The 72089-nt window shown below is 37.8% G+C and overlaps 3 protein-coding genes and 1 long non-coding RNA gene across 6 annotated transcripts; 2 read left to right on the top strand and 2 right to left on the bottom strand.

Annotated features, from left to right (window-relative positions):
* Positions 1 to 19881: 19881 nt before the first annotated feature.
* Positions 19882 to 24914, top strand: LOC104094999 (uncharacterized). Of its 3 annotated transcripts, XR_011415316.1 has the most exons (8): positions 19883 to 21954; positions 22500 to 22782; positions 22948 to 23168; positions 23721 to 23815; positions 24013 to 24097; positions 24205 to 24261; positions 24482 to 24609; positions 24702 to 24914. It is a non-coding gene; the product is annotated as an uncharacterized lncRNA (long non-coding RNA). The 3 variants fall into 3 exon arrangements; XR_011415317.1 differs by having other exon boundaries at positions 19882 to 21954; positions 23075 to 23168; positions 24482 to 24914; XR_011415315.1 differs by having other exon boundaries at positions 19884 to 21954; positions 24482 to 24914.
* Positions 24915 to 26407: 1493 nt separating this feature from the next.
* LOC104095001 (two-component response regulator ORR21) lies at positions 26408 to 33551 on the bottom strand. Its single transcript, XM_009601025.4, has 6 exons — positions 33077 to 33551; positions 30388 to 30540; positions 29918 to 30316; positions 29749 to 29825; positions 28161 to 29351; positions 26408 to 26741 (listed from the first exon to the last, which is right to left on the bottom strand). The coding sequence occupies exons 1-5, from the start codon at positions 33219 to 33221 to the stop codon at positions 28161 to 28163; spliced, it is 1965 nt and encodes a 654-aa protein (XP_009599320.1). The 5' UTR covers positions 33222 to 33551; the 3' UTR covers positions 26408 to 26741.
* Positions 33552 to 36237: 2686 nt separating this feature from the next.
* Positions 36238 to 47516, bottom strand: LOC104095002 (microtubule-associated protein 70-2-like). The gene is made up of 11 exons (XM_070199657.1): positions 46895 to 47516; positions 46677 to 46762; positions 41507 to 41572; positions 41252 to 41422; positions 40997 to 41167; positions 40722 to 40877; positions 40478 to 40624; positions 40283 to 40354; positions 39659 to 40189; positions 39387 to 39574; positions 36238 to 36796 (listed from the first exon to the last, which is right to left on the bottom strand). Exons 1-11 carry the CDS (start codon positions 47154 to 47156, stop codon positions 36757 to 36759), a joined length of 1890 nt encoding a protein of 629 aa, XP_070055758.1. The 5' UTR covers positions 47157 to 47516; the 3' UTR covers positions 36238 to 36756.
* LOC138908908 (uncharacterized) lies at positions 43480 to 45360 on the top strand. The gene is made up of 2 exons (XM_070199658.1): positions 43480 to 44596; positions 44707 to 45360. Exons 1-2 carry the CDS (start codon positions 43579 to 43581, stop codon positions 45216 to 45218), a joined length of 1530 nt encoding a protein of 509 aa, XP_070055759.1. The 5' UTR covers positions 43480 to 43578; the 3' UTR covers positions 45219 to 45360.
* Positions 47517 to 72089: the final 24573 nt, after the last annotated feature.

Genomic DNA, 72089 nt, shown 5'->3' with positions numbered 1-72089 from the left:
ATATGGCTACTTTGAAGTCCTTACCCTTTAATTTCTCACACAGTTCTTGAATTTTCTCATCCCTCTATCCTGTAAGATGAAGAACCAATTAAAAGATGAAGTAAAGAAAGAATGAAAAAGGCCGAATAGAGGAAGGTTGGAAACTTTATAATTAAGCACAATGCAGTGCTGCGAAATATTTTCTTGGGAACATATGTAATGAGTGGTGACTAAACAATATTATGCATTTGAGGAACACCTGAGCAAGCTTCAGGAATAGATCTATAACCTCTGGCATTAGTAAAGTTTATATGCTGACCACCATAGCCAACTAAATTTTCCGACCACCCCAGGATATTTCTCCAGATAAGATCCTGCGCAATAGAATCAAATTAACATCAAGCACTATTTCATACATGCATATGATAAACTCTATAGAAAACTCACCAACAAATTCAACAAATTCACCAATATTTCATACAATAAAATGGGTTCTCCATGTTATAACTTTTCAATTATCAAATATCATGAAACCACAGAATAAACCTGCGATGGATCATCTAACAGACTCATAATTCAGATAAGGCATTCAAACACCATTAGAAATATATATGTGCATAAAGAAATAACCAAAACAGTTCGGTTCTCTAGACCCATCTGCCGCCCTGGAGAAGGGGCGCGGTGTTGAAATTGTTGAACCGGAGAAAGAAGAGTTGAAGACGGCTTAACAGTAAGAGAGAACCCCCTCATCTCGTGGCTAGGAACATCTATGTAGATGGGATTGGATTCATAGTGCCAGTTAGGACCTACTGAGTCATCCACCCTTGCATCTATTTGATGCATCATCACATGGCCGTCGTGTAACTCCGCCGGGGCCTCCTCAAGGTCATTCGGAACCACTTGTTGGCTGTTTATTGACCATAGAAAGTGTAAGCACCTGTATACAATTTCTATTTTGTCCAGACGCGACAAGAGTGCTTATTCCCCAAAAAAAAGATTCATTCCCCTTCTCTTCCCGACGATCGGTCCTTTACATAAAAATAAGGGTAAGAAGCAATTTTATCCATCTCTGAATGTCTTTTCTTATAGGGCGTTTAAAGAGCGTGACTCTTTAGTTTAATTAAGTTCAAATTAGTTAAATTAAAAGGCCCCATTCGAACGAACCGCACTCCTTCGTATACGTCAGGAGTCCATTGATGAGAAGGGGCTTAGGCTGCTCCCATTTCGCTCGCCGCTACTAACTCTTCATACTCTGCTTCCACCTTATTCCTTTCAAGGTTGCACGATCGGGCGGGGGGCGGTTTGGTTTCAAGGCCCTCAACCTAAAGGCTTGGCCCCGTCCCGTTTGGAGAACGATAGAAAGATTTGCATGCAACAGAGATCCCAATTCCGTGTATCCGCAACAGCAGCACCGGCTCTACGAAGTCAGAATCTAATCTTTCTGTTGGCTTTCCCAATTCATTCGTGAAGCGCCGCTTTAAAGCAAGTCGCCTAGGTTCTTAAGAAAGATTTTTAGTTTTGTAAAGCGGAATTCTCCTTTGACTCGATCTTTAATTGAAGTATAGCATTATGAAAACTCTTACTTAATCCGGTACTTTCTTCTTCCCCAAAAACAGGAAGGTTTTGTCCGGATTTCTTACTATCTTCGGTACTGCTTTTGTTTTGAGAAGAATGAATCTCAAGTTTCGAAAAGGAAAAGAAAGTCACCTTTCCTGCCAACCTCCTGGCTTTATTCTTATACTGATCGAGCTGCACTATTTTCTATTCTAATAGATTCCACTTCGCTTTCGGTAGTTACACTTTCTGTCTCGCGTAAGAAAGAGAGTTTAGACATTGTCTAACCAAATCCAATTCTCTCTCGATACGTTCCTCAAAAAATCCGATTCGGGCGGATTCTTGAACAAAAACGATCTTTCTAAAGTTATTTCGGGGTCATAGATCAGAGAATTCCCGTTAGGAGAACAGTTAGAAGTAGGAAAAGATGCCGACACCGAACAGTTAAAGAATTCTCCGTCGCTTCAAGACGTCCCCGGTCAATATTGGATCAAACAATAGGGGGAGTTCACAACGTTCGAATAAGCTACTCGACCGACTAAAGGGATCCTATTTCAATGGGAACTTGATGAGTCGATCCACCTACACTTGATGAGCGAAATCCGCTGACAAAAAAAAAAGAGTGAAGACGGTGATGGTGCAAATACATTCCGTGCTTTTAACCCAACTCAAGCCCCCTCGACTCGGCAACAAGAGTCGGTTATGGAATAGCCTTTTAGTCGGCTTTCTCGTTCTTAAGGCCAGAAACATTTTTTTTTAACAAGTAACTTATCTACTCCATCCGACTAGTTCTGCTCCCGGCCCCGTCCCGCATAGTACACCTATTGTGATTCCTAATACAAGAGTAAAAATAGGGAAACTTGCAAGTACAGTTTGGGGGGAGGCGGGCGTCGACCCTACCTTTCCTTCAGTTATATCCAGTTTCAGTTCTGCTTCCAAAGCGATGGAAGCCTCACTATCTTTGTATGCTTTCGCTGCTTGGTCCCCCTCCCCCAGCACGGTGGAGAATTAGATTCTAAAAAATATTAAGCACTTCCCCAGTTCAGTAATCCTTTACACTTACTCAGAATTCGTTCTTAACACTAATTCAAGGGATGTAAGGAGGTCACCGCCGTATCCCAAAATCTTTTAAATGGCAATATGTGAGTTCTATGAACATAATATTACGTTCTAGGTTTTAACTTTTAAGTGCTTCAAAAAATATGAGAAAAATATATTCAATTTAAGGAAATAGAATATGGATTAGTAACTGAAAGTTTGGAAGAAAAAAAAGATTAGTAACAGAAATTTTTATTAATTGAGTCATTATGACATATTAAGTGTTTGTGAATAATGGGAAGAACAAATACGTTTAAGGGGAGAAAAAAAAGGAAAAGAAGGAAGTTGCCCAAAAGAATCCAAACAAAGGAGATAAAAGATAAATAGCAATGCAAGAGAGGTGTCAACTCATCTCTTATTGTCCCATAAAAATTTATACATACAATATACCCGTCTTTTCAGCTTCCCACTATCATCATACATAATACACAATAAATTTATTGATGTTTAAGGTAATTTAATGGTGAAAGATGTGGAAGAAACGTTAGAAGCTCACAAATGTTATTCACAATTGATACATTATAAACTAATAATGGCACTCTCTTTATATCCATAACTGAAATCTCCTCATAACCTGAAACCTCATCTCTTTTTCTTATTTCACTTTCATTTTTTATTTTATTAATAAATAAATAAGTAAGAGGGAAAGAGTCCAAAAGAAGGAGATAAAAGATTGTTACGACCCGAAATTTCCCACCGACGGGATCGTGATGGCGCCTAACATTTTACTTGCTAGGCAAGCCAACGTTAGAGAATCATTAAACTAATTCTTTATTTCCATTCAGTAAATAACAATAATTAACTAAAATAAAATATAATAAGTGCGGAATATCATAAAACTGTATTAATTACTACTACCCGGATCTGGAGTCACAATTCACGAGCATTCTAGAATTTACTACAAGTAATAGTCTGAAAGAATTACAACTGTCTGAAAGAAAGAAAACAGTAGGACATAAAAAAAGATAAACGGGGACTTCAAGGTCTGTGAACGCCGACAGATCTACCTTGAGTCTACGAACAGCGGACCAATAGCAAATCTCGATCAACTTGAGCCGGTATCAAAATCTGCATAGAAAGTACAGAGTGTAGCATCAGTACAACCGACCCCATGTACTGGTAAGTGTCGAGCCTAACCTCGATGAAGTAGTGACGAGGCTAAGGCAAGGCACCTATAATCAACTTGTACAATTTAACAGTGTATACGCAAATAACAGGAATGAAGAACTAAACAGGAAATGTTATGAGGGGAGACATACTGAGGGGAATACAGATAAAGAACTACAACAGAATGATCACCGGAGCAGTCAATATACCATGAATCAATAGGAATAATGAATACAGTAAAGAAAAATGCATGGCATCACCCTTCGTGCTTTTACTCTCAATCTCACCATAAAATTAATAGAAATGGCACGGCATCACCCTTCGTGCTTTTACTCTCATATCATGGCACGGCATCACCCTTCGTGCATTAACACTCACAATATGGCACGTCATCACCCTTCGTGCATTAACACTCACAATATAACACGGCTTCACCCTTCGTGCATTAACATTCTCCCTTACCATAATGCAATGCATGAATAACAACAGGGAGATAGAATAACAAGTACAAACCTTACTTCAATATTTGGTTCCATAATATCAATCTCAACTTAGAAATAAAAATTATATTATCACCAGAAAATTCCGTAAACATGATAAGAACGATAATTTGAACAGCACCAGTATAACACGTAGCAATTTGGCATAGGAATAAGACAATATAAGAAAAATAGAGAAACATGAAAAACAAGTAAATTGGCGGCGCATAAGTACTCGTCACCTCACATATGAGCCACTCACATGAATTTCACTTATCAAATAATCTAAGGTTCCTAATTCCCTCAAGTCAGGGTTAGACACAACACTTACCTCGCTCTGAAGGCCGCTTAATTCTCAATCACAGCTTTTCCTTTGCAATTCACTTCCAAACCACTCGTATCTATTCAAAAATGACTCAATAATATCAAATATTGCTAAAGGAATCAATTATATTGCATAAATTAAATTTTCCAATTTTTCCTCCAAAAAGTCGAAAAATCAACCCCGGGCCTGCTTGGTCAAAACCCGAGGTTCGGACCAAGATCTTTTTACCCATTCACCCCCGAGCCCGAATATGTAGTTAGTTTTGGAATCCGACCTCAAATTGAGGTCTAAATCCCCAAATTCTCGAAACTCCTATTTTCTACCCTAACCCCTAATTCTACCATGAAAACTCTAGATTTTAGGTTGAAAATTCAAGAAATATAATGGGTAATTGAAAGAAAATGGTTTAGAATCACTTACCAACAATGTGGGGGAAGGAATGACTCTTGAAAAATTGCCCCTCACTGTTTGGATTTTGAGAAAAATGAGTTTTTTGGCAAAAATCTCATTTTGGATTTTGTTAAGTGTTGAGTGACAGTGTTCATCGCGTTCGCGAGAGCACTGTCGCGGTTGCAAAGTGTATGGGCTGCCAAGCCTTCACATTCGCGAAGCAGTGCTCGTGTTCGCGTAGGCTACCCTTCCCTGGTCTTCGCATTCGCGAGACACTGCTCGCGTTCGCGATGAAGAAAAGGCTGACTCCCCCTCCCCAGTGCCTAACGCTACGCGTTCGCGATGGGCTTGTCACGTTCGCGAAGGGTAATGCTCCCATCGCTTCGTGTTCGTGACCAAGCCTTCACGTTCGCGAAGAAGAAATCCTCAGCTTCCCAGTTTGCGTTCGCGAGAGTACCTTCGCGAACGCGAAGAAGGACATGCCAGAACACAGATTTTGCAGAAAAATCAGATTTTCAAAGTCCAAAACATCTCGTGGCCTATCCGAAACTCACCCGAGCCCTCGGGGCTCCAAACCAAACATGCACACAAGTCTAAAAACATCATATGAACTTGCTCGCGGGATCAAATCGCCAAAATAACACCTAGAACTCTAAATTTAGCACCAATTCAAATGAAATTCTCAAGAACACTTTAAAACTTCTAATTTCTCAACTGGACGTCCGATTCATGTCAAATCAACTTCATTTCTCACCAAATTTCACAGACATGTCTTAAATATCATAATGAACCGGTACCGGGCTCCGAAACCAAAATACGCACCAGATACTAACAATACCAAATATCAATCAATTCTTAAATACAAATAATTTCCAAACTTTTAATTTTCATCAAAAATTCATAACTCAAGCTAGGGACCTCCAAATTCGATTTCGGGCATACGCCCAGGTCCCATAATTCGATACGGACCTACCGGGATCGTCAAAGTACGGATCCGGGCCCGTTTACCAAAAATATTGACCGAAGTCAACTAAAATTAACTTTTAAGGCAAAAATTCTTATTTTCATTAGTTTTCAACATAAAAGCTTTCCGGAAACCTACCGGACTGCGCACACAAATCGAGGACGGTAAAATGAGATTTTTAAAGTCTAAGAGCACAGATTCGAGTTCTAAAACATAAGATGACCTTTTGGATCATCACATTCTCCACCTCTAAAACAACCGTTCGTCCTCGAACGGACATAGAAAAATACCTGGGCTGGTGAAAAGGTAGGGATATCTACTCCGCATATCGGACTCGGACTCCTAAGTAGCTGCCTCAATAGGCTGACCTCTCCACTGCACTCGAACTGAAGGGTAACTCTTTGACCTCAACTGACGAACCTGTCAGTGTAGAATGGCCACCGGCTCCTTCTCGTAAGTCAAATCCTTATCCAACTGAACAGAGCTTAAATCTAACACGTGGGACGGGTCACCATGATATTTCTGGAGCATAGACACATGGAATACCGGATGAACTGAGGATAACCCTGGAGGCAACGCAAGTCTATAAGCTACCTCCCTCACTCTCTCAAGGATCTCAAATGGCCCGATATACCTAGGGCTCAACTTGTCCTTTTTCCCAAATCTCATAACACCCTTCATGGGCGATACCCGAAGCAATATTCTTTCTCCAACCATGAATGCAATATCATGAACTTTATGGTCAGCATAACTCGTTTGCCTGGACTGAGCTGTACGAAGTCGATCCTGTATAATCTTGACCTTGTCCAAGACCTCCTGAACTAAATCTGTACCCAATAACCGAGCCTCCCCCGGCTCGAACCACCCAACTGGTGACCTACACCGTCTACCATATAATGCCTCATAGGGAGCCATCTGAACGCTCGACTGGTAGCTGTTATTGTAGGCAAACTCCGCTAATGGCAAAAACTGATCCCAAGAACCTCCAAAGTCAATAACACAGGCGCGGAGCATATCCTCCAAGATCTGATTAGTACGCTCGGACTGCCCGTCTGTCTGAGGATGAAATGTTGTGCTCAACTCAACCTGCGTACCTAACTCACGCTGAACTGCCCTCCAAAAGTGCAAGGTAAACTGCGTACCTCGATCAGAAATGATAGACACGGGCACACCATGAAGACGGACGATCTCACGAATATAAATCTCTGCCAACCGCTCCGAAGAATAGGTAACTGCCATAGGAATAAAATGCGCTGACTTAGTCAGCCTGTCCACAATGATCCAAACTGCATCGAACTTCCTCTGAGTCCGTGGGAGTCCAACAACAAAGTCCATAGTGATACGCTCCCACTTCCACTCAGGAATATCTAACCTCTGAAGTAAACCACCAGGTCTCTGATGCTCACACTTTACCTGCTGGCAATTTAAGTACCGAGCTACATAGGCAACTATGTCCTTCTTCATTTGCCTCCACCAATAATGCTGCCTCAAGTCCTGATATATCTTGGCGGCGCCCGGATGAATAGAATACCGGGAACTGTGGGACTCCTCAAGGATCAACTCATGAAGTCTATCCATATTAGGCACACAAATACGACCCTGCATCCTCAAAACTCCGTCATCTCCAACAGTAACCTGCTTGGAACCACCGTGTCGCACTGTGTATCTAAGGACAAGTAAATGAGGATCGTCATTCTGCCGATCTCTGATGCGCTCAAATAAAGAAGACCGAGCAACTGTACAAGCTAGAACACGGTTGGGCTCAGAAATATCTAACCTCACAAACTGGTTGGCCAAGGCCTGAACATCCAATGCAAGCGGTCTCTCACCAACTGGAATATATACAAGGCTACCCATACTGACTGACCTTCTACTCAAAGCATCGGCCACCACATCGGCCTTCCCGGGATGATACAATATGGTGATATCATAGTCTTTCAATAGCTCCAGCCACCTCCTCTGCCTCAAATTGAGTTCCTTCTGCTTGAACAAATACTACAAGCTCCGATGATCAGTGAATACCTTACATGGCACGCCGTAAAGATAGTGCCTCCAAATCTTCAGCGCGTGAACGATGGCTGCCAGCTCTAGATCATGAACAGGGTAATTCTTCCCGTGAACCTTCAACTGCCGTGAAGCATATGCAATAACCTTGACACCCTGCATCAATACTGTACCCAGACTAATACGAGATGCGTCACAATAAACTGTATAAGATCCTGAACCTGTGGGTAACACCAATACCGGTGTCGTAGTCAAAGCTGTCTTGAGCTTCTGAAAGCTTGCTTCACACTCGTCTGACCACCTGAACGGGGCACCCTTCTGGGTCAATTTGGTCAACGGGGCTACTATGGATGAAAACCCCTCCACAAATCAACGGTAATAGCCCGCCAAACCAAGGAAACTACGGATCTCTGTAGCTGATGTGGGTCTAGGCCAATTCTGGACTGCCTCAATCTTCTTAGGATCCACCTGAATACCCTCTGCCGATACAACGTGACCCAAGAAAGCAACTGAACTCAACCAAAACTCGCATTTTGAGAACTTAATATAACTGGCTGTCTTTCAGAGTCTGAAGAATAATCCGAAGGTGCTGCTCATGCTCCTCTCGACTGTGGGAGTAGATCAAGATATCATCAATAAACAAAACCACAAAGGAATCCAAGTAGGGTTTGAACACCCGGTTCATCAAATCCATGAATGCTGCTGGGGCATTTGTCAGTCCAAATGACATCACTAAAAACTCATAATGCCCATACCGAGTCCAAAAAGCTGTCTTAAAACATCGGATGCCCTAATCTTCAACTGATGGTAGCCAGATCTCAAATCAATCTTTGAAAACACCTTGGCACCCTGAAGCTGATCAAATAAATCATCAATCCTCGGCAATGGATATTTATTCTTGGTGGTGACTTTGTTCAACTGCCGATAATCTATACACATCCTCATCGATCCATTTTTCTTCTTCACAAACAACACAGGTGCACCCCAGGGCGAGGCACTAGGTCTAATGAAGCCCTTATCCAGCAAATCTTGCAACTGCTCCTTCAATTCTTTCAACTCTAGCGGGGCCATGCGATATGGCGGAATAGAAATAGGCTGAGTGCCCCGGAGCCAAATCAATGCAGAAATCAATATCCCTGTCGGGTGGCATCCCCGGCAGGTCTGCAGGAAACACCTCTAGAAACTCACGAACAACCGGCACCGAAACTATAGAAGGAACCTCCACACTAGAATCGCGGACATAAGCCAAATAAGCTAGACACCCCTTCTCGACCATATGTCGAGCCTTCACATAAGAGATAACCCTGCTGGCAGAATGGCCAAGATTCCCTCTCCACTCTAATCGAGGCAACCCCTGCAAGGCTAAGGTCACCGTCTTGGCGTGACAATCTAATATAGCATGATATGGTGACAACCAATCCATACCCAGTATGACATCAAAATCAACCATGTCGAGAAGTAAATGATCTACATAAGTCTCAAGACTCCCAATGGTGACCACACACGAACGATAAACACTATCTACAACAATAGCATCTCCCACACAGGAGCAGTCAAAGAATCACGGGGCACAACCAAATAGGAAGCAAAATAGGATGACACATAGGAGTAACTAGATCCCGGATCAAATAGAACTGAAGCATCTCTACTGCAAACTGAAACAGTACCTGTGATAACAGCGTCAGATGACTCAGCCTCAGGCCTGGCTGGGAAAGCATAACACAGGGGCTGGGCCCCACCACCCTAAACTACGTCCCTGGGACGACCTCTAGCTGGCTGGTCTAAATCTCTAACGGCCTGGCCTCCACCTCTAACTGTCTGGCCCCTACCTCTGGCTGCCTGAGCAGATGGTGCAGCAACTGGTGCCGGAACCATGGCACGAGAACTCTGATGCTGTGAGCTGCCCGTTGCCCGAGACAAAATCTGGCAATGTGCCTCGGATCACCACAAGTATAACATAACCTTGACTGATGTGATTACTGACCCTGAAACTGACCCTGTCGACCTGAATAACCACCCTGATAACTCTGGAGTAGAGGTGCACTAATAAGAGCTGGTGGTGCACTGTAGGCTAGCTGGTTGGAATAATGCATCTGAGGGCCACGACCACCTGAGGCACCGTGGGATGCCTGGAGCGCTGAATGAAACGGCCTGGGAGGATAGCCTCTACCAAAAGTACTCATGCCTCTAGATGAGGCACCGCTGAACTCACCGGAATGACGAGGCCTCTTGTCAGACCCCTGACCTCCCTGAGTAAGAACCATCTTGACTCGTCTGACAACATTAGCAGCCGCCTGAAAAGAAATCTCACTCCCAGTCTCCTTAGCCATCTGCAATCTGATAGGCTGAGCAAGTCCATCAATAAACCTCCTCACCCTCTCTCTCTCTCTCGGTGGGAAACAGAAGAATAGCATGACAGGCCAAATCCAAAAAACGGGTCTCATACTGAGTAACCGTCATACCGCCCTGCTGGAGACGCTCAAACTGATGGCGATGCTCCTCTCTCAATGTGATAGGCAGAAACTTCTCTATGAAGAGCTGAGAGAACTGGTCCCAAGTAAGAACAGGCGACCCAGCTAGTCTGGTCAACAAGTAATCTCTCCACCATTTCTTGGCGGAACCAGTCATCTAAAATGCAGCAAAATCGACCCCATTGGTCTCCACTATACCCATGTTCCATGAAACCTCGTGACAGATGTCAAGATACTCCTGGGGGTCCTCTGAAGGAGCACCACTGAAATGAACAGGAAAGATCTTGGTAAACCTGTCCAATCTCCATAAAGCCTCAGAAGACATAGCTGGCCCATCTCCGACCTCTGCCGCAATAATCGGCTGAACTAATCCGATTGGCTGAGCTGCTGGAGCCTGATATTGGGGAGCTATCTGCTCCAGAGAGGGAGTGGTAGGAGTCCGGGATCCTCCTCCAGCTTGAGAGACTGCTGGTTCCATGGGAAATGCGCCAGTTTGGGCCACACTCTCTATAAGGCCCACCAAACGGACCAAAGTGTCCTGAAGTACTGGGGTAGCAATGAACCCCTCCGGAACCTGAACTGATCCGAAAGGAACAGTCTGGGCTGGAACCTCGTTGTCAATCTCTATCTGAGGCTCCACTTCTGGGGATGCTGCTCGGGCCCTAGGCTGAGCCCTGCCCCTGCCTAGGCCTCTGGCACGGCCTCGGCCTCGACCTCTGCCCCGCGTAGGAGCTATCACTGGAGGCTCTGGCTGCTACTCAGCTGAGGAAGCGGTATATGTTCTCGCCATCTGTGAGATAATAAGAGTAGAAGAGTTTAATAAGTATTGAGAAAGCAAAATCGCACGACAAAGAAGAATAGAAATGAAACTTTTCCTAAACTTCATAGACTCTAGAAGATAAGCACAGACGTCTCCGTACCGATCCTCCAGACTCTACTAAGCTTGCTCGTGAATCGTGAGACCTAGGCAACCTAGTGCTCTGATACCAACGGTCACGACCCGAAATTTCCCACCGATGGGGCCGTGATGGCGCCTAACATTTCACTAACCAGGCAAGCCAACGTTAGAGAATCATTAAACCAATTCCTTATTTACATTCAGTAAATAACAATAATTAACTAAAATAAAATATATTAAGTACGGAATATCATAAAACTGTATTAATTATACCACCCGGATCTGGAGTCACAATTCACGGGCATTCTAGAATTTACTACAAGTAATAGTCTGAAAGAAATACAATTGTCTGAATAAAAGAAAACAGTAGGACATAAAAAAGATAGACGGGGACTCCAAGGTCTGTGAACGCCGACAGATCTACCTTGAGTCTCCGGACAGCGGACCAATAGCAAATCTCGATCAACCTGAGCTGGTATCAAAATCTGCACAGAAAGTGCAGAGTGCAGCATCAGTATAACCGACCCCATGTACTAGTAAGTGTCGAGCCTAACCTCGATGAAGTAGTGACGAGGCTAAGGCGAGGCACCTACAATCAACCTGTACAATTTAACAGTCTATACGCAAATAACAGGAATGAAGAACTAAACAGGAAATGTTGGGAGGGGAGACATACTGAGGGGAATACAGATAAAGAACTACAACAGAATGATCACCGGAGCAGTCAATATACCATGAATCAACAGGAATAATGAATAGAGTAAAGAAAAATGCGCGGCATCACCCTTCATGCTTTTACTCTCAATCTCACCATAAAATTAATAGAAACGGCACGGCATCACCATTCGTACTTTTACTCTCATATCATGGCACGGCATCACCCTTCGTGCATTAACACTCAAAATATGGCACGGCATCACCCTTCGTGCATTAACACTCACAATATGGCACGGCATCACTCTTCGTGCATTAACACTCTCCCTTACCATAATGCAATGCATGAATAACAAGTACAAACCTTACTTCAACATTTGGTTCCATAATATCAATCTCAACTTTGAAATAAGAACTCAATTATCACCAGAAAATTTCATAAACATGATAAGAACGATAATTTGAACAGCACCAGTATAATACGTAGCAATTTGGCATAGGAATAAGACAATATAAGAAAAATAAAGAAACATGAAAAACAAGTAAATTAGCGGCGCATAACTACTCGTCACCTCACATATACGCCGCTCACATGAATTTTACTTAGCAAATAATCTAAGGTTCCTAATTCTCTCAAGTTAGGGTTAGACACAACACTTACCTCGCTCCGAAGGCCACTTAATTCTCAATCACAACTTTTCCTTTGGAATTCACCTCCAAACCACTCGTATCTATTCAAAAATGACTCAATAATATCAAATATTGCTAAAGGAATCAATTATATTGCATAAATTAAATTTTTTAATTTTTTCTCCAAAAAGTCGAAAAATCGACCCCGGGCCCGTTTGGTCAAAACCCGAGGTTCGGACCAAAATCTTTTTACCCATTCACCCCCGAGACCGAATATATAGTTAGTTTTGGAATCCGGCCTCAAATTGAGGTCTAAATTCTCAAATTCCCGAAATTTCTATTTTCTACCCTAACCCCTAATTCTACCATGAAAACTCTAAATTTTAGGTTAAAAATTCAAGAAATGTAATGGATAATTGAAAGAAAATGGTTTAGAATCACTTACCAACAATTTGGGGAAGGAATGACTCTTGAAAAATCGCCCCTCGCCGTTTGGAGTTTGAGAAAAATGAGTTTTTTGGCAAAAATCTCATTTTGGATTCTGTTAAGTACTGGGCGATAGTGTTCATCGCGTTCGCGAGAGCACTGTCGCGTTCGCGAAGTGTATGGGCTGCCAAGCCTTTGCGTTCGCGAAGCAGTGCTCGCGTTCGCGTAGGCTACCCTTCCCTGGTCTTCGCGTTCGCGATGAAGAAAAGGCTGACTCCCCCTCCCCAGTGCCTAACGCTACGCGTTCGCGATGGGCTTGTCGCGCTCGCGATGGGCTTGTCGCGTTCGTGACCAAGCCTGCGCGTTCGCGAAGAAGAAATCCTCAGCTGCCCAGTTTACTCTTCGCGTTCGCGAGAGTACCTTCGTGAACACGAAGAAGGACATGTCAGAACACAGATTTTGCAGAAAAACTAGATTTTCAAAGTCCAAATTATCCCGTGGCGTATCCGAAAGTCACCCGAGCCCTCGGGGCTCCAAACCAAACATGCACACAAGTCTAAAAACATCATACGAACTTGCTCGCGCGATCAAATCGCCAAAATAACACCTAGAACTCTAAATTTAGCACCAATTCAAATGAAATTCTCAAGAACACTTATCAAATCAACTCCATTTCTCACCAAATTTCACAGACATGTCTTAAATATCATAATGAACCTGTACCGGGCTCCGGAACTAAAATACGGACCCGATACTGACAATGCCAAATATCAATCAATTCTTAAAAATAAATAATTTCCAAACTTTTAATTTTCATCAAAAATTCATAACTCAAGCTAGGGACCTCCAAATTCGATTTCGGGCATACGCCCAGGTCCAATAATTCGATACGGACCTACCGGGACCGTTAAAGTATGGATCCGGGCCCGTTTATCAAAAATATTGACCGAAGTCAACTAAAATCAACTTTTAAGGCAAAATTCTTATTTTCATTAGTTTTCAACATAAAAACTTTTCGAAAACCTGCCCGGACTGCGCATGGAAATTGAGGAGGGTAAAAATGAGATTTTTAAGGCTTAAGAGCGTAGATTCGAGTTCTAAAACATAAGATGACCTTTTGGGTCATCACAAAGATAAATATGAATGGAGGCCATAGAGAGGTGCCACATCACCTTATCTATGCCTAGCTTTATATTATATATTGATATAGATTAGTGAATTAATCCGCGCTTCGCGCGGTTATGAATATTTGTTTTCTAATGTTCAAATAATGAAAAATATATAAAGCTTTTGTAATCTTCAAATTCAAAAATAGATTAGATTTTAAGTTATAAATATTTTATTCTTACTTTTTTCTTTTAATTTTCATCATTTGAGGATTTGTTTTATCTATCAGAAAAGGTTTGTCTAATAATCTATATATGTGAAACAATATTTTCTATTTTTGCTGAAGTAAACATGAAAGAAATAGATGAATTTCAAGAAACATAGTTGTTTCTTTGTTCAATTAATATATTAAGTATCTTCTACTCTTCACCTTTCAAAAGTCATATTCTATAATTTCTCTTTATTTAGAATCTTAAATAAACATATCAACGTCTCCTTCAACAAAATAAGGAAAAGAAATCTGTCAGCCCTAAATCAACGCAAATAAATTGAATGAATCTTTTCTATTATTTTTTATTTTTATTTTTTAGTTGCTTTTACCTTTCTTTTCTTTTTTTTTCTTTTTTTCTTTTTTCCTTGCCTGCCCATTCATTTTACACTCTTTTGGTGAATAACAAAAAAAAATATTTATTAGCTATTTCTTTCTTCTTCTCTCACTTTTCAACACCTTCTTTATAACCAGCTACTCCTCCACTCTAAAGCTGCTCCTTTCCATCCTCTAAATCATTAAAAGTATGAAAAAAGATCTCATAAAATCTAAAAACATTTGCTCATTTCTTGAAAAATTACTCAAGAAATATTGACTTGGGAAATTAAATACAATATAACTTAGTTCTTAAAAAAATTATATATTATTGGCTTCATAAAATAGTCATATACGGCATGAAATTAAAAACGATGGGAGGTCAAACTTGTAGTAGAGAAAAAAAATGAAAATAAGAATCAATCAGCCAGTTCGCCCCACCTGCAAAGAAAATAACAGTATTATTACAATCAACAATATTCTTTTCTCTGCCTTTTCTTTCTTTCTTTTTTAGTATGAAGATGTATGGCATTACTTAAAAAGTTAATGAGAAAAACTTACTGGACATTATAAAAGGTTTTCACTCTCTTTTCGAGAATACTATTTATCAAATTAACAATATTGATGTTGAAAAACGTTGAAGGATCTTATAAGTATAGGATGTTAATCTTTAGCATTTATTGTTGTTCCTCATAAATACCGAATATGAAAGCGTCGAAGCTAAGTAACGATCATTTTTGTGACACAATAGTTGGTAAGCATTAAATTTATGAAAGGTGGAATAGTAACCGACGTTTTTGAAACACAAACGTTGGTAAACATTTCCTTTTTACAAGAAAATGAGAAAAAAGATACTCCATAGGATCCTTGGCCAAAGAGTAGAGTGTCAAGTAATCTTGCTCATTCGCTCTTTTATATATATATATATATATATAAAGCTAGGCATAGATAAGGTGATGTGGCACCTCTCTATGGCCTCCATTCATATTTATCTTTTATCTTCTTTTTTTGGACTCTTTCCCTCTTACTTATTTATTTATTAATAAAATAAAAAATGACAGTGAAATAAGAAAAAGAGATGAGGTTTCAGGTTATGAGGAGATTTCAGTTATGGATAGAAAGAGAGTGCTATTATTGGTTTATAACGTATCAATTGTGAATAATATTTGTGAGCTTCTAACGTTTCTTCCACATCTTTCACAATTAAATTACCTTAAACATCAATAAATTTATTATGTATTATGTATAATGATAGTGGAAAACTGAAAAGACGGTATATTTTGTGTATAAATTTCTACGAATTTGCTTCATATCCTTGCCATGGATATTAACGAGAAAATTAGCTATGAGATCGGTCTTCCAACAATTGAGAAGGATAGGGCTAGCTCACAAAATTGAATTTATAAAAGTCCATGCACTTCCCTTTCATGACAAAATGATCGGAGAGTACGTATAATTTTTTATTGAAGAAGATATCAAATGAATAAGTTGAATCTACCGTTTTATTGAAGAAGATATCAAATGAATAAGTCGAATCTACCAGTCAGTGTTTATTTTTTGTGAGTTAGTTTTATTAACAGGGTAAGACTGCACAACAAATGATTTGAATGGGAGCAGTTAAGCATATATAGAATCATTTTTCCTCTTTGTTTCTTAATCTTTCCTATATGAGTCAATGGTTTTTCTTTAATGGACTATCTTAAAGCCTTTAAATTAATTTGTTTCATAATCTGATGATCAAAAAAATCTGACTTTTGGGACGTAGTACACAAGAGAGAGAGATAGATAACAGCAAATTGTGTACTACGTCCCAAAAGTCAAATTTCTTTGATCATCATATTATGAAATAAATTAATTTAAAGGCCTTAAGATAGTTCATTAAAGAAAAATCATAGACTCATATAGGAAAGATTAAGAAACAAAGAGGAAAAATGATTCTATATATGCTTAACTGCTCTCATTTAAATCATTTGTTGTGTAGTCTTATCTTGTTAATAAAAATAACTCACAAAAAATAAACACCGACCGATAGATTCAACTTATTCATTTGATATCTTCTTCAATAAAATGGTAGATTCAACTTATTCATTTGATATCTTCTTCAATAAAAAATTGATACGTACTCTTCGATCATTTTGTCATGAAAGGGAAGTGCATGGACTTCTATAAATTTAATTTTGTGAGCTAGCCCTATCCTTCTCAATTGTTGGAAGACCGATCTCATGGCTAATTTTCTCGTTAATATCCATGGCAAGGATATGAAGCAAATTCGCAGAAATTTACACATACAATATACCGTCTTTTCAGTTTCACACTATCATCATACATAATACACAATAAATTTGTTGATGTTTAAGGTAATTTAATTGTGAAAGATGTGGAAGAAATGCTAGAAGCTCACAAATGTTATTCACAATTGATACGTTATAAACCAATAATAGCACTCTCTTTATATCCATAACTGAAATCTCCTCATAACCTGAAACCTCATCTCTTTTTCTTATTTCACTGTCATTTTTTATTTTATTAATAAATAAATAAGTAAGAGGGAAAGAGTCCAAAAAAAAGGAGATAAAAGATAAATATGAATGGAGGCCAGGTGCCACATCACCTTATCTATGCCTAGCTTTATATTATATATAGACTAGTTAAATTGTCCGCGCTTCGCACGGTGAAACATTAGTGCATTACAAAGTAATTCTCTTAACAAATTTAGTCGAGATTAAAAATTTATAATTTTCATGACACCAACAATATAAAAGATAATGTAAGACATACATATAAAAAAAATTACATTAATAATTGTAATTTTTGTAATTTTATAAATTAAGCCTTTAAATCCTGTTAAATGTTATTCATAAGTAATACTATACTAATTATTATAGATAATAATATTTAGTAGTGATTGTATTTAGAGGCAAATATTGTTCCTTGGTAATATATAGTAATCATTACAAACAATAATATTTATTAGACTTTTTGGCATAGGTAAGTCATCTTGCCTTCCAATCCCAACTTAATGTTGTTCCCTAGAGAATAATGCATCATACCCTTAGGGGTCGTTTGATACACGGACTAAATTATTTCGGAATTATAATTCCTTAACTAATTTATCCTACCAAGGAGGTGGAATAATATAATCCCAAATTTTATGGGATAAGGTGGATATCCTGTATTAAGACTGGATTAAATTTATATCATGTTTGGTTGACAATATATATTTATCCTGAAATAAATTTATACTGCCAACCAAACATGGTATAAATTTAATCCCACATCTTATTTCATCTTATCCCGCATACCAAATGACCCCTTAGGGTGTGACCCTCCTCCTTATCCTGCGTGAATGTGAAATGCATGTGTGTACCGAATTGTCCTTTAATATTTATTAGTAATTAAATTTACAGACTTCTAAAATTTTAAAATAATATTTATCTTATTTTATTATTAACACTTATTTTTTTGCCTTCTATTCCTACTTAATGTTGTTCCCCAGAGCATAATGCATCACACCTTAGGAGTACGATCCTTTTCGGGATCATGCGTGAACGTGAGATGCATTGTGCACCGAGCTACTCTTTAATATTTATTAGTAATTAGATATACAGCCTTCTAAATTTTAAAATAATATTTAACTCATTTAAGTATTAACACTTGTTTTTTTTCCTGTACTTTGTTGTCATGTAAGGTTTTTTGTCATATAAATTGATTTATGTTTTACCTATAGAGATGTAACAATAATTTTTGTTCCCCTTAAAACATGTAAAGAATTTTTGACCATACGTAATAAATTTTAAACATTATTTTTCCTTACTATATGCATATAAGTATCTAAAAATAATTATTAGAGAATTAAATTTTTATGGTATTATGATTTTTCCTTGTAAGGCAACTAAAAGAGAAACAAAGCAAACCCGAATCCTTTGGCGCAAATTCACAAAATCAAAAAACTGCCCCTTAACATGTGTATATAAGTATCTAATTTTTTTTCCATAGCGAATTAAATTTTATTGTCTTATCTATAAGTTTTTTGGCTTTCTTTTTCTTTTCTTTTTTTTTTCTAAATTACCTAACCGGCCTCTTCATTTTATCAGAGAAACTATCAAATTTCCCTTTTTTCTAGCTTGGTAACCAATTTTTTCCCCCAAGAACTCTTAGTTCTTTTATATTTTACGCCCATACATGTCAAGATGACAATACACAATAGTTAATCAGAACTTTCCTAGTCCTATAGAGCAACGTATTTGCTGTTCCAATGTAAAAGACGCATCATATGAAGCAAATATTTTTTGCTGTAAGGCCGACATGATCAGTTCCTTTAGATGGGCATTATACTTACTCCTATGAAACTTTTCAAAAAAGAGCATTACGTTCTTTTTTCTTGAAATCAACAATTAAGTGTAATAGAGATGATATTATTTTTTTCACCTAATCGAACTTTTAGATTTTATATAATTAGTGATTCAAATTTCATTTGTGTCGAGTCCCATCTTTACTTGGCTATTGCCAATCCAGATAATATATTAATGGTCTCATACATTCACAAATAGTAAAGAATAGAGTCTATAACCACATTAGTATTTTCCAGTTACAAAATATTCAATGATATTGAGTGGAAGATTTTTTTATTTTTTTCTTTCGAAGAAAGTGCCCAAAGAAGAAAGGAAACATCACTAAAAACTTTAATTAAGAGGTTGTTGTTCACTGCATGGCATGAAAATCATAGAGTGACGGAACGATTGCCCCGTAATATAAAAAAAATATAAGTATGAAAGGGTTTCCTTTGTAAGTGTCTCGTAAGAGTTTGTATTTAGTGTATGCAAAGTTAGTGTCAAACGGCTTTTGCAGTTGGGAGTTTTAGAATGCAGTATATGCACCCGTCTTAACCTTCGTTCTTGGCAAGTTTGGTCTTTGACTATGGTCGATTGCTGTTTGGGCGTAAGAAGAAGCAGAAGGGCACAAAGTGCAGAGAAATTAAGATTTTCAGGAGATTTGAATGTGCGTTTTCCATAAGTTACGGTATGTAACGGTAGCCGTAATTAATAGACGGAAAAAGATGATGTAATAACTTTTTAAAAGAGGTGACTATTGAATTTTTTAGTAGATCTACGTTATTTAAAAGATACAAAAAAGCAAAAAACTTGGCGTAAGAGAATGCCACATCAGCTTGCCTATGGCCTTGCATTATATTAATATATAGATTTGAAATCACTATCATTCCAAAAGCCTTCAACCTATTTTGAATCACCATCGCATACGCCTTCCAATTCGTCGTCGGAGTCACTGAAATTTATATAGACCTAGGCACTAAATCTAGGCTTCTTCCTTCGTGTCCCAGAATGCCATCTCATTCATTTGGTTAAGTTCAATCGAGCACTGACCCTTGTTTCGGCAAATCATGATATTGTTTTGGCATTTATTGTTCTGGAACTACTGTTCTTGGCAAGCTATTTGCATGTTATTTGCCTATCGCTACAGTTACCATCCGAAGAGTCTTTATTTACAATGATTGCACGCTTCAACGGGTTTTCCTTCTTCCTCTTTGGTTAAAACTTAAATGCTTCGATTATGCACACTGCTTAAGCTCATTACAACCCTTAAATTGTTCACCATAGCCTTGAGTCGTCCCAAATATTTAGTTCTTTTTATGCTCTTCTCGAACACAGATTTTTTCCTCTTCTGCTCTAGTTCATAATATACTTTAGGCACTTGTTCGACAAGTTTAAGTATTAGTTTTGTCTTCTGCTTTTAACAGTTTTAGAAAGGGTTGTACAAGCTGTGTGAAGCAATTTGTAATTTAATATTTTGACACTTGTAAGCATGAAGGATGCATTTTGCTGCAAGATCCATTCTAAGATTTTTGTGAAGCTTTAGGTGTTGAATCTGATGGTTGGGACGGACACATCCATAACCTACTTCAATATTCTCCAACAGGAACTTTCTTTTTCAGTTCTTTAATCACAAAAAGGGTGAATAGTTATTAGTTTTGTCTAGGACGAGCTAATCTTATGAATGAAACCTTATTTTATTCTATTTCAAATGGTACTCCATTAGCTCTATATCACTGACATAATGATCTTGGATAATCTTTAACTGTGCACAGGAGATTGCCAAATGAACCACAGATATGAAACAGGAAAGAGAGGCCAAGGGAAATGACCAGACATGAAACATGTCACACTTTTGTAGTATGTCAAATTGAAAGCTTAAAAAAGAGGCATCTTAGGAGGACTTGATTGTTCAATTTTTTTTTTTAACTTTTCTTTGGTGCTATACATTTATGTAGAGATTTTTCAGTATTTTTTCATCCTAGTATTTTGAATTCTTACCACTTTTTGAATAGAGGGAATGACCTGCAACGTTAGGATTGAAAAACTTTGCAGGATATCTCAATTTTCCCATTGCTGTAAATGCTAAGAAAATGAACATATATCCTACTGGATCTTTTCTGCAGGATGAATAGGATGCTTTTTAGGATGGACAAATTTAGTTTTTCAAGTGTGATCAATGCCTGTGCAAGCATTACATCAGTTGAACTTGGTGAACAGATTTTTGCAAGAGCTGTTATCATCGGCATTGAGTGTGATAAAATAATTTCTTACCTCTTTAATTGATCTTTACTGCAAGTGTGGTTATGTTACTGATGCCAGGAAGCTCTTTGACCAAATGATAAAAGCCGACGAGGTTTCATGGAATTCTATGTTGATGGGTTATGCTACAAATGGTTATGGAAGTGAAGCATTGAATCTATTCCACGAGATGAGAAGTGCAGGTGTTTTGCCAACAAATATCACATTTATTGGAGTCGTGTCTGCCTGTGATCATTGTGGTCTACTGGAAGAGAGAAAAGGTGGTTTTATTCAATGAATAATGATTACTACATTGATCCAGGGATTGAACATTACTCCTGTATGGTAGATCTTTATGCACGAACAGGATGTCTTGAAGAAGCAGTAAACCTAATTGAAAAGATGCCATTTGAGGCAGATTCAAGCATGTGGTTATCCATTTTGAGAGGATGTGTTGCTCATGGTAATAAAATACTAGGAGAGCTGGTGGCCCAATGTATTATAGAGCTTGATCCTCAGAATTCAGGTGCCTTCGTGCAATTATCAAACATATTTGCCACTTCCGAAGATTGGGAAAGATCTGCTTTAGTTCGGAGGCTGTTGATCGAAAAGAACATCCATAAGACTTCTGGTCGAAGTTGGAGTGATATGTAATAAAAAGTGCAGGGGTTCAGGTTCCCGGATAGTTATTACAGCAGCGGGAGAAGTACTGCGAGGTTAATTTCATTTTTAGCCACCCACTTTAATATCATTAAAAAGTATTAGTTGTTTGTTTCCTGGATTGTGCATCTTCTTGTAGCAATGGTTTTTTTCTAATCTTGTTGCATTATTTGCCGAGCACATCCCAGTTGAGGGGCTTTTGTGAGAATTAGCTGTTTGCATCCGAGTCAGTTGAGGTATCCAAGACTGCTTCGGTCATGCACATGGGTTGGCAGTTGTTAACAGTGTTTTCTCTGAACATTCTTGATGTTTCTAGCTGTATACCATTATTGACTTTGTTGGTAGGCTTTTATTCCTAATACTGGTTGTGTCATCCAACTATCCGTGGTGCTATTTCACATTGTTTAGGCCAGAATTTTGCAAAAATGTTTGAGATAAATTTTGAAAATGAGAATGGAGAGAAGTCTACAGTCTTGCAGAACTCTTGGGCCACCTATACGACCAGAAAGAATAGGAATATGTAGCTATTTATAAACTGGCCTTGTAGTTTTCTACTTTGGCGTTCAAGCTAATTCTCGCTTCTTTTCTGGTGTGGTGACAGATTGGTTTAGTGATCACGGGGATAATAAAGGGCTGGTCATACCTCGTATAATAGCAGCAAGTCAAGTAACTGTTACTCATGTTCCCTTCAAAGGATGCCGACATTAAACGGATCTTTGATGCTTGTGTTGCGTGGTTAAAAACTTGAATGAATCAGGTATTCTTGTTGAGGCGGACTTAAGAGAGAACTCTTACCTGGCTGGAAATATTTTCACTGGTAGAGTGAAGGGGGAATTCCTCTTAAGATGATTGAACTTGGACAAAACGGCCTTGCACTCAACCAGGTAGGAATTGTAGTTTCTGCCCTTTCTTTCTATTTGTCAGTCGTTTAGGAAAGTCAAATAGGACGAGAGAATAGAAATAATTCGTTTTTTGTTGTTAAATTTGTTATTATTGGATACCGAATTTGATGCTATATATTTACTTATGCTTTGCAATAACTTTCCCAGGTAAGAGCTGTTCGACACTACAATGCAGCCAAAACTGTTTTTTTTTTTTGTTGCTAATCTAGTCGAATAAGTAAAAGATATCCTCGCCTCTGTCCAATAAAATCTATTTGCTGGTGGAAAACAAAAGCGAGATGCTTGCCTTAAGGTTGAAAGAACGTGGGATGAATTTGTGGAAGCACTGAACCAAAAGATATTGGTCTTGGCTCCTTGGTGGTTATGAGGTATGCATATTGGCTTGGATTATGTGATTATAAGGACGCCAATTAATCTAATCCTGACTGAATCATTAGAAAATCTCTAGAGGGTCGAATCAAATCTAGATTTTCCTTGCGATCCGTGGTCCCTGTTCAAACTTCAAAAGATACTACTGGTTTCCTAGCACTTTCATAATGTGGCATGCAGAATAAATTAAAAAATTATGAATGCAAATCTCACATATCTTTTCTTTGGATGAAATGCAAATATTTCTATAATGATGAACACGCAGTTTTTTTAATTATATGATGTTATCGTACGCACACTGACAAGATGTACACGTGCACACACACACACACACACAATACAGTAAGACGGACATACACGATTTCTGAGTTAATATGTGATGCAGTATGCCACAGCCCTAATAGTTCATATCTTTGTGAGATGTACTTCTGATCTTTGTTTCTCATCTTATAATAGTAGCAACCTAGTAATTTAATTCATTTGTTTTCTACAACAAAAGGAGACAGTAGGAAGTTTCTTACTTCACTAACATGCACTTGTCCTCTTATCAGATCAATAATCTTTCTTGAAGATAGTACAGAGGCTTTGAGTTGATTTGCTGGCTCTCTATGAGGAACTATTGGCTTTCCAAACATGTCGTTTCTCTGTATGTTAAATATTTTATGTATCTTCTTAATTTGATCCACCCAATGACCCCAGTACATGCTATACATCCAAATATTCAAAACTTTGGCAGTCACCAACTGATACCATTTCAGGCTTGCTACGATTTCACGCATGGAAACTGTACAACTATATTTTAGTATGGAACAACTGACTTATAACTTTGTAATGTGTTGCTAGATGGAAATGGTTTGAAAACAAGTCGCATGAGACTCGGGGCAGATGTGATTTTATTTTCGCGTTGCGAAAGAAGAGAGGGAAGAAGGTATTTTTATGGCCCTCATAATTATTCTTGCTAGTTTCTCATATTGTCCTGTTTCTAGCGATTAGCATTGCAATATTAGAAGTAAGATATTCTTTTTGTTTCTGTAGCACAACACAGTGTTAGAGTTTCGTCATATACATTTTTAAGGAGCACAAGGAAATGAGGTATTGTTGTTCCTGTGCTATGACTTCCTGGTTTCTTCTTGTTGATTTATTGGATTACGCGAACTTATTTAGAATTATTTGATTGACACTTTAAATTTTCATATTCAAAATGTTGGTTTAGCATTTCAATAAAGATAGTTTTTATAGCTGGTTCTGTATTTAGTTGTAGGAATGCCTCATTAAATTATTTAACATGATTTTTATATTTGGCAATGTGCAGATTGATTTTGTGAAGGGAGAAGAAAGTTGAAAATGTCTATTCAATCTTCAGCTGATGATTGGAAAAGAAATTCGAAAATTATAGTACAATGGTCTCCCTATGAAAGTGAAGAGGATCTTTTCCAACAGGTATTTCCTATTGGCTATTTATGCAGTCGTAAAGGATGAATGTTGTTCGTAGCAGCTGATCATTATCTTTTTTTCTATGCTTCTGCTTTCAGGCTTGCTATTATTTTTCTTTGTCTTCTCTTGTTTATGAACAGTTTCACGATGAGATTTAGTGGTTGAATTCTTAATTTAATGGATTGCAAATTGAAAGATACTTGAAGCGTCTTTTTTACTTTAGTTAGTGAATGATGGACTTGTTTACTTAATTCTGAATCTACTTTTTTGGATGTAAAAATATTTGCAGTGGAAGCAAGGGTTATTGTTGAGCAAGGGGCATTATATAAAAAGGTAGGGTAAAGGATAAAATAAGATTATTTAATAATAAGGAAAGGCAAGATGAGGGGAAAAACATAAGGTAACAACGCGACTACATCAAATCGGTCGTTCTATAAAGTGGTACTCTTCGTCGTTACGTAACGACGGATTTAATGATACGATACAATAAAATTTAAGTAACAAACAAAACAAACATTATATTTAAAATAACAATACGATTCATACAATAGGTAACAACCATCCAAACAAGCATAACTTTATTGTATTCTATTGTTAAAATAGTAGTTATTATGTACACATTTATGGTGGGATTGTTATGTTATGGAGTATCTCTTTCTCATTTTGCTCTTATTAATTTGAAGACCATATTTTACCCTTTACTCCTTTTTGGTCCTGTCCTTAACCTTTATTCAATTAGATGGATGGATAAGTTTAACTTTCTGGTTTGTTTGGTCACTGAGAGACTTTAAGCCTTGATGAATCCAAATCAAATCACAGCACTAGTAGAATGTCTGAATTTAATCTTGAAATTTCTTGAGATGGTAAACTTGCATACTGCAATATAGTACTTCATTATAGATTTAAATAGTACTATATACAAGTTGCTGAAACTTTCTATGCCAAGAAAAGCTTTGAATCAAAGTTTGATGAAGTAACTCCGGGTCAAATGGTTTTTTTCTCAGAATATATGCCCAATACCCAAATGCCTTCAATTTTCTAAAAGATATTCAGTTAAATCGTCCAAGCTCAGGTGTTTTTCTTTAGGATTAGGAGTCTCCTTAATTCTGTGCAAGCTAGGACATTGTCAATGCCAATATCTCTCTCTTTTTTTCTTACTTTTCGCTTGTCTATATTTCTTGATTACCATAGCAATTGCTTTATCGTGTTATAATAAAGAGATTATAGTTTATTAACCAAAAAAAATGGTTCTCTCATTTTTTGTTTTGGTAAGTGAAGTATTTTATTTACCAATAATCTTTATAAGGTATAGCACACGTTATCAGAATGTGCTAACGACTCAAAAGTACGGAGCCACTTTGTATTATAATCAAGACAACTAGTTTCGCCTCTCTTTCACAATGTGTAAAGTGCATGTTAATTGACCATATGTGATACATTTTCGTATTAAAGAAAAAAATCATTATTACTTTGGTACAACATACTTACGAGACAATATTTTTATTCTTATGGCTATCAACACAAAAACCAAGTTTCCGCTACTTGGAGCCATATTGGAAATGATAGTAGGTAGTTTATAAATGATTGCAATTCAGCTATCACGTTGCAGCAAATGTAAAGCTCTATCGATAGTATTCAGCATTCTGTAATAAATTTCAAAGAAAATAGTCTCCTATGCCCACTTACAGCAAAGGTAATAATGCATGCATTTCATTTTTATAATGGACGTTTTAGTTATCTGCAAAAGCTTAACTACCAAAATTACAAGACTAATGTTGAACAACTGCACAATGACAAAGGGGCGTTACAATCAAGGGGATACTTTTAGTCTGTTGAAATTCTTAACACAAATTTATTCCTAATAAGTAGTGGAAAGGGAAAAATGTTGCAGAAGAATACATGCAACTTTTCCAAAATATTGCACTGCATTCACATTCATTTCCTAAAATATTAGATTGATAAATACACAGGCAAATAGCCTTTACCTACATTTCTGCAATCAAGGGCATTGCAATTAATGGATTTCGGCACTATAGGTGAAACTGTAAAATAAATATAAGATCTTGCAGACATTTACTGGCAGAACTAAATGTTATGATTCATGGGGAACTTGAGACCTTCCCCGACAAATGGCAAACCTGCAGAACATCAAACTAAAATTAGCTATTTGCCAACGTTATAATATAAGCACGTGCGCATACGAGATCCAAAACCATAGTACATAATAATCATCATCATCACAATACTCAACGATCTTATTCCAGAGGGATTGAGGCCAAAACGTGGCTTGAAAGCTCCTAACAGTGAAATGTCAACTTCTACCATCCTCTAGTGGACGACATGCATAACCACAATGACCATGAAAACTAAAATATGGAAGTATGTGAGACATTTCAAAAGGAGGCAGTAAAGTCATCCCTATGACCAAGTGTATTATCGTAAATTGGGAAGGTTGCTCAATATGTATGAGGGGATCAATGCGCATATCATAAATATGAGAAAATGGGATAATGGCAAGGTAAATCTGAAGCAATCCACAGATAACTACTTATTTCTCAAATCATGTTCAATGAGTTGTATTTTTTCTTTTCTTTTGGGTGAGGGGGTGGGGCTTGAAGGGGAGAGAAGAGAGAAAACCTACGAAGACCAATTGGTTAATAGCGAGTGACTCATAAATAAAGTTAGTGCATAAGCATCCTATCAAAGCAAAACAAATAGTTTGTTCAACACGAAGGACCAAGACCCAGTTACAGCTGATAGTTGGACAACAAAATTGGCCTGGCACAAATTGACACCCCCTCTATCCAAAATGAGTGACGCAGTCTGAAGTACAAGAGCAAAAGCATCTCTTTCTCTCTTCCTTTTTTTCCTTTTTGGGTGGGGTGGGGGGGATAAGTAGTACAAGGGCTAAAGACCTAAGTTTAACTGTGAAATCTAACTTCGATTGCTTAATTCCTTTAAATAAGACTTAATATCAAAAAAGCTAAATAGATATTACCCATAAATCAAAATTCTTAATAATGAAATAACTTTTAAGTGTATCAAAATATTGATGCGAAAAAGAAATCAGTTTTACCAGCAAATAGTAATAGTGACATATAAAAGAGGACAAATGGAGCACTTAGACAGCGAGAACTGTTATCACACTAAAGCAAGGGTTATCCTCTAGTTTATACATTCATAATATAAACTGACAAGACAATCTGATTTTTAACAATGGAATTACTTTATTTTTAACAATGGAGTTACTTTTAAGTGCATGAAAATATTGCAGCAAAAAAGGAACCCGTTTGACATATAAAAGAGGACAAATGGAGCATTAGGCAATGAGATACTGTTATCCCACTGGGTTACCCTTTTGTTTGCACAATCATAGTATAAACTGACAAGTCAATATGATTCTTCATTTATTTTTTGGAGAAGGCAACAGTAAAGTGGATATGATTTTTAATTCCTTATCAAAAAGAAACTAAAATAAAGCCTTTTATGTGATAACCATTCATCTTTTGACATTAAAGACAAACTATAAATAAAGGTGATAGAAGGTGTAGTTTTACCTAGTCGCTGAAGACACTCATAAGATCACCAGATGGAAAGTTTTGAAAAAGAGCTGGTCCAACTTTAGCATTTTCCATGATATTCATGTTAGCCTCCTGCTTAACTTTAGTGTCCTCAGTATAAACTTTTGCAGTACTGAAATTGCACATTGGCGAATCAGACTCGTCTACAGCAAAACGACTGGGAATGGAGGCAGCTTTACCAACTCCAGAATTTCTCGTAGGTCCCTGGTCAAGAATCTGGCTTGATTTACTATTACATGAAACTGGAAACCCCAGATGGTTAGTAACAAAGCCTGGCAGTTGTTTAGAAGCACCAAATGCCAAGCTAGAGTTATGAAGCTGCAGACCAACACTATTGTCAGCATGAACAGAGCATGATGAGACTGAAGGAGAGAAAGAAGCTGCAGTGGAGAGCCTGTTTAAGCCACATGCTGGTTTGAGTTCCCTGTCTAACACTTGCACCACACCTGATGAATTATTTGACTGTGGCGAGAGAACGCTATAATCAATTATTGAAGATTTACTCAGACTGCAGGCCTGGCTGATGGAGCCAGAACTATCTCCCACTTGGAAATTATCTGGCGATTGATAAGGCAATACAAGGCAAGAAGGTTTCACATTAATTGAATGGTTGGCCTCAGAAAGACCAGATTGTTTCTGTTGCTGTTCCAGCTGCTGCTGCTTTTGCCATTGTTGCTGATGTTGCATCATTGCCATTAACATGTTGCTGTCTGGAGCAGCTAGCCCAGTGAGATTGCTGCTCGGAACCATACATATATTTTTTGCTCGCCAGGATCCAAATCCTGAATGAACATCCTCAGCAGACATCATAGGTTGAGAAAGAAGTTTAGGATTAGAAATGCTGGGAGGGCATTTCATCAGAGGCTGACCATAGGCCACAACATGATCAACAGGTATGCACTTTGCTTGCTGCAGGGATGCTTGTAGGAGATCCGGCTGCTCTACTGATGGTAAAACCAGGTTACCAGTCGATCGACCTAAAAGCTCGGCATGAAGAGCTGTCAAAGTTTCAGGAGGAATTTGACCAGAGGCTGCCAGTGCTTGAATGTCAAATCTCCCTAGTGAACCAAGTTTTGGATTCTGTTCTATTGGCCCACAGTAGGTACTGGGGAAGCCACCCTGTTGCTGAGCTACTCCACTTAGCCTCTTCAAATACAGCCTAAATTTCTGCATATTTGTCAACAGAAAGAGTTACAACATTCTACAGTTCAAACAAGACATCGATCACCAGAAAGTCAAAAACAGCATGCGTCCTAACACAGATAATTGATCACACAGCACCATGACATGCCCACAAGGACTTGAAAGGACTATGACACAAGGTTTATGGGTGACTAAAACAAACACTATTTGAGGACACGATACTTCATATTTAGGTTTATGGGTGATAAAACACAAAAGCTACATGATGTAGATTCGTCTTGGTGAATTAGGAAGATATGGGCCTTTTAGTTCCAAGTATCTAGCATCTTTACCTGATTTTCCTGAAAAGGCAACCAGAACACTTGCATTAGGTGAAAAAAGGGGTACATTGACAACCTATAACATGCATAGAGATTCGAACCTGCAGATGGCTTGCCACATTTTCTCTTGTCAAACCAGGAACATTCATCAGTTCAAGGATTCTCTTAGGTACAGCCTCTGCAAAGGAAGAAGGGAAGCAAATTAAAAACATAAATAAGAAAGAATATGACCTGAGCTAACTGAAAAAGTCAAATAGTCGAAGTTCATACTATCAATCCCAAGTTGGTTGACGGCACTAACAAATTGCTGATGAAGCTCCACTGACCAGACTACACGTGGCTTTTTTGCAGTAGTTGGGTCATCATTTTCCATTTCCGTTTCATCTTCTTCTTTTGCATCTCTTTTCTTTTTCTGTGGTTTTAGCACTCCATCTGCTCCTTCAATTACAGAAGAAGCACATTCAGAATCATCATTTCCTCGTTTATGCCGATCATTATCATCCAAGCTACCAGAATATTCAGGCTCTTTACTGAAGCTACATTTTTTCCTAACAACATGCTGCCAGATATTCTTTAGCTCCTCGTCACGTATAGGCTTAATCAAATAATCACAAGCCCCATGTTGAACTCCTCTCATGACGAGGTTGGTTCTTCCGTCACCTGACATCACTGTAGAACAACAAAATGTTTAGTTTACAGATGAAGCATCGCGTTGCCACAGCAGGAGAAGCATCACTTACTTATTACTGGAAGGTCCATCTCCAACCCAACAAGCTCAAGAAGTTTAAAACCATCCATATCAGGCATATGAACATCACTCAGTACAACATCAAAAGACCCCCTCCTTTCCCGTAATAGGTTTAATGCCACCGTAGCTTGGGTACAAGTGGTAACTGCAAGCAATTAAAAAAAGAGTCAATGTATTAGATGAAAGGTGCAAAATTAGATTTTATTTTTATAATCAATAAGATGATATAACAAATCCAAAGCTGCAGCTGTCATGGCTCTACATAATTCTGCCATTTAGTCCATGAATTTCAGTAAGGTAGGAAGAGTAAATGCCACTAAAGAAAACAAGGATATCGTATTAAGAGAGTAGGGAAGAAGCGCAATCTTCTACCTCCCACTTCTCTTTGTTCTAGTAACACCAGGGAAAAATCAAACTCACCTGATCAAAGAGCGAGTTCAAGTCAAGGCAACACCCCCCCCCCCCCCCCCGTGCGCCCAACACCCCCAAAAAAAAAAATTAGTACCTAACGAGCAGTAAATTTTAATGGAGGCAGTACATAAAAATAACCAATCTTTCATGATTGCTATTAACAATTTGAATGAATTGAGCCCCCATTGAAGTGTAATCATTAGGAGCATTCATATAGCAGACCCCAATATTGTTTGGGATTAGGACAGTTGATTGATTGATTGAAACTTAGAAACATATAATGTATAGATAACGACGTCACGAATGCCAAAAGTCTAAAACTAGCTGAACTCGAAAGTAACTTTAGTTCAAGTGAAGGCGAAAACTTCATGGTCCGAAAAGAGAGAAAATAAGAAGGAAAAAAACTCACAACTGAAATGATGGACTTGAAAGCATCTGCTCATGAATTCACAACTAAATTTTGGAACATATAAAATAATAAAATCAATTAGTAAAAAAGCATGGCCTGTAGGCCCAGTCACAAGCTCGGATAAAGGAGGAGAGTATGTTAGATTGTCCAACATAAAAGAAGTTCAGCAATGAGTAATCCTCTTAGCACTAATGGGTCGTTTGGTTCACTTACTAGTTATATAAAAATTATAATATAGGGATAAGTTATACAACGAGTAATAATGCAGGAATATTTTCTACAACCAAGAAGTCCATTGTGAGTTAGCTGATCCAACCCCAGTTATGCACGTAGTTCCTAAGTTCAAGGGAGTCCCAACCCTATACCTGCTCCCACTTATATCCCAAGCTTCAGTCAGTGACATAATTCGACCTTGTGGCGTGCTCCTAACTCATACTTCAGGCATTGAGTCCTTATCATTGAACCAAAGTCGTGGGGTCAATAATGTAAAAATCATTATGAAGTGAATGGTAATGCATTATTATATGGTGAACAATAATGCATGGAATGTTATGCAAGGATTCCCTGCTTTAAGGGCATTTTTGCCTTTAGATACTTAAGACTTATCCACTGTTTTAAAAGGCGTTTTCGGGGCGAGCCCCGGGGCGATGGTGTGGAGCGAAAGTTTCAAGAGGCGTATGCCCAACAATTTGGGGCGTACGCCCGGGCGTTCGAGACGCGTTTTTTTAGTGAGGAGTAAGCTCCAGAGACTTTTTCAAATTAAAACAAAATTTGTTGAATAAGTCCTTCATATAATACCCAAATTCTCAAAAGTCAGTTTGGTAATTACTCAAAAGGTTTAAAAAGGAACTCAAAAGGTTTAAATTTAAAAGTCAAGACCTTTTTTATTGATTGAAACCCTAATTCAGGGTCTTTCCCAATTTTTTATCTTGTCTGCTAGTCTGCTAATATCCCCAAAAACAACGAATATTTAATTTTTTTTACAAATACAAAGAGAACTACATTCTCCTTCATAGCAGCAAGTTCAATGTTCAAATTGCAGGTTAATCATACTTTTTGTTCCTCCGTATATAAAACTTTATTCTTTTAGACTCAAATTACTTGTGCTTGTAAGTAGCGAACAATAGATTGTTTTGATTAGTTTTTTTGTGGGGATGGAGCATATATATATATTTCACATATTTATAGTTTTCTTCAATTTTTATGCAATTTTACCTGTTTATAAATATTTACTGTCATTATATTATTTTATAAAATATTAAAAATTAAATACCTATGGGGCTTACGCCGCGTGCCTCGGGGCTTACGCCTCGCTGAGACATATGTAAAACGTCTCGGCCTTACACCCACGCCTTTTAAAACACTGGTCTTATCCATGTTTGCTAATACAAGTATTCTTATTCCACATCCTCTTTTTTTTTTACCATGGTGGTAACTAGACCAGCTTGGATGCGCTTCGACTATTCCACTAGGTATTTTTGTTCCACATTCTATCTCGTGAATAATACATAGATTCACTCACAAAATATGCTTGTACTAAGTTAAAAACCGCCAACCAAATGATACAATGTTTTGCCAAGATTATCTTTTTCTTATGTAACCAACCAAATATTGCATTAAGTTATACACACCGTCGGTGTAAGGACCTTTTACTCTATTAGGCCAGCCAACAAATATCTACTGATAAGCCACCCTAAAATGTGAGATTAGTAATCTTGAGAATAAGATAGTTTACCTGCTACAACAGGTAAAGATGACCTCCTAACGTTAACATGCACACAATAACTTCATGCGTAAAATAAAAGAAATTACAAATAAACGAACCCACAATTGAAATGAAGGGGGATTTGAGGGAACACACCAGAATACTTGCATTTGCGAAGCATTTGCTCAAGAATTCTGAGGCAAACGATGTCGTCATCAACCACAAGAACTCTTAACCCTACTGGAAACTTATCTGTAGCTTCCGACTTACACGTGGCACCGTCGCCACTCATACTTGCCATTGAAAACCAACAAAATGACAAAACCCACCTTCACAGAACAGCTAAATTACAGAATTGCCACTGAACTGCTACCATTTGATAAGTGATCCACTTGTGAAGAAAAAGGGTTAGATCCAGAGCGGAGCTGAGGTATAATTGTACAGAGAGTAAGGGAAGGTGAAATTAGGTTTTAATTATTGAGAAATGTGAAGAAGAAGAAGGGCAGCTGGGGTTTGGGGTTGGGGTGGGGGTTTTAATGGGGAGGGGGGTGGGTGAAAGAGGAAGGAAGTCATAGGGAAGGATAAGTGTATCGCGAGAGACACGCAGAAAGGAAACTGCACAAGACTTTTTTCTTTTCTTTTTTATTGTTTTTGCTTTTATTATTATACAGAAAATTAAAATGGAAAAGATTTTTCTAAAAAATAAATAGAGAGAAAAAAAAGTTTAAGTCATGTACTAGGTCCAGAGGCGCATCTAGAATTTAATAGTTATGGGTTCCTGTAACAACCTCAAATAAATTTTTAATAGTAATTGGGTTCATATTCAAATATTTATAAATATTTAGTAAATATTTGAAACATATTTACACTGTTTGGGCAAAAACTATTGGGTTCACGTGAACCCGTAGGTCGCAAGCTGACAAGGTCATTATACAAAATTTTTTTACACTATCAGGTCACTCAGTGAATATCTACAAATAAGCTTCTTAAAATATAAATATATAATCTTATAATAAGATATGTTAGTGTGTGTATATATATATATATATTACCTATTATTTAGGTAAGTGCGTGGTTATACAAGATTAAAAAAACTGGTGTAAAAATACCCTTAAAAATGGACAAGAATCAAAAATACTCATCTGCTATGAGAAAGTATCACATATAAACTCCGTTATACTTTTAGTCTATTTTTACCCTTTCGGTTATAAAACTGGTGCAAAAATACCCCTTAGTTAGAATCCTCCGACATGAACTATTCCCACGTGGCTTGACATTTGGTTGAGTTGGACGGCACGTGGCATTGCCACTTCACTATCCCAGCCTACCCACTTCTTCCACAAAATCTCCGTCTTCACCCAATCGCCACCATTTTAGTAGTTCAGTTTATGGCAGTTAATTGAAGAACCGATCTTTACTTCAACCTTTAAGCAATGAATTGCCATCTTTATCTATGTATGTACCATAAATAAGACCTCTAAGGAGCTACGGCATTTATCCCTATCAACCAAAATGAAATAAGCTGAGTAAAGAAGGTTTTGCTACAAAATTGCTTATTTTGCTTCAGTACAGTTATAGCCCTCCCTATCCATGGAAAATCCAGCTGAAAATTACAAAACAAACGTGGGCATTTGTCTAATGAATCATTCTAATAAAAAGGTCTCTTTTTATTTACATTTATAGAGTGATCGATGTATATGTTTAATTTGTTTTCTCTTTGATTCAACTATTTTTAGTTTTAATTTATATTCTGCGGATTTTGGGTGGTTCAAAGCTTGATATTTCCAGTGGTTGGTAAATTGTGAAAAATTCGATTGGGTTTGGTGCATTCTTTTTTGTTTTAATTGTTGTTAGTTATATTTGGATTCAGATGGCATATTCATTTTGGATGAAGTAGGGAGGTGGTGGAAGAAGTGGGGAAGGGTGTAAAATGGTTGGGTTAGTGAGGTGACATGCCATGTGGCGGCCACGTATTTTATAATATTAGGATAAAAATAGACCAAAAATATTAATAGAAGGGTATTTTTGACCCTTGTCAGTGCTAGGAGATAAACGTACACATTAAATAGAGAAAACTGTCTCAAAATACCAAGGATATCTCAAAATCCATTCGGAATTAACAAATAGCGAAACTTTATGAAGGTAAATACTCATACGAGCGATACCAACTGGAGTAATTGGTATTGGGACTTTGTACTCATGTTGATGCATTTTCATTTAGTCAGTATTTGTCAGAAATCTTTTTAATTTGTTTAGAGATTTATATATCAGTAGAAAATACTAAAAAATTATTGAATACTAAATATTGAAATTAAATGGTGAAGGCGATGGATCAAAATTTCCATATTGAAGATTCATTTAACATTTAACTAACCAAACCTACCCTTCACCAAAGAGATTTGCGGCAGAGCACAGTGGCGCTCTTGCTGATTGTGATGTTAGTTCTGAAGGAGATTGAAGATATATCATTTGAACATTTGATGAATTTAGCAAATTTATACTCAGTGTAGAAATTGAAGACAGAGGAAGGAGGTCAGTTAGATCCTGCTTCAAGGAGTTGATGTAGAATGTATACTCTTGGGTCGATTGATTTGAAGACAAATTATAATGTGATTGGAATTAGTTATATTTGTATTATTTTTTATCGACAGTTTGGTATGTTGTATTAATCCTGAGATTGTCAATTTTACCGTTTTATCCTGGAATAACTTATCATGGGATATTATTCCATCAATTTTCATCCCAAGATTATTTTTGCTTATTCAATCATACCAAATGACCCCTTAGATTAAAAGTGCAATCGAACTTTGAGTTTGTCTTTGACTGGAGGACTGGCTGGATTAGAGAGATTTGCATTACCCTAAAAAGAGAAGTATGTTGCTCTTATCTTTACTCTTTAGTACTTTCTTATTTTTGCTTTGTAAGGAAATAAGGATTGTGTCCAAAGCGAAACCATATACAGGGGTGGATCAGAAACCATATTCATGAGTTTGATTACGCATACATTTGACTAGGCAACTATGACCTTGTTTCCTGACACAAGGGCATAGTCCAAATAAAATCTCTGGTACTTCTTCAAAAATAACTTTTAACAGAGTTGGATGCTTCAGAGCTTTAATAATGCTAGGTTTGCAGAATATTTTCAACTGCGAGACATTTGCCAACCTAAAGTACCATATCTCAATGCAGTTGGGAATTCAAAGGAGCAACCTAAGCAAACAATTGCAAAACCATTCTTAAAAATCCAAATGGTTTGGAAGTCCTAAATCATTCTCCACTACAGGATGCAACAAATTTACCTGATTCAGGCTTGAAAATTATATGACCATAAATACTCAACTTTAATTGAAATATCAGGGTCCAGAATAGTACACAAAAATGAAACACATTCAAGGGGGCAAAAACTTCTAATCTTCATCTGATTACAAGAATATTGACAAACCTGAACAAGAAGATATCACACTAGAGCTGCAGATTACTACTATTGACTGCAAACAAGATGGGGAAAAAAAAAAGGGCAAAGTAAATGCTGACAAGCTATCTATACAACCACAAAACCACAGCTTAAACTGTTCTGCCAAAAAGTTAGTTCAACTTTGATAGCTAGAACCTCCTGCCGATTCCTAAGCAGACTTGCGTCATAACGTATGTTAGAAGCACACCAAAATATCACCTGTTGTCCTTTGGAGAGATCTCTATCTTGCCACTTTCAGAAAGCAGAGAATAGAGGCATTGGCATGCTTGTTAGAAAATAGGAGAACTGTAAAAGTATGCAGAGGACAGCAAGCCTATGCAGAATTGCTTCTTACAGCTGTCTATGGGGTTGTCTGCGAATGTTATTGCGTGCCTCGCATTAACCCACTCCGTGCTACACTCCTGTAGATATATACATATTATTTGAAGTTAAAAATAAATAAAATTGAATAATAGGCACAGCGAAGTTCTACATTCCAGCACTTCTCCTAGCACTTACTGCAAGGGTGAGTGAACAGTAACTGGAGAGAGAGAGAGAAAGGAAGCCAAAATAGAGGGTTTTTAGAAAGGGAAAGCATAAAAATCTTTGAGAAAGTTAGTTTGCTAGATAGTGAATTCCGCTATGATCAGGAACTGCAGCATCTATCCCTTGTGGCTGCACCTGTGCATTGCCTAGAAACCTCTTTTTTTTAATAAGTTGAGGTATTTTATTGATGTTAAGTACCAAGAAGGTGCCACAGAAAGTACAAAAGGAAGACAACTAGTCCACATATACTGTTACAGCATCATCTTTTCCAAAAATTCCAAAAGAAAAAACAGGGAATTCCAGCATATCACTCCTACACCATGAATATAAAGACTGTAAGCAATCTATATTCTACAAGAGAAGAATGGTGTTTCTTTCCCTCAAAACATCTGTTATTTCTTTCCAACCATATTGTCCACATGATGCATAGAGGGGAAGAAACCTCATGTTATAACTTGCCGAAACTAAAAAAGACTCTGAACATTTTACGATAAGTGGTTCAAATCAAAATTGAAGATCCAAAACTAGCACCACAGCTACGATTTCAGTTCATTTTTTTTTTTTTAGAAGGAACGATTTCAGTTCAGTTACTATATGTTTGCTTATAACTACCATCTTAGATAAACTATGTGCCTTTAGAACCCCCCCAACCCAAATTCAAAAGATTATATTTTAAGTCTGGGTTTGTCATTTAAGGACCTCTTAAAGGAAATAAGTTATCAGATGAATGAACAGAGCAAAAAGGGCTGAGCCCCTATCTGCAATAAACCAAAACAGAGGCTCACTAGACTGCTCATCTCCTCACATTGTTCATGAAGTCATATCGTCAAGTGTTAATCCATCCACTCCATGTACATGTTCCGCTCCATAATTTTTTCCAAAATATAGGCCTCAAGTCTTAATATATCAAGTTAGATAAGTTTCAAGTAAAGATATTGAAACCTGATATGGTCATCTGTTTCCACTACCATCATAGTATATGGCCTCAACAACACTATAAGCTTGTTAAGAAAGTATTCACCACCATCATGTGTTAGGCATCGGCAATCATAGAAGCATGTGAATTTTCTTTGTTGAAAACATACGCCAAACGGGATCCAGCTCAAGATGGTCCGAACTTCCAACAGTCCAACCCCCCACCCACCCACCCCAACCTTTAACAAGATTTATAGCCATTAGGTCAGGAGTACAGAAACAAAACCAAATGTCTAAAAAAGTAGAGACTGATAAGGAGGCCTCTAATGTCTCTGTTTCTCACGTTTGTTTTGGCATGTCCAAGAAATCTTCTAGTATTTCCCACAATGTAAAATAAGATAACATCATTTGCAAGGATGGCCTAATATTGTTCATTCAGCTTCAAGGCAGACAACCTAATTATTCTGTAACAAAGGCGGATGCAGTCTATATTCAATGAGTCAAACTGAACACAGTATTTTGACACGGGATATAGATATATGCGAAAAACTACTAAAATTTCAACAAATATTAAATTCTGGGTCAGTCTAAAATTTGGTGCTAAGAACCTTGAAGGTCGAACCCATCAAGTTTAAATCCTGAATCATCTTTGTTTTGTAATAGTGATTCTACTTTCACCTCCAGGTGAATCCTAACAGGTATAGTAAGTTTCAAATTATTTGTTCTAAACATGTTACCACTAAATTTCACACAATGGTATTTCTAGACTCGTCTTGAAATAGAGATGGATATGGGGAGGGGTATGAGAAAAGTAATTTGTAATTTCACAGAAGTAGCTTGTAAAACAAGGAATCGGCCAAAGCATGCAATCTGACACACAGAAGGTGGCCCCAAAAGACTTTTCATTTAGAACCGGGGTCAACTTGCTATCTCACGCTTGTCTTTGAAAGAACAAAAAAGTTTTGAACTCAAAGTCGAAGAGTACTTTTTTTTATGACCAAGAAATCTGTCTGGGGCCAACCTTTAGGACCAACCCCAACCTTCGAAACTTGGGGATAATGGGTCCGCCCTTCTACTCTTCTCCATTTAAATACCGGGCTTAGTTCGCATGACGCATGGCTCGAACTTGTGACCTAAGTCACAAGTCCCTCAACCTTTATCACTTGAGCTAAGTCCTGGGGGCCAAAGTCCAAGAATGCTTTAAACTGGTTATTGCGACACTGAGGAGTCATGTGTCTAAAGAAATTCAAAGTTAAGACTTAAGTTCCTGGCAAATGGGAAGAAGATATATTGGACATATCCCGCAAGATTCATTTTCCTTTTTTCTATTTCTTCTTTTATTTGGGTCAAGAAAAAATTGGCTTAAGTCCTCGAAGGGATGACAAAGGGATGAGACATAGGAGTTAAAAAAAAAAAATTTTAAAAAAAAAGAAAAAAGAGGAAAAAATTAATTGAATGTAAAGTCTGAGCTAAGGGGTTGCGAGATAATTAGCGATAAAGACTGACTTGAAGTTCATTTAATATAATTGGTTGACAGAATTGAATGCATACCTTCCTGGAAGTGGCTGAGAACTGTTCACTGGACCCTTGGAATTGGCAAATCTTTTGGCTCTATTTTCTTGTTGTTTCTCAACACGCATGGCAGAAACTTCCTTCTCCATTGCAGCGACTTCCCTTCTCATCTTTTTGGCCTCAACTTCCATGGCTTTTGTTAGAGTCTCTACTTTCTTTGCTAACATCTGAACCACAAGAATATTATCAAACTTTGCAGAAAATCAGAGTGAGTGAAGGTAGTCATGACACCAATCAGCAGTCGATCTAACCTCAATAGCGTCGTCCTTATCATTAAGACTTTGATCCTTCTCATGACCAGCTTTCCTCAAAGCAATTACTTCTTTTTGCAGCAAATCATATAATACTCCAGGGACAGTATCTTCTGTTCCTGTCACTTGCGAGTCATTGTGTTTTTCATCTTGATTCGCTTTCCATGAACTGTTCACGGTCTCATTATCCTTAGTCCCATCACAGGACTTGCTGCTATTGAAATTTGGACCTGTTCCATTCAGAAGGTTTTTAGTCCTGTCCAACGATCTTGAACCACCATCAAAGGACTTAGATGTCCCTTTTGCATGCTTCAATACTGTACTGGCCCCAGAAGATCTCAGCTGAAATGACGGTGATCTCTTGGGTAAAAATCCATTGGAGGTCAATTTGGAGATGTTTTCAGCTCCACCCAGTGATTGCCGACGGGAAGGGCCGTTGCTTGAACTTCTACCATCTGGTGTAGTGCGAGCACCTGTGCTAGTTGATCTCAATGTATCTTCAAGGACCTTGAGCCTCAGATGATATTTCTCCTGAGGACATAACCAAGATCAAGATAAAAATAAGTTATAGAAATAGCATCAAAAACAAGTTAAAATGCCTCCTCTATTGGACAGAATTATTACTTTCAACTGCGCTTCGGACTTTGCAGCTCGTTCAGTGATTGCAAGCTTGTCGCGTAACTGTTGCATCTCACCCTGCAGAAAATTTTCTGAGATCAATGTGAGCTCATTTACTTTATTCAGAAAACATTCAGCTCTATTAGGATAAGATGCCCCTATGACTATCTTATAGAGCAAAGTCATGGAAAACCATCAAACCTGTAGAAACTTCCTTTCTTCAAGCCACTGTTTAACAGGCATTACTTTATCATTGGCATCTTTCCACTCATTAGCAACCACGGTTGCAACCCTGTTAGCGGTTACCTTGGCACGTGCTAGCTCCCGGTCAAGAGTTTTTCTTTCTTCCTGTAGAATAGATAAGTAGAAGCATTCTAATTTAGGGGTTGTCCACATAAAAACTACTTAGTATATATATTATTGAAGTCTTGCTAGGATGAATTACATTCATCTCTTGAACTTTTCGTTGGTAATCCCGGACAGCATTAGCAGCAGCACCGCCAGCAAGAACAGCCTCTTCAAGCTCACGTACAGTTTGGGTAAGCTTTTCAACCTCTGCAACCTTTAGTCTATGCATTCTGTCCAGTATTTTATTTTCTTCCTGATGTATGTTTGTAAGAAAAACATAGTTAAAGAAGGATGATTTAGAAATTAAAAGAATAACAACAAGGTGGTCTAACATTCATAACAGCAGAAGCACCATTTCTGTGATCAATGTACCTGGCATATTTCTATCTGTTTCATCAATTCCTGGTTCTTGTTCTGAAGGTCATCCACCATAGAAGCCTTTGCTAATGCTGACTGCACAGTTCTCTCAGCATCAAGTAGAGCTGCCTCTTTTGACTTAGTAAGACGGTCCAGTGCTTTATTATCATCTTGTAGCTTTGTAATCTAGGGAGAAGATAGGCCAGAGAATGAGTTCTATGAGGTGAGGACATACATAATCACAGCCAGATGCGAAATACTGCCACAGACCTCCTGACGAGCAAGCTTGAGTTCAGCCTCCAAGGGTGCAAGAATGGCTTCAATTGGAGGCATATCATCGTCTTTTTGAGCAGCGTGAACCCTTCGAAGGGTGGCTTCTGCTGCAAACTGAGCTGCCATGGATGCCTTTTTCTCTTCATTAATTTTCTTAATTTCAAGATTCTGCCAAGCAAGAATTGTATCCACAGTTATGAAAGCACATCAAAAAAAAAAAAAAAAAATACAGGGAAGAGTTCGAGATAGCACCTTGCTTTCCAGAAGAGATTCTGTCAGCTTGAGCTTCTCGTCAACCCTTGACAACTCGGCCGTAAGCTAATATCATATAAAACAATTAACTGTATCAGCCTCGTTCTTAGCACTAATGAATAGCTCTAAAATTAGCACAGTAGAATTCATCATATATAACGAACTCAAAGTGCCTAAAGGGACAAATATGCAACGGTACCACTAGAACTATGTTGCCAAAAAACAATGTGATTGCATTACTAAGCTAGACTTGCTCATCAATGAAGAGTACATTGCAGTATTCAAAAATTGATGTGGAATTTATACAAGCTATTCTTATTTTGGAACAAGATGCCCAAAAAGGGCAAAGAAAAAGAAGTATGATGATGTAGATAATACTAAGATCTAAGTAATACTGCAATTTCCTTAAATGGTTTTTTAATGAATCCTCAAATTTTGAATCCAAATAATATGAACAGCATCCTGTTGCTCCTAAACTAAGACAAAAACCAAAAGTAAATCCAGTTACATAACAGAAAATCTCAATCAAACAAGACTTTTTTCCAAAATGGTAAATTTTAGATGAGAAACCGACTGATAGATATTGAAGGCACCAGAAACAGAAATAAGAATTACAGTTAGAATTCTATGCTTTTACCATATATTTTTCTGAAGAATTTTATTTACATACACTGACAGTGTTATATAAAATTTTACATCAATAGTTTATTTTAACTGGTTATAGAAAGTTATTAGCCTATTTATCAAGTTACCATACACAGTTTTTTATGATGAGTTACATATTATTGTATCAGCTTAACCTGATGGCTGATGGTGTGAAAAATTTATACACTGTTATTGCACAAAACATAAACTCTTTTCTGAAACAAGACAGTCAATCAGTCATAGCAAAATTTTGTCCTCTGTCCTAGTTGTTTCAACTCCTACAATTCTTGTCAAACTTAGAGAATGCAGTTATTTTTCACTTCACAGTCAATGCTTCTCTTAGTCAGCGCCACTCTTTATTAAACAATTTTCAGCTGTGATTGTACTTGACCTTTGAACTCAGTTTTTTAGGCCTCAAAAGTGAAAATGGTATCACTTTCTTACTTCCTCTTCGTTTGCGCATACTCAATAACTCACATACTACTGTTCGGTTAGTTGATTAAAAGTAACTGAGAAGCATCAAGTGTTGAAAAACACTCTTAGGTGTTGAACCTGATCTTATAAATAAGCATTAATGTGTTTGGATATTAGTGTTGAAGTTGATAATAATAGTCTTATTAGCACGTTAGGAGTTAGATCAGTGTTATAAATAGCGCTCGCCTCAGCGCTAATAGCGTGAGGCGAGGCAGTGTCGCCACTTTCCTTGTGTTGTGTTGCGTTTCAAAATTGAGCTCGCCTCTACTTGTGTAACGAGAGGCGACAGTGTCGCGAGATGCTACTGTAGCGTCGCTTATTTTAAAAAAAAAAAAAAGGGCAAAGACTTTAACAAAAGGGTCGCGATTAGGGCTTGAGTCTTGACAACAGAGCTTCTTCAATTTCGAACAAAACAATAGAGCTTCATCTGAAAAAAGGTCGCGAACTCGCGATTAGGGCTCGCAATTACTGTGCCATCGTCTTCTTCATCTGAAAGTTTGAGGTTTCTGCCAAGTGCCATCGTCTTCTTCATCAAGTTTCTTCCATTGAAAGACCAGGTATGCTTCTCTGATTTCCCTTTCTTTCTTCTTCTTCTTTTTTCTTCTTTCTTCTTTCTCCTTGTTCTTCTCTTCTTCTTTCTATTTTTTTCCTCTGTTTTTTGTCAAGAAGAACAGAAACAGAGGTTTGTTTTTGTGCTCTATTTTTCAAGCAAAATACAGAGGCTCTTCCCTTCCTTTTTCTTCTTGGCTCTGTTTTGGCAAAATAACAGAGGCTCTGTTTCGAGAGGCTCTGTTTCGAGCAAAAATAACAGAGGCAGAGGCAGAGCAGACTGCAGAGGCAGTAGCTCATTCTGTTTTGTTTGCCCTGTTTTTTCAATTATTGACTTATAGTCTTATAGAGTAGAATTAATTGCATATTGACTTGATAATTTTTTTCTATAAAACAACGTTGAAATGGCATCATCCGATAGTAATAAACGAAATGATATAGCTTGGAATTATGCTATACAAGGCTCATCAAGATCCGCAATTAAATGTGTGTTTTGTGAAAAAACATATCATGGTGGAATAACTCGTCACAAGCAACATTTGATAGGTGGATTTAAAAATGTAATACGATGTCCTCTTTGTCCGCCCGAGGTTAGGGAGGAAGTAAAAGCATTTGTTGATAAGAAAAATGTGACAAGAACTCAAATGAATTATGAAACATCGATGAATCTAATTGATGAAGATGATGAAATGGGACCTCCGCCCCCCAAAACTCATAAGATATCTTCAAATAGTTCTAGTGGGTCATCCACGACGGCACGTACGGTGACAAAAGGTCCTCTCAATCTTTGTTTCTCGGCAAAACAACAAGAAAAGGGAAAAGGTGATTCTGGTTCAGGTTTAGAAGCCAAGAAGATTTTGAGGAATCACGCCGTAAATGCCTTTGCAGCATGGATGTATGATGCAGGGCTTCCTTTCAACTGTGTTAACTACAAAACTTTTGATAAATTCATTGGGGTCGTAGGACAATATGGCCCAGGAATGAAGCCTCCTAGTTATCATGAAATTAGAGTAACTCATCTTAAAAAAGAGGTGAAGAAGATAGACCAAATTATTGAGGAGCATAAAGTGGAATGGAACAAGTTTGGATGTTCCATTATGATGGATAAATGGACAGGACGGAATGAAAAAATGATCATAAATGTGTTGGTGAACTCTCCAAGAGGGAGTGTTTTTCTTGAATCTTACGATGCTAGCAACTCTTCTACGGATGGAAGCAAAATGTACAGCTTGTTTAGAAAGACTATTGATAAAATTGGAAAGAAAAATGTTGTACAAATTGTTACCGATAATGCTAGTGAGAATGTTAGTACGGGTATGATGATGGAAGCTATGTATCCACACATTTATTGGACTCCATGTGTTGCCCATTATATCAACTTAATGTTTGGTGACATATTCAAGGAAAACCCATATGCTTCATGTAACTTTAATATAGTTATCTTTAAAGCTTTAACTTTATTTATACTTATTATGTCCTATCCTATTAAGTATTAAGTATTAACTATAAAATTGTTATTTTTACTTTTACAGTTTTCACTAAGGCCGTCAAGGTATATTCTTACATCAGTCAGAGGCCGTTGTTGTTGAATTTGATGAGGAAATTCACAAATGAAAGAAATTTGGTGAGACCGGCCAAGACTAGATTTGCAACGGCTTTGTTAACTTTGCATAGTTTTTACTTGCAAAAGAAAAACTTGAGAAAGCTAGTTCTTTCAAATGAATGGAAAGATAATAGATATGCAAAGGAAGCTGCGGGGAAAGAAACTGTCAAAGTTCTTATTTCTCCATCATTTTGGAATGACGTCGTTCGGGCTCTTAAAGTTGGTGGTCCTTTGATTAGGGTGCTTCGTATGGTAGATGGGGAGAGAAACGCACCAATGGGCTATTTTTATGAAGCTATGGATAGAGCCAAAAAGACTATTACAGCGTCATTTGAGGGAGATATTAGGAAATATGAGAAAGTTTTTGAGATTATTGATAGCAGGTGGTCGAATCAACTCCATCGTCCTTTGCATGCAGCAGGCCATCTTCTGAACCCGTGATTATTTTACAAGAACACTAAAGATGAAACTTTGGATTTAGAGATGTGGATTGGATGCCATGAGTGTCTTGAAAAGTTGATCCCCAATTCAGCGATGGTAGATCAAATAGGGGAGGAGTTTGGTAGGTTGCAAGCAAAGGGCCTATTTGGTTCACAGGCGGCCATTAGAGCCAGAGACATAAGGTCGCCAGGTAACTAACTTTAATATAGATATCCTTATAACTTTAATTTAATTTATTTGATTTATACTTATTAACTTTTAAAATATTTTTCTATAGTTGAATGGTGGATGCAATTTGGACATCAAACTCCAAACTTGCAAAAGTTTGCCATTAAAGTACTAAGCCTAACTTGTAGTGCATCTGGATGCGAGAGAAATTGGAGTGTATTTGAGCATGTAAGAAGCAGATTTATTATATTAATATATTCTATATTGTATTATTATTAGTATCTATTAATTAATCTAAACAATTTATTCGCAGATTCACTCCAAGAAAAGGAATAGGCTTGAGCTATCGCATCTCAATGATCTAGTGTATATTAAATACAATAGAATATTGAGGCGACGTTATGAAGCTCGCGATACCATTGATCCAATTTTGCTAGATAACATTGACGAGGCAAATGAATGGTTAACTGGAGCCCCCCAAAATCATGAAGATGAACAAGTGTATGTAGGAGATGATCTTGATTGGGGTACTATTTCTATGGCGGCTGGAGTTGAGGAGAATATCTATGGTCTTAGAGGGAGTTCTTCAAGTTCAAATTACAAGGGAAAAGGAATAGCAAGTTCAAATCGGTCCCTAATTGATGAAGACTCCGAGGATGAAGAAGATGATAGCCAATATAATGCTAACATTCATGAAGTTCTAGAATTTGAAAATCTTGAAGAAGAATATATGTTGCTTGTTTTAGACTTTTAGACTTTAGTTTATGAATCTACTATGACTATCTAGTATTTGTTGAATTTTTAGTTTTATATATATATATATATATATATATATATATATATATATATATAAAGTTTTTGTATAAATTGTCTCTTCACATCAAAAAGGCGAGCGCTTCGCTGCGTGCCTCTCGCCTCAGTGAAGCGGGCCCTCGTCGCTATTTGTCGCCGCACGCTATCCAAAATAGTGAGTTAGATACCTAAATTGCATCAAAATATCCCTATCTTCCATTTTATGTGACACTTTTTGTTTTTTAGTTTGTCCCACAAGGATTGACACACTTCTAAATTTAGAAATAATTTAAATTTAAATTTCCCAATTTATCCTTAGTTACGTTATTTAACATCAAACAAATGTTTCTGGCTAGTTTCGCACCACAAGTTTAAACAGTTTTTGGTTCCTCCTTAAATTATGTGTCCACTCAATCAACATTACATAAATTGGGACTGAGGTAGTATTTTGAAATCATGTCACATTGTAAGAAGGTAAATATACAAAAAAATCAAAACCTCTTCAACAGCCTTTTCTCGTAAGCGCTCTGAGAACCTCAACGCCTTGATCTCCGCCTGAGCCTCACATAATTCCCGGTCCTTATCTACAATGACACATTCACACACCGTATCAATAAAAAACTGTAAAAAGCAACAAAAAGATTAAAATTAAAAATTCAGAAAAGAAGGACACAGCTAGCCACTAAATCACATTGGATCCAGCTAACAATACAGACCTCTTACTTCATTCTCCAGTCGATTAAGCTCCAACTTCACCGGATCCGACCCGTGGAGAAGGTTTAAGAACTCGTCTGCGTCAAGGCTTGGCCTCATCGACGTTCTTCTTCGGTAAGTCTTCCCTTCCTTGAACGAAGCTGATACTGTCAACGGCGAAACTGTTTCACTCGTCGTCGGTCGCACATTACCGCTGTTATTGCCGGAACACACCTCCGGCGACCTTTCCTCTCCGGAAACCTCCGTCAGCTCCGATCTGTACATTTCTCTATTATTACAGTAAGCTCACTTCCGCTGAATAATTCATACATACAACAAAATGTATATAAACAGATGATTATGTCTATACTTATAGTATGTATTATTTAAGGGAAAGTGTCTCTGTGTGTGTGGAGTTCAAAAATGCTGCGTTGCTATCTCTTCAGTGTTAAGCTCAAAATAGAACTCTGTGTGTGTGTGTGTGTGTGAGAGAGAGACAGAGAGAGAGAGTTGAAAATGGTGCGATTTTGGGGTTTGTTTATCTCTCTAGACAATTTGCTAGTGGGGATTGAGATTGAGAGAGAGACAATAGGAGAGCGACTTTGTGACTTGGGTGTGTTGTAATGTTTTTCTTACTTCTGAAATTTCATACTACTAAGTACTAATTTAACTTTAAGTTGGCATTTTTATTAATTTAAGTTATATATATTATTGTTGTTGTTTGTTATTGTTGTTAGCATTTTTATTTATTTATATTAATTGAAGTTATGTTATAAAATATTAAATTAACATCTAAACGCTTAGTGCATGTTGATTTTCTTTTTTGATCGTCAATTGAACAATTTGATGAGTTAATAAGCATTGTCATTTTATATTATTTTTTCTTAGTTTATAATTCTGCAATTGTTAAACTAGAAGTCAGTTCAACAATCTTGTTATAAAATAAAAGCAACTTAATAAAACATGAACAAGACATGTTATAAAATAAAAGCAATTTAGTAAAACATGAACAAGAAATGGAGATAGAGAGAAGGAAGAGATTTTCTTCTTCAATTGTGTGTATTTTCCTATCTATTACAAGGCTTTTATATATGCATGAAAAGTGGAAAAAAAAATGTCATTAAATATGTCATTAAGCATAGAAATATGTCATTGAATATGTCATTAAGCATTTGAGAAGATCATGAAGGAAGAGTAGACATCCACCATAATTTGATTTTTCTTATAACACTTCCCCTTGGATGTCCATAGATAATGTGCCTCGTTAAAACTTTATTAGGAAAAGAACCCTATGGCAAAAAAATCCTAGTGAAGGAAAAAGAGTACACATGTTTAGAAATACGCATTTTGGTTGCCTCGTTAAAAACCTTACAAGGAAAACCCAATGGGACAAAACCTTGTAAGGAAAAAAGAGTACAACGCGTATTAACTCCCCCTGATGAGAGCATCAATTCACATCCTTGAACCTTCGCATCCCAATCTTGTACACTAGTTTCTTGAAGGTTGACGTCGGTAGAGATTTGGTGAACAAATCAGCCATATTATCACTTGAACAGATCTGTTGCACATTGATATCACCATTCTTTTGAAGATCATGTGTGAAAAATAACTTTGGTGAAATGTACTTTGTCATATCCCCTTTTATGAATATCCCTTCAACTGGGCTATGCATGCTGCATTGTTTTCATACAAAATTGTGGGTAGTTTGTCACACTTCAAACCACATTTGTCTCGAATAAGGTGTATTATAGACCTCAACCATACACATTCTCGACTTGCTTCATGAATAGCAATTATCCCAGCATGATTAGATGAAGTAGCCACGATTGATTGCTTAGAAGATCGCCAAGATATGGCAGTGCCTCCATATGTAAACACATAGCATATTTGAGATCGAACCTTTTGTGGGTTATATAAATACCCAGCATCGGAATAACCAACAAAATCAGGACTGCAATCATTGCCATAAAATAATCCCATATCGGTAGTCCCTTTTAGATACCGCAATATGTGTTTGATTCCATTCCAATGTCTCCTTGTAGGAGCAGAGCTATATCTTGTTAAGACATTAACTGAAAAAGTTATGTCAGACCTTGTAATGTTAGAAAGATACATTAGTGCACCAATTGCACTAAGATATGGTACGTCGGGACCAAGAAGCTCTTCATTATTTTCATGAGGTCGGAATGGATGTGTTTTATCCATATATAATCGCTTTAAAATTATTTTAGTGTATGTTGATTGATGGACAAAAATTTCATCTTTCATATACTCAATTTGTAGACCAAGACAAAAAATTTGTTTTTCCAAAATCTTTCATTTCAATTTTTTTTTAAATAGTCTACTACTTTAGGAAGCTCTACTGCTTTAGGGTATAAGGATTTTTGAAGCTTTATTTAATAAATTTCTTGGAAACCTTGATATGCTTCAGAACAATTTAAATCCTTCAATCATTTTCATTATACGCATATCACGTTTTTCTTGTATTGTCAGATTAAAACCTGAAAGGGTGGCGACATCCACCACAAGAGAATATATCTTTATATAATCAATGCCAAGATATTTACAAATCTTCTTGTGACACAAGTCGTCTTTATGTCTATCGACTTGACCTTTTTTTTCCCGCACAAGAACATATTTATACCTCCACTGGCTTTATACTTTCAGGTGTTGGGATATCCGTCCAACTTCATATTTTTCAGGTGAAATCAATTTTCATTGCGTATTTTTCATTTGGCCAATCATTTATCCGTCCAAATTTCATGACAGATTTGAGCTCAAGATCCTCGTCAATATTAATAATATTGAGCGCTACATTATATTAACAATATCGTCAACGATCATTTTATATCGGTTCTACTATTACCCGATAAAGACATAACTTATTGAGATCTCTTTATCTTATTATCTTCAGGTACCTGAGCCTCTCTCATTAGGTCTTATGAAGTGTTATATCGTGGTGCTCTTCTAGAATACTTGCCTCCTTATTATAACTATCTTGAATATTTGCTCCTCTCCTTCTTCAAGGAGTTTTATCTTTGGAACCGATTAATCTATTATGCTTCATGCATGCCATAGACTCTATTTATTATGAACTTTATTTTATTTGGAGCATTAGCAGCTGAATATGACATTTAGTTTTGGGTCAGCAAATACGCCTGGCAATATTTTGCAAATGAATTATCACTTGAACTTCAAGTTCACATTTTCTCGTACGAGGATCTAGATGTACTCATAATAATTCATTACATGCATTACTTTTTCAGCTTTCCATTTTCTTCCCCTATTGTTGGGATCACCAACAAATATCCCTAGCCTTATTTGAGGGTCCATCTTTGTGCCTTGTGGTGGAACAATTAAATCATATAGAACATTCATATTTCTAGATGGAAATTATTTGGTTTCTGACCCTGAACCGATTGTGATAGGGAGAACTTATCATAACTTGGCTAGATGCGTACAAGTGTTGTTGTATATTAAATAATATATCACATACCAAATTTTATTTTGGCAATTTTGTTCTCATAACCAATGGTTTAGATATAATTGGAGGCATACAATTTCTGCTAAACCAACTTGGATTTAAACCAGTATTATCAAGATAAATCATCATAATTTATATTATGGAACTGTGCTCTAATAATTTGAGCAATCAATCTTGCAAAAGCCAAACTGCAAGTTGATAATAAATGCACATGTAACCATAGAATAGATGCATCTATTAAAATCATATAATAGTAAACGGTCCACATGGAAGGTGATTGGGCCCATATTTATCACCTTTTATTCGTTCCATAAATCAAGGGATTCAATCCCAACCTTAACTGGTATATCAGGAGAATAAGCAGCAGAAGAGAATTCTTGAAGAATCTTATATTTCTTCAATATATGCCAATGTAATTCTTAATTAAATTTTCACATCATAATTGAACCGAGATGGTCAACCGGTCATGCCAGCTAATATTTATTTTAGTAAACCTCTAGTTTACTTGTGGCTTGTGATTGCATCATCATGCTTATACTTGTGTAGTACAAATAGAAGAAAAGTCAGGTAACCTTTCATATTTACCCAGTATGATTATAGTAATATAAAGATATTCAATCTTCTTTTCATTTATAGTCTCAATATGCCAACCACTTTGGCTAATATATTTGTAAATAAAAATATTTCTTTTGAGACTTACTACAATATTAATGTCATGAACAATTTAATTCATCCTGGTAGTAACAAATTAGTTCTTTCAGAGCTTTTAACTGCTTTTGTACTACAAGATCTTTTGTCACACCATCCATATAATGAATGTCTCCTTCACAAAAGAATCATATCATAATAATTGTCATGTTCAAAATCATCATAAGCAAAATAATTTCTTGCTTTAATTTTGCTTTTAATAACTTTCATAAGGCATGACAAAATATTTTTGGCGTATCACATGTATGCGACCAATGATATATTCATGTAACTACACAGTAATATTCATTATCTTTCTTTGTCTCAAACCTCCCTTAGAGGTGAGTTGTGGTATGTATCCAATCATGCATTGCATGTCTTTATTCATTACTTTTATTACATACTGCTACATTCACCTTCAGAAATGAGTCTGCGTTCTCAATGCTTATCACAAGTCACATTCTCTTAAAAAAAATAGAGTATAATTATTATGACATGCTTTATAAATTTTTCATACCATTTTGATGGTAAATATTTCCTTCACCTTTTTGAAGGATTACATCGAGAACTCTTGTTGTTCTCCTTTTATAGTTACCATAATGAAGATAAATTATTATTTTGTCCCTTGCCATGTCTTCGTACATTCATACAGTCATGAAAAATTATTTTGTCGTCTTTCAAACTTATCATATATTGTTGCCACATTCGCTTCACTGAATGGAGAATATCAAGCAGGGCGGGCTTTATGATTCTTTCATTGATACTGTGCATTGTGACTCAAATCCAATGCCTTACTCAGATAAAGGCATGTTAGGCAAAATGTGTTGGGACTCAAACCCAACTCTTATCATTATAGTGCACCAGAACTTAAATATGTCTTAACTAGTTGCATAATATGCCAAAGTACAAGATTAAATTATCAATCTTGTGGTCAGAAACATAAACAAAATTAGTTATAACAAGATTTAAAAATATAATCACTTTTTAAGGTTGTAGGATGAAAACGTTTCATTCCTTCTAAGTGTTATCACTTTTAGATTTACGTGAATTCAAATAGAAGTGCATTCAAATAAATATTAGATAATCTTTTAGAACACTTACCAATTTTGTAAACGATAAACCAAATCAATAAAGTAAGAATAAAGACTAGGACTTGAAAGCATATATATAATTCCTGTAGTACTTCCAGTATTTACATATGCGATCCAATTCACATCATAATATATGGATTATAGATGATAGTCGAAGGCTAAGATTAACTGTAAATCAGAATATCTATTATGCTTACAACTATCCTGCCACAATATTATGTTTATTTATGCATGCATTTAACCAACTATGCAGGAATAGTACCAATTTAGTTCTATTCATTAAATATTACCACAGTAATATTCATCTTAGCGTGAAAAAGGTAAAGGGCACATTGGTTGTCTGATATCTGTGCACATATATGTAAGTATTATTCAACACATTAAATATAAGTTAAAGAATTGAGTAGAGAGTACCTGTTTCAAAACTTAATTACAAAATATATATTCATGCATTTTGATTTGGTTCATGAATATATCCCTTGAAGAATAGCCAAACGATAACTAAAAATTCATATCAGACGTAAAGAAAAAATAAGCAAAAACTATACTTGCCAATGCAGGGCTCGCACACTTTCAAGCTATAACAAAATGGAAATAAAATACTGAAAGCTTATTGTGAGTTATCATGGCAAAATAGAAATTTTTTGAGATTAGTGGAAGATAAAAATAAAAATATGAATAAACTAGAAAGATGAAAACTTATCTTGTATTAGTATCCAACCCATTGGCTTCTATCTTTATTTTGTTTGGTAGCCACATAATTATTGGTATAAGGATAGCAAACACAAAGCACAGTCTATGCCTATATGGAGGTGTACGAAAATGGGAGCATAGTCGTGCTGATAACGTGTTATAAAATAAAAGCAACTTAGTAAAACATGAACAAAACATGTTATGAAATAAAAGCAATTTAGTAAAACATGAACAAGAAATGGAGATAGAGAGAAAGAAGAGATTTTCTTCTTCAATTGTGTGTATTTTCCTATCTATTACAAGGCCTTTATATAGGCATGAAAAGTGAAGAAAAATATGTCATTAAATATATCATTAAGCATAGAAATATGTCATTGAATATGTCATTAAGTATTTGAGAAGATCATGGAGGAAGAGTAGACATCCACCATAATTTGATTTTTCTTATAACAAATCTCTCTTTCTCCTCTAGTATTTCCCCCTTTTTGGCCACATATTTTTCATTGACATAGAACTCTTACTTTAGTAAGTGAAATAATGAAATATCATGTTTATGCTCTAAACTAGGATCCATTACTGTTGATATATAAATAACTTTTTTAGTTTTCGAATAAGTTCAAGAGATATTACATTTATAATATAATTTTATATCTTATATATACATGCTTAAGCGTTTAGATGCTTTCTCTATGGCAATATTTTATTACCATTTTTATTATTAGTTTATTACTTATTTTGGGCCTTATTTAAGTATCTTAAATAAAAAAAGTACAGATTTTTAAGTTGCCTTTTTTAATTTCATGACTTTATGATCTCTTAAAGTAAGCACATGGGACCCATGAGTCCACTTATCAAATAATAAAGAGCCTCATATAAGTATGAGTTGACATGTGAGACACATTATAAAATTTCTCAAAATTTCATAATACTAAATACTAATTTAACTTTAAGTTGGCATTTTTTATTTTTATTAATTTAAGTTATATATATTATTAGTCTTGTGAGAAATTACTGGGTTTGTTATTAGTATTTTTATTTATTTATATTAATTTAAGTTATGTTATAAAATATTAAATTATGGTAGATGTTCATAACCACCGAAAGAAGTAATACCCACTACTTGGAATAAACAATAATTACGGAAGGAATGATCAAGAAGTAATAACTTAATCTAAGCATGGATATCATAATCAATAATGTAATAAAACACAAGGAAACAAGTTCCAACCGCATGCTTTAACCCAAAACAACGCACTTAACTCGTCACCCCAATTACACGTTGCACACACACATTAAACACGTAGCAAATAGACTAACTAGTCATAATTTCAATGTTAACCACGATACTTACCTCGCTTCACAATCAAATCAAAGCTCAACGTGGACCTTTCCTCTAAAGTTCTCCTCCAAACCAATGGAATCTAACTTCTCTATTATCTCTATAACTCCCACTACTCTAATACTTATGGAGTTATGATTGTAACTTCATAACCTCCCCCATGATCTCAAATGCTTAATGACATGTTTATGGTATTCTTTGGTATACCTATATGTAATACTATAAATAGATGATAAGAAGTGATATTGTAGATGTTTGAAAAAATACACTTGAATACATGAAAGAAATAAGAAAGTTCTCTCTTCTTCTCTACATCTTTTATCTATTTATTGTTTTATATTGTTGCTTTGAGCTTAGTTTCATAACAAGTTATCAACACGAATTTCTAACCATTTTACCAATATGTGAAACCTCGGAGTTTTATAAGTTTTAAGGATGAGTTAATGTTATGGATTGCAGACATGATCATTTCGTTGCTGGATTATAAGGTTGAGAGCGGGGTATAACCTATAATGGTTGTATTGAATTAGATCAATACACTTTCTGCCGCCACTTTGCTTAACTGCTTTCCAAGCAACTAAAGCAATCGAGAGGTAATAGTATACATGAAATTACTATGCATGTACAAATAATTTACTAGTACATATTCAATTATACTAGCGCCGGCCACTGTGGTATGACATTTATTTTACAAAATAATTACGTCTTATAACATATTTATATATATATTCTTATAGTTTACATACTATGTTAGATAATTATTAAGATAATTTAATAATAGTATTTTACCATCACATGCTGCATTTCATTGAAAGTAAAATTATCAAATATGTAGGCGATTTTACAGTACCTTGCAAATTTGACATTCGAATATACAATCAATATAAACTCTTCATGGTTATAATTTATCATAGTCACGGTTATGCATTAAGCCTTAAATATTTTTGCTGGAAACATAAGGCTCATTCCTCCGTATTTGATTTTTTGGCGAAGTTCTTATAGTCTTTGAAATATGAGTGGTTATAAGTTATCTGCACCTTTTCCCTAATTAATTTATTAAAATGTAAAAGTGATTGTGTAATTTGTTTTAAAACAAAAATTGGCATATATCTATTTATACGTAAAACGACACAATTGAATTTATACGTGATTTCTAGACAAGTGAATTAATTTGATCCTGAAATAATAGGAGAATTGAATAAATATGCAATACTTAGCCTTGAGATAAAGATAAAATAACAGAAATAATAGTTCCGGGAGCAGAGCTTCCGGGCACAATAATAATGAAATCAAAAAGTAAGAAGATAAAATTGTATAAAGCTTTAAATAGATTATAGCGTAAGTTTGCCAGGAAATGCATGTCATCTACAATGATAATAGAGCTCACTACTTACAGCTGCACCTAGGAACAAGGTCCTAGGATCACGCTCATCTTTAATGTTAATTATGAGGTCCATTGAAGAATGTGTAACGACGGGCATGAATGACAAATTCTTTATAACGGGTAGTGTATTAAATGTTGTAGAATATTCTTCATTAAATGCTACCGGATGGTAGGCATTTATTGTATCTTAATGAGCACCATTCTTTTCGGTAACAGATGGAACAATTATCTTTGGTTTTAGCTATCCTTTGTCTTCGGCTCCACATGTCACTCCCTTATGCAATCACTTAACATAGCATATTTTACCTTATACAGATAGTCCCCATGCTTTCCAGTGACATAACTTTGTGTCACCGGGAAGTTGGTAGAAACATTCTTTTTGGTGGGGATTTCACTGACCTCCTATGAAAAGCTTCTGACGGTTGATTAGACGCACATCTCTCCGTATTTAATGCCCCGAACACGCGTCATCCCGCGATTTAACATAACGTTTGCCGGTTATCGAGGTAATTATGGCCACGAGTTTAGCCGCCTAAACTTTTACTTATACGTATCAACCTCCTTTATCCACACCTCGTAATTCTCCAAACTCTCTTCATTTAACTTGTACTCTGTTCTTTAGCCTTTCAATTCTCTTCATAAGAGAAAAACATTTCCTTCGTCTCTAACATAGAATGGTTTCTTCTTCAAAAAATCTCAGTTCCTCAAAGAACAAAAGCAAGGCCGATGAAGTTGCTCCTCCTACAGTGAGCACTATCATCCCCAGAAGTCTGGTCACAACCAAAGACTTCGAAGAGAAATTTTCTTCTACTAACCCTCTTACATGGGCCGTTGGCAGATATCCTTCTTCCATCCGTCCTTCCAGCATTCCTGTTAAATATTGTCATTGCCAGGATTTAGACATTATTGCTCCTGATCTGGTGGAGCGGGTAACCTTATCCAATAAGGGTTTTACATATTTCTATATGTATCCCTTCACTTTAGAGACATTTTCTTTGAGTGGAGAGCTTGACTCCGTTATTGTGGAGTTTTGCCTTCGCTTCCAGGTATGTTTGGCATAGGTGATGTCACGACCCAATTACACTTGTAGGTCTTGATGACGCCCAACACTACAGTTAGGCAAGCCAACTAATAAATTAAGCATACATTGATAAAATTTAAAATCAAGAAAATATAAATCCAAATTCTACCAATGTGTGTGTGCCAAGACGTGGTGTCACAAGTGCATGAGCATCTAGTAGATTATACAAAACTCCAAATACTGTCTGAAATGAAATAGACAGAATGTAAATATAAGAAGAGACACTGGTAGCTGCAGAACGGCTCAGAAAGTTAGCTCACCACTATGCCTCGGGATGATGTGGGTATGTGATGATAGGTCCTCCACTAGTACCCGTCTCAGATCCTGCACAAAAAAGTAGCAAGTGTAGTATGAGTACGTAAACAACGTGTACCCAGTAAGTATCAAGCCTAATCTCGAAGTGGTAGAGACGAGATGGCCGACTTTGACACTCATTATGGGTCAATAATAATAACTGAAATAAAATTAGGATATTTAAATCAGCATGATTTAGAGAATTTACAATAATTTATTTAATCAGCAGAAATAATCAAATTCCTTCAAATGTAACAATTCTTAATATATTAATTAAATTCATTCAATTCAAATAAATTCCAATTTATCAATTAAATCTCATTTACATGAGTAACAATTAATTCCTAAACAAGCAAGAATAATAATTCATTAAATTCCAAGGATTTGTCAATTTATTAATTAGCTTCACAAGCTGAAATAAATTATTAAAGTATCGTGTAATTATTATTATTAAGCACGATTTCTGCCGAGGACGTACGACCCTATCCAGAGTGTCGTGTACACTGCCGAGGGACGTGCGGCGCGATCCATAGATGCATCTATCTTGCCGAGGCGTTCGGCCCGCTCCACAAGAAAGGAGGACATTTTCTTATGTGCCTCCGGAAGGAGAGTATATTTATTATAAGATAAATTCGGGAGGAGAACAATTTCTTTTAATAATTAATTGATTTAAACAAAAAATCAAGCCTATGGGATTTTCATCCTTTAATATCTTTATCTAACAATTCACAATATATTCGTATATATCAATTAATATTAGTTAATCAAAGAATAATATTTACACAAGTAATGCATGCTTTGAGTCCTAAACTACCCGGACTTTAACATTAATAGTAGCTACGCAAGGACTCTCGTCACCTCGTGCGTACGTAGCCCCCACAATTAGAAACAATTATTTAATTTTAATCATCTATGAGGTAATTTCCCCCTCACAAGATTAGACAAGAGACTTACCTCGTCTTGCTCCAATTTAATTCACTATAAGGCCTTTTCTATGATTATCCAACTCTGTCTGGCTCGAATCTAGCCAAAATAATTCGATACAATCACTAAAAATTATAGGAATCAATTCTATAAGAAAATACTATATTTTTAATAAAAATCCCGAAATTAATTAAACATTCGTCCGTAGGGCCCACATCTCGGAATCCGACAAAATTTATGAAATCCGGCAATCCATTCAATTACGAGTCCAACCATACCAGTTTCACTCATATCTGACTCCGTATCGATACTGAAATCTCAAAAAAATAATCGTTTTTATGAGATTAATAAAAAATTTCCAAATTTAAATCTCAAAACACTAATTTATGGTGAAAACAATGATATACTTGTATATGTAGATCAAGTCCGAGTTAGAATCACTTACCCCCAATGTTTTTCCCTTGAAAAACTAACAAAACTCGCCTCTGCTCAAGCTCAAGTTCGTCAAAAAAGGCAAATGGGACGAATGTCCTCTTTTATAAACTGCCTAGGCAGCGTTCGAAAATTGGGCCTCGATCGTGGCCCTCAAGCCTGGGCTTCGGTCATGGCCTCAATCATGGCCTCGAGCTTGGGACTTGGTCATGGCCTCGATCAGGCCTCGAACCTGGGACTCGGTCATGGCCTCGATCAGGCCTCGAGCTTGGGACTCGGTCATTGCTTCGATCAAGTTCGATCTTGGGTCTTGATCCTGGCCCTCGAGCCTTGCCTTCGATCATGGCCCTCGAGCTGGACCTTCGATCGTGGCTTCGATATTGAGCCTCGTCCCTAGCTTCGACTCAGGCCTCGATCGTGGGCTCGGTATCTGGGGCTCGATCACAACCCAAAATATACAGCAGAAGGGAAAATTGCAGCAGCTTTTTAAGTCCAACCTTTGATCCGTTAACCATCCGAAACTCACCCGAGGCCCTCGGGACCTCAACCAAATATACAAATAAGTCCTAAAACATCATACAAACTTAGTCGAACCTCTAAATCACACCAAACAACGCTAAAACCATGAATCATACCCCAATTCAAGCTTAATGAAACTAAGAGTTTTCAATTTCTACATTCGATGTCAGAACCTATCAAATCAACTCCGATTGACCTCAAATTTTACACACAAGTCATAAATGACATAACGGAGCTATGAAAATTTTCGGAACTGGATTTTGACTCCGGTATCAAAAAGTCAACTCATCGGTCAAACTTCCAAACTTAAATTCTTGTTTTTAGTCATTTCAAGCCTAATTTAACTACGGACTTCCAAATAAAATTTCGAACACGCTCCTAAGTCCAAAATCACCATACGGAGCTGTTGGAATCATCAAAATTCTATTCTGGGGTCGTTTTCTCAAAATATTGACCGAAATCAAACTTAGCACTTTAAGGCCAACTTAAGGAACCAAGTGTTCCGGTTTCACCCCAAACACTTCCAAATCTCGAACCAACCATCCCCGCAAGTCATAAATCATTACAAGCACATACAGGAAGTTTTATTTTAGGGAACGGGGTTTTAAAAGTTAAAATGACCGGTTGGATCATTACATTCTCCACCTCTTAAACAAACGTTCGTCCTCGAACGGGTTTAGAAGTGTGGATATCTGCTCCGCATGCCTTCCTCGGCCTCCCAAGTCGCTTCCCTGACTGGTTGGCCCCTCCACTGGACTTTTACTGCAGAAATCCTCTTGGACTTCAACTGGCGAACCTGTTTATCAACAATGGCAATTGGCTCCTCTTCATAAGCCAAGCTATTATCTAGCTGAACTGTGCGAAAGTATAACACATGTGATAGGGCGGCATGATACTTCCGGAGCATAGATACGTGGAAAACTGGATGAACTCTCGATAGGCTGGGAGGCAATGCAAGCTCACAAGTAACCTCCCCAACTCGTTTCAACACCTCAAATGGGCCTATAAATCTTGGGCTCAACTTGCCCTTCTTCCCGAATCTCATAATTCCCTTCATCGGCGAAACCTTCAAGAGAACTTTTTCACCTACCATAAATGATATATCACGCACTTTCTGATCTGCGTAACTCTTTTGTCTGGACTGTGTTGTACGAAGTCGCTCCTGAATCAACTTTACCTTTTCCAAGGCATCTCTTACCAAATTGGTACCATATAACTTAGCCTCACCTGGCTCAAACCATCCGATAGGTGAACGACATCGCCGACCATATAAAGCCTCAAATGGAGCCATCTTGATGCTGGATTGGTAACTGTTATTATAAGCAAACTCAGCCAAAGGCAGGAAACGATCCCACTAGCCTTCAAAGTCGATCACACATGCCCTGAGCATATCCTCCAAAATTTGAATTGTCTGCTCTGACTGCCCGTCGGTCTACGGATGAAAGGCTGTGCTAAGCTCTACACGGGTCCCCAACTCACTCTGTACTGCTCTCCAGAAATGTGAAGTAAACTGAGGGCCTCTATCTGATATGATGGAAATTGGCACATCGTGCAACCGAACTATCTCCTGAATATAAATCCGGACCAACCTCTCTGAAGTATACGTAGTCACAACAGGAATAAAATGTGCCAACTTAGTCAACCTGTCAACAATCACCCAAACTGCATCAAACTTCCTCAAGGTCCGCGGCAACCTAACTACAAAGTCCATAGTAATTCGCTCCCATTTCCACTCTGGTATAGCCATCTGCTGAAGTAGGCCACCTGGCCTCTAGTGCTCATATTTAACTTATTGGCAATTTAGACATCTAGATACATACTCAACTATGTCCTTTTTCATTCGCCGCCACCAATAATGTTGCCTCAAGTCACGATACATCTTAGTAGCGCCCGGATGAATAGAATACCGAGAATTGTGTGCCTCTTCTAGGATCTTTTTCCTCAGTCCATCCACATTAGGAACACATAGACGATCCTGGAGTCGCAGAATACCATCCGCTCTAATAGCAACTTCCTTGGCACCACCTCGTAGTATCGTTTCACGAAGAACCATCAAGTATGGGTCATCATACTGGCGAGGCTTGATCTGCTCAAATAGTGAAGATCAGGCCACGACACATGCAAGAACTCGGATGGGCTCTGAAATATCCAGCCTCACAAGTTTGTTAGCCAAGGACTGAATATCCGAGGCTAATGGCCTTTCCTATGCTGAAATGAAAGCCAAACTACCCACACTTTCTGCCTTCCTGCTCAAGGCATCTGCAACCACATTTGCTTTGCCCGGATGATACAAGATAGTAATATCATAATATTTTAGTAACTTCAGCCATCTGCGCTGCCTCAAATTTAGATCCATCTGCTTGAACAAATGCTTAAAACTGCGATGATTAGTGTAAACTTCGCAAGACACCCCATAAAGATAATGCCTTCAAATCTTTAGAGCGTGAATAATCGTAGCTAACTCCAAATCATGTACTGGATAATTCTTCTCGTGGGGCTTCAGCTGACGTGAAGCATGTGCAATAACTCGCCTTTCCTGCATCAATACACAACCCAAGCCAACGCGTGACGCATCGCAATACACTGTATATATTGCCGAACCAGATGGTAATACTAACACGGGTGCTGTAGTCAGTGCTTTCTTAAGCTTCTGAAAGTTTGACTCACAATCATCAGACCATCAAAACTGAACACCCTTCAGGGTTAATTTGGTCAAATGTGCTGTAATAGATGAAAAACCTTCCACGAACCGACGATATTAACCTGCTAAACCTAGAAAACTCCTGATCTCAGTCGCCGTAGTGAGACGATGCCAATTCTGAATTGCCTCAATCTTTTTGGGATCAACTTTAATACCTTCACCCGATACAATATGTCCCAAAAATGCTAGACTCTAGCCAAAACTCATATTTAGAGAACTTAGCATATAGCTTTTGTTCCCGCAATGTCTGAAGCACTACTCTCATATGCTGCTCATGTTCCTCCTTACTGTGCGAATAGATTAAGATGTCATCAATGAAGACAATGACAAACGCATCAATATATGGCATGAATACTCTGTTCATCAGATCTATAAACACTGCCGGGGCATTAGTTAAACCGAAGGACATCACGAGAAACTCATAATGACCATATCTAGTCCAAAAAGCAGTCTTCAGAACATCTGAATCTCGAATCTTCAATTGATGGTACCCCGACCTCAAGTCGATCTTAGAGAATATCCTAGCACCCTGCAACTGGTCAAATAGATCATCAATACGCGACAAGGGGTACTTGTTCTTAATAGTGACTTTGTTCAATTGGCGATAATGAATACACATCCGCATTGTTCCATCCTTCTTTTTCACAAATAATACTGGTGCACCCCAAGGCGATACACTCGGTATGACGAACCCTTTGGCTAGTAACTCATTAAGTTGTTCTTTCAATTCTTTCAATTCTTTTGGAGCCATGCGATACAGTGGGATAGATATAGGGTGGGTATCTGAAGCCAAGTCAATACAGAAATCAATATCACGATCAGGTGGCATACTTGGAAGATCTGACGGAAATACATTGGGGAACTCCCGAACTACATGCACTGAATCAATAGCCGGAGTCTCTGCAGTAGTATCCCGAACATAGGCTAGATAAGCCAAACAACCATTCTCAACTATGTGTTGAGCCTTTATAAATGAAATAACTCGATTAAATGAACTTATAGGTGAACCCTTCCACTCCAGATTAGGCAATGCTGGAATAGCCAAGGTAACAGTCTTGGCATGACAATCTAGAATATCATGATATGGAGATAACCAGTCCATGCCTAGAATAATTTCAAAATCGGTCATCTCAAGCAATAGGAGATCAGCTCTAGTTTCATAACCACAGAATGTAATAATACAGGACTAGTATATCCGGTTCACAACAACATAATCGCCCACAGGAGTGGACACATAAACAGGAGTACTCAAGGACTCACGAGAAACACCCAGGAATGAAGCAAATAGAGATGACACATATGAATACGTAGATCTTGGATCAAATAATATTGAGGCATCTTTGCCACAAACAAAAATAATACCTGTAATCACGACATCTGAGGCCTCTACATCTGGTCTAGCAGAAAAAGCATAGAACTGAGCTGGAGCGCCAACTATCTGGCCTCCGCCTGGCTGACCTCCACCTTTAGGACGGCCCCTACCCACCTGTCCTCCACCTTTGGGTGGTCGGACTACTGGTGGAGCAACTGGTCCGGTGAGCATAGGCTACTGACCCTGCTGTTCTGGTCTACCTCGAAGCTTGGGGCAAAACCTCCGCATGTGACTGGGATCCCCGCACTCGTAATAACTCTTCGGTGTAATGGGCTGCTGACTAAGAGTCTGGCCCTGGGGACGTGAATACCCACTGGGAGGACCCTGAATAGCTGGTGGGCGGTAAGAACTCTCTGGGATAACACTGAGATAAGATCGCACTGGAGCACCTCAAGGAGGTGGTGGTGCTGGATATGGGGGTCTGCTGGACTGCCCACTCACGAACTGACCTCTGCCCTCGGACGGAGCACCTCTAAACTCTCTAGAGTACCTGGACCGCTTATCTCTCATAATCTGCTCTCTGCTCCGCTGACGTACACCCTCAATCCTCCGGGATATCTCCACAACTCGCTCATAAGAAGTACCCATATCAACCTCTCGAGCCATAGTGGCCTGAATACCAGTATATAAACCGGCTACAAACCTTCGCACTCTCTCCGCCTCACTAAGGGGTATCATTAGTGCATGGCAAGATAATTCAGAAAACCTCGCCTCATAATCAGTCACTAACATCTGACCCTGTTGGAGCTGCTCAAACTGAAACCGCAACTCTTTCCTCTGGGAGGGTGGAATATACCTGTCCAAGAAGATACAGGTAAACATGTCCTAAGTCATTGGAGGAGAATCTACTTGTCTGCCAAGAGCATAAGACTGCCACCATCTATGGGGTCTACCCTCTAGCTGAAAAGTAGCGAAATCAACCTCATGAGACTCCAATATCCTCATATTGTACATTCTATCCTTGCAACGATCAATGAAATCCTGTGGATCCTCATGTCGCTCACCCCCGAAGACAGGAGGATGTAGTCTAGTCCATCTGTCCAATAGTTTCTGAGGATCGGCGGCTACAGCTGGCCTGGGCTCAATTGTAGCTGCTGCCACTGGCTGGGCTCCACCCACGGGTAGTGCACCCTGGCTCTGATATACAGTAGCTGCTTGTCCATGAGCATGCACGGTAGGGGTCTATGCTCCCCCACCCACCTGATATGTGGCTGGGTCTGCCGGAAATAAACCGGCCTGAGTCATATTGTCCATGATTCGCAGCATATGACCCATGACATCTTGAAATCCCAGTGCAGATGTGAAGTCCACCAGAGCTGGCTCTGCCACAGGCACCTCACCATGCTCCTCAATAATGGTATTCTCTGCTGGATCCACTGTCGACATAACTGGAATAGTCCTGGGATGACCTCGCCCTATACCACGGGCTGGAGCCCTCTCTCGGCCTCTAGCAACTGGGGGAGTAGCTCTTCCCTGGTCTAGAACTTCATTCGAGCGTGTTCTCACCATCTGTGAGAAACTAAGAGGAGGATTTTTAGTGCTACATGAATTGCATGATGGAATGTGAAGAAGGGTAATTTACTAACACCCTATAGCCTCTCGAAGATAAGCATAGACGTCTCTGTATCGATCCGTTAGACTCTATTATGTCTGCTCATAACATGTGAGACCTACGTGAACCTAGTGCTCTGATACCATGTTGTCACGACCCAATTTCACTTGTAGGTCGTGATGGAGCCCAACACTATAGCTAGGCAAGCCAACTAATAAATTAAGCATACATTGATAAAATTTAAAACCAAAAAAATATAAACCCAAACTCTACCAATGTGTGTGTGCCAAGACCTGGTGTCACAAGTGCATGAGCATCTAGTAGATTATACAAAACTCCAAATACTGTCTGAAATGAAATAGATAGAATGTAAATATAAGAAGAGACACTGGTAGCTGCAGAACGGCTCAGAAAGGCATCTCACCACTATACCTCGGGATGACGTGGGTATGTGATGATAGGTCCTCCACTAGTACCCGTCTTAGATCCTGCACAAAAAAGTAGCAAGTGTAGTATGAGTACGTAAACAACGTGTACCCAGTAAGTATCAAGCCTAATCTCGAAGTGGTAGAGACGAGATGGCCGACTTTGACACTCACTATGGGTCAATAATAATAACTGAAATAAAACTAGGATATTTAAATCAGCATGATTTAGAGAATTTACAATAATTTATTTAATCATCAGAAATAATCAAATTCCTTCAAATGTAACAATTCTTAATATATTAATTAAATTCCTTCAATTCAAATAAATTCCAATTTATCAATTAAATCTCATTTACATGAGTAACAATTAATTCCTAAACAAGCAAGAATAATAATTCATTAAATTCCAAGGATTTGCCAATTTATTAATTAGCTTTACAAGCTGAAATAAATTATTAAAGTATCGTGTAATTATTATTATTAAGCACGATTTCTGCCGAGGACGTACGGCCCTATCCAGAGTGTCGTGTACACTGCCGAAGGACGTGCGGCGCGATCCATAGATGCATCTATCCTGCCGAGGCGTTCGGCCCGCTCCACAAGAAAGGAGGACATTTTCTTATGTGCCTCCGGAAGGAGAGTATATTTATTATAAGATAAATTCGGGAGGAGAACAATTTCTTTTAACAATTAATTGATTTAAACAGAAAATCAAGCATATGAGATTTTCATCCTTTAATATCTTTATCTAACAATTCACAATATATTCATATATATCAATTAATATTAATTAATCAAAGAATCCTATTTACACAAGTAATGCATGCTTTGAGTCCTAAACTACCCGAATTTTAGCATTAATAGTAGCTACCCACGGACTCTCGTCACTTCGTGCGCACGTAGCCCCCATAATTAGCAATAATTATTTAATCTTAATCACCTATGAGGTAATTTCCCCTCACAAGATTAGACAAGAGACTTACCTCGTCTTGCTCCAATTTAATCCACTATAAGGCCTTTTCCACGATTATCCAACTCTGTCTGGCTCGAATCTAGCCAAAATAATTTGATACAATCACTAAAAATTATAGGAATCAATTTTATAAGAAAATACTATATTTTAAATAAAAATTTCGAAATTAATTAAAATTTTGTCCGTGGGGACCACGTCTCGGAAGCCGTCAAAAGTTATGAAATCCGACAACTCATTCAATTACGAGTCTAACCATACCAGTTTCACTCAAATCCGACTCCGAATCGATACCGAAATCTCAAAAAACTTCTTTCTATGAGATTATTAAAAATTTCCCAAATTTAAATCTCAAAACACTAATTTATGGTGAATACAATGATATACTTGTATATGTAGACCAAATCCGAATTAGAATCACTTACCCCAATATTTTTCCCTTGAAAAACTGACAAAAGTTGCCTCTGCTCAAGCTCAAGTTCGTAAAAAAAGGCAAATGGGACGAATGTCCTCTTTTATAAACTGCCCAGGCAGCGTTCGGAAATTGGGCCTCGATCGTGGCTTCGATCGTGGCCCTCAAGCCTGGGCTTCGGTCATGGACTCAATCATGGCCTCGAACTTGGGACTTGGTCATGGCCTCGATCAGTCCTCGAGCCTGGGACTCGGTCATGGCCTCGATCAGGCCTCGAGCCTGGGACTCGGTCATTGCCTCGATCAAGTTCGATCTTGGGTCTTGATCCTAGCCTTGCCTTCGATCATGGCCCTCGAGCTGGACCTTCGATCGTGGCTTCGATACTAAGCCTCGTCCCTGGCTTCGACTCAGGCCTCGATCATGGGCTCGGTATCTGGGTTTGATCTGGGGCTCGATCACAGGCCAGTATATACAGCAGAAGGGAAAATTGCAGCAGCTTTTTAAGTCCAACTTTTGATCCGTTAACCATCCGAAACTCACCCGAGGCCCTCGGGACCTCAACCAAATATACCAACAAGTCCTAAAACATCATACGAACTTAGTCGAACCTCTAAATCACATCAAACAGCGCTAAAACCATGAATCATATCCCAATTCAAGCTTAATGAAACTAAGAGTTTTCAACTTCTACATTCGATGTCAGAACCTATCAAATTAACTCTGATTGACCTCAAATTTTACATACAAGTCATAAATGACATAACAAAGCTATGAAAATTTTCGGAACTGGATTCCGACTCCGGTATCAAAAAGTTAACTCATCGGTCAAACTTCCAAACTTAAATTCTTATTTTTAGCCATTTCAAGCCTAATTTAACTACGGACTTCCAAATAAAATTTTGAACACGCTTCTAAGTCCAAAATTACCATACGGAGCTGTTGGAATCATCACAATTCTATTTCGGGGTCGTTTTCTCAAAATGTTGATCGAAGTCAAACTTAGCACTTTAAGGCCAACTTAAGAAATCAAGTGTTCCGGTTTCACCCCAAACACTTCCAAATCCCGAACCAACCATCCCCGCAAGTCATAAATCATTACAAGCACATACGGGAAGTTTTATTTTAGGGAACAAGGTTCTAAAAGTTAAAATGATCGGTTGGGTCATTACAGGTGAGTCCCTCTGTGTGGAGGAAGATTGCATGTCTTTGGAGCTTGTGCCAAGAAACGGGGGAGGATCTTTCCCTAGCTCACGTGATGAACCTTTATTCTCTCAAGATCTTCCGTGAGAGGATGATTAACTTCAGCAAGCGAGGCCACCAATGTACTGTTATCTAGCATGGATGATGATAACGACAGTGGGTGGATGGAATGGTTTGTTTCAGTTGCCACCATTGACATTATCCCGACCTCGGCTTCGTCTGTCCCGGAATTGTGGAACTGCACTCGTAAGTAAATAGTTTGCTTCTGCTTCTGTTAAAGACCATTCCTTGTCATTATTAACTTTTCTTCCTTTACATGCCTCAACGACTCGGTGGGTTCCCCTAGGGATGAGGGCTTGAAATATGGGTGAAAGGCCAAAAATCATGATAAGTTGAACTCATCTTGTCTTTACCTTTTCTTATGAGAAAGTTGTCTGATTCTTCTCTCTTGTTGAATATAGGTCTACCCCAAGGCTCAGTTGTCGTCCCCGAGGAGGATGTTTTGGCTGATCATGATGATGCAGCGAGGCTGCTATAGAAGGCTTTTTCACAGATAGGTATCTCCGGGTCTGCTTCTGGTGCGAATGCTTCTTCTCGGAGTCCGCGGCTGGAGAACAAACAACCAAAAAGAAGGTGTTCCTCCACGGCCGGGGGAAAGAATAAGAAGGAGAAGAATGCTGCCCCCGAGTAATCTCCGGAAGTCAGGATGACGAGCTCTCCGCCTGGGTTGGCCATAGATACCGTAATGATTGACGACGATGAAGAAGCCAGCGAGGAGGGGGCTTTTCTACACAAAAGATGACGACCTTCCTCAACTCAACAGATATATCAATCTATTGAGTTAGTTACACCTACTAAGGATGATGCCTCGGCGCTCTAGGGAGTTTGAAATGGTAGAAAATGCCAACTCCCGTTTTCGTATCCCAGTCGTTGTGCCTGATATTGTGGGGTTGAGTACCAGGTCCCTGTTGTATTCGGTTGACGAGCAACCAATAAACAGCACTGTATTTTCCGCAGCTGCTTTTCACCATTCAATGCCATCAGCTTCATCTCCTTCTTCACTAACTCTTCCACCAACAACTGCTACTTCATCTCCACCAGCCGCATCTGTCCGAGATGAGGATGTTTCTCTCCCTCAGTCCCCGATTCATGGGAATTTTGGGCAAATTATGTTGCCCCCTCAGAAGATCCACAAAGGAGGAACAACATTACTCTTTCGGTCTTTATCGGATGCAATTTGCTATCCCAGCCGATGGAACTTGCTAACTATTTGAAGCCTTTGGCTTTAGAAAAAGATTGGGTAAAGATATAGGCTCTCTCGGGATAGTGCTTGTTGAACAATGCTATACACAACGCCGCAACGACACACTCGTCATTTCCTTTGTCATTTTTTCTGTCTTCGATTTAGTAATATCTTGAGTTTGCCTTTCTTATTTCGTAGGCCAATTTCCTTGCTTCCGAGGGCCTCCATAGTTTGATTTGGAAAAAAAAGAACTTACCTCCGGGCGAGATCAACTTTTGGTCGAGCGAGATCAAATTGTTGCTCGCTTCTCAGAACTGGAAGCCAAAACTGCTGAGGCTATTGTATTGGAGGCTCGTTTGCAGCAAAGCAAGCAAGAAGTGGAGACCCTTATCCAAGAGATCACCCCACTGAGGGTTCAATTTGACGAGGCCATGGCCAAATGGGCTAAGTGTATAGTTTTGTTCTTGTTGCATCCGATCGTGAGGCTGCCTCTACTGAGAGATTCACCAATTTGGAGGCATCCTTGAACTCCAAAACTGAAGAGCTTGCTGCTGCCAGGGTGAAATATGTCCAATTGGAGGAGAAGTACATGTGGACCATTAAAAATAATAGAATTTTCAGCTCTACTATCCGCAAACTCGACGTTAGCCTCAAGTCCATTAAATCTGCCCGGGAAAACTTTTCTGTCGAGGTTAACCAAATTAAAGAAGAACTCAAGTGCCGAGCAGATTTCCTCGTTATTGAAAAAACATATGTTATGTACAGCATGAGGAGAAAAACCTTGGAAGAGGCTAAAGCGGGTGTCATTGACTTTGATACCTAAATCACTAAAGCCCGTGAGTTAGAGTCGGCTGCTAAAAGGGGTATCTCGGTAGGGCCTGACGCTTCCGGTTCTTCTGGTTCCAGTTCTGAATACTCGGGAACTGATGAGGAACCGGAAGGCGAAGATGTTGAAGGCCAAACTGATGAGGGTCAAGATATTGAGCCAACGACGAATCTACCCACTTCCCCTGGGGGCGCGGATGCTTCTCTTCCTCCAGGTTCCGGAGATGCAGTAGTTTAACTTTTCATTTCTTTTCCCAACTTTTGTACCTGTGCCGTTTTGGCACATTTATTGTGAATAAAAACAAATTTTGCTCAAGTATTGCATGAATCTTTTTGCGTTCTATTGTTTGAACATTTATACAAGTTTTAATAGTTGTGTTCTTTCTTGCTTAAGTATTTTGCACAAGTTTTATTGTTTGCGTCTGATTATGCAAGACTTTTGGGTGTATTTCCCCTCAAAAGCATTTGGATTTCGGGCACAAGTTCTTCCGAAATCAACCTTTTTATCGTGAGGGTTTTCATAAGAGAGGGTCCTCTTATATTTACGGTTCTCTTGAAGAGGACGTCTTGATTGCGTCCAAATGCACATCTCAAAAGAGGTATGAAACAGTCATTTGCAATAATAGAAACCCAACTAAGAGTCGGGGTCGAATCCACATGGAGCTAAGATGGGAGTTAGGGATATATATTTCAATGTGAGTGATTGAATTATCTAGATTGCACTTCCACACAAAGATTTGTTTTCTATTTCTAATTTTACTCTAAAGATTGCTAAATAAAGAAAGAAGACTAGAGATAACTGTTTTTGAGGTTTTTCCAAATTGATAAAAAGCCTAGGGTTGTGACCATTACCTAGGTATTTGCCTGATGGAATAAAGACTTTAATGCTTGTTTTATTGATTGGGGTGTATTATAGCTATCAACTCTAAATTACCCACTCAATACCTCTCGGTCAGAGAGTAGTTTTGCCCAATTTAGTTTTTTCAAGACCAAATGGGTATCACAGAAAACATTTAATAAAAGCTCAAGTCGGGTTATTACTATCTCTAGGATGAACCCTTTAATTGGGTTAATCAATCTCTTGATTGACCCAATTCCTTATTAGCTAAGTTATCCTAGACTAGGTCTCTCTTTGTCAAGTAGAGACTAAGTCAAATAGGCAAGAAGTAATGTTTACAACCATTAATTCCACAGTTAAAGCATGAACTAAGCTAAATAATAAACACTCAATCATAAACAAGCACTAAATTAGATACCCATAAGGTTTACACACTAGGGTTGGGTCACAACCCTAGTAAAAATCTAGCTACTCATACTTGGGATTGAAGAAAATAGAGAAGAAAGACTAATTAAACGCATAATGAAATCTTAAAATGATTAAATCTATTGTAAAATAACCAAAGCAAAGTAAACTTCCAAAAATGGCAAAGAAAAATGGTTACAATAATTGCAGAGGTTCAAACTTGACCTAATTTTGTGAAACTCGTCTATTTATACAAGGCTGAAAATCTCTGACAAGAATAACCCTCGGGAGGTTCTGCGGCCGCACAATTCCATGTGCGGTCCGCATATTTCTTCATCTGGCAGGAGCTGGAGTTCTGCATCCGCACAATTATGAACTGCGGCCGCAAAGCAACTTTTCTTCGGTCCGCAGATTTAGAACTGCGACCGCAAGACAATCTTTTGCGGTCCGCAATATTAAGATTGTGGCCATAAGGTAATCTTCTGCGACCACACAAATCTTGTGCGGCCCGCAATACACTGAGGCTATGGACTTGGTCTTTTTGCATTATCTCTGATCTTGACCCTTAGCCCATATTTTGCGGCTGCACAATTCATGTGTGGTCTGCAATTTGCACAAATGGATACAGATTTTTCCTTCTTTATTTGCGGCCGCAGATGAAATTTTGCGGTCTGCAATTTCTTCTGCGTATCGCACATTATGTGCTTCTGTGCCCTTTATTGCCTTGTGCTTAGACTGCTCTTTTTTTAGCCGGATTTTATCCCGGGAGCCCAACTTCTAGCATTCCTGCAATTTTGCACAATTTTATTAGCTTCGGGAACACAATTTGATGCTTTTAGACTAAAACAAAAGCTAAAAGGCGCTAATAAGTTGTCAAAATTCTCACTTATCACGTCTCTTGTTCATTACGACACTAATATTTGAAGTACTTGTTTAACTTTTCAAATGACAAAATCAATCCATTGTTCAAACAAGAAACAAGATAGAAATAAAATGACTTTACTTTATTCCTTCCATTTTCAAAAACTACATAAGCATTCGTAATGCTAAAATAAAATTGTCATTTCTTGTGGCTAAGTTATACAACTTGTTTCTACGGGGCTGGTTGCATTGTCCCCGGTCCCAATGATCAACTATGTTTCCGATTTTCGTATTTCGATCGATGTGGCAGGCATTTTTGTCGTATCCTCATATCATTCCCCCAATGTTTGAATGCGAAGAATACGAATTGGAACACTGGAAGTTTTGCACCTTCAAGGACTCCACTAATGAATTGCTATATAATCTTCAGTTCTGTAACAAACTTCACTTCCCCTTAGGAATTTATGCTATCGAGCCAAACAC

The sequence above is a fragment of the Nicotiana tomentosiformis genome, chromosome 4, assembly GCF_000390325.3.
Source record: "Nicotiana tomentosiformis chromosome 4, ASM39032v3, whole genome shotgun sequence".
Lineage (NCBI taxonomy): Eukaryota > Viridiplantae > Streptophyta > Magnoliopsida > Solanales > Solanaceae > Nicotiana > Nicotiana tomentosiformis.
The sequence above is the reverse complement of the archived record's forward strand: the minus strand, read 5'-3'. Positions and strand labels throughout refer to the sequence as shown.

Excerpts from the sequence above, each read along its gene's own strand:
- LOC138908908 (XM_070199658.1), top strand. The coding sequence starts at position 43,579 with ATGGCATCATCCGATAGTAATAAACGAAATGATATAGCTTGGAATTAT. Across the intron at positions 44,597-44,706 it reads GGAAAACCCATATGCTTCAT|TTTTCACTAAGGCCGTCAAG; the intron begins GTAACTTTAATA and ends TTACTTTTACAG.
- LOC104095001 (XM_009601025.4), bottom strand. The coding sequence starts at position 33,221 with ATGGCAAGTATGAGTGGCGACGGTGCCACGTGTAAGTCGGAAGCTACA. Across the intron at positions 30,317-30,387 it reads GATGGACCTTCCAGTAATAA|TGATGTCAGGTGACGGAAGA; the intron begins GTAAGTGATGCT and ends GTTGTTCTACAG. Across the intron at positions 29,352-29,748 it reads ATGTGGCAAGCCATCTGCAG|AAATTTAGGCTGTATTTGAA; the intron begins GTTCGAATCTCT and ends ACAAATATGCAG.
- LOC104095002 (XM_070199657.1), bottom strand. The coding sequence starts at position 47,156 with ATGTACAGATCGGAGCTGACGGAGGTTTCCGGAGAGGAAAGGTCGCCG. Across the intron at positions 41,573-46,676 it reads GAGAAAAGGCTGTTGAAGAG|CTTACGGCCGAGTTGTCAAG; the intron begins GTTTTGATTTTT and ends ATATGATATTAG. Across the intron at positions 39,575-39,658 it reads ATAAGGACGACGCTATTGAG|ATGTTAGCAAAGAAAGTAGA; the intron begins GTTAGATCGACT and ends CTTGTGGTTCAG.